At 43.0% G+C, this 72,089-nt stretch overlaps 1 protein-coding gene across 1 annotated transcript; it reads left to right on the forward strand.

Annotated features, from left to right (window-relative positions):
- The first annotated feature begins 7,613 nt into the window (after nucleotides 1-7,613).
- Nucleotides 7,614-55,412, forward strand: PTCHD1 (patched domain containing 1). Its single transcript, XM_062603729.1, has 3 exons — nucleotides 7,614-8,488; nucleotides 21,985-22,645; nucleotides 41,255-55,412. Exons 1-3 carry the CDS (start codon nucleotides 8,060-8,062, stop codon nucleotides 42,907-42,909), a joined length of 2,745 nt encoding a protein of 914 aa, XP_062459713.1. The 5' UTR covers nucleotides 7,614-8,059; the 3' UTR covers nucleotides 42,910-55,412.
- Nucleotides 55,413-72,089: the final 16,677 nt, after the last annotated feature.

Raw genomic sequence — 72,089 nt, forward strand, 5'->3', positions numbered from 1 at the left:
CTTACAAGTAAGGGTCTCTGGTCTGAATACTCTATAACTTCGCATTGGTATATCATACTGTATTTCCTAAGTGCTGCTAAATAGCTGATTATGCTCACTCTATTCCCTGTGAGAGGCAGACAACCTTTATCATCCCAATTTTAAAGATGGGGAAAGTGAGACAAGGGAGATTACAGTGAATTGCGTGCGACCATACAGCACTAGCAGAACCTGATGCCTGCAGCTTTCATTCCTTGGTCCATTGTCTGTGCTGCATCCTGTAAACGATAGAAACCTCTGGTATTTTCTAAAATCTAGTCAATCTGATATCAGTTCATACACACATTCTGAAACACTGGAGAAAAATTAAGAGTTGGTTTGTTTTTTTTTAATGTCCTTTACTGAAGGTCTTTTACTTTCTAGCCAACTACACTGTCAATATGACTCAATATGCAATCTAGATGCAGGTGGAAGAACGTGACAGAGCAGTATGAAGACGATTCTGAGTCAGTGTGCTGTCCCAAAGCTGTACATCAGTAATTTATATTTAGATAATTGTCTTTACTAACAGCTTTAGAGACACAAAGCCTAGCCAAGGGCTATAAAGTCAGAACATGAAGCAGTAAAGCAGGGGAGAAACAGGCTGACCAGCCCTGTCTATACAGCTTGGCTGCTCTGCTAGGGACTAACACCAAACCCATGTTTTCTCTTCCTGTGGGTGAGCTAAGGAGGAGCTGCCCTCTGTGCTCAGTAATAAATGTCTCTGCATCTGCAGATCACAGGTTGTTTTCTTATACTCCATCAGATGTGGATGTGTAAAACCTCACCTACCTCTGGGCTATATCCTAGAATAATGCTGACTGCCAGAGTCCTCCTAGACACCTAGTCCATTCTTCTACCCCAAGGTGGGATTAGCAATATTTATGTCATACCTTGCACATTTACCCAGCTTGCTTTTAAAATTCTCCAATACTGGAAAACCTATACCCTTCCCAGGTGACCCTAGTGCTCCACATTACTATTAGAAAGATGTACTTTTAGAAAGCTTTTTTAGTGTCTGACTTAATTAGTCCTTTTCACTGAAGCCTAAGTAAATATATATAAAAATCTACATTTACATATGTAAATTTATACGTAAAACATTTACATTTGAGATCTATATATATGGTGTACATGAGTGTGTATATTCACACATACATGTGCATATCTGTATTTATTTCTAAATCTGAAATCAGATGCTAACCTATTTCAATAATATCTCTCTGTGTTTTCTTCCACTTTCACTTGCAACCTACTTGTTTTGCTGAGTTTTGTATGTAGGCACATAAACAAAAAAGAAACATTCACACTATTCTAGGAGATGCACTCTGCCAAAAGCCCAGTGCCTGTAGACATATTTACTAAACTCCCAGTTAGTGTTTTGGTTTATGCTAAAACTTGTCTTTTAAAGCAGGGCTTTATTCTTAAAGCAAGGAAGCCATACACTTTATACACTTGACTGTGATAGTGAAATTATAAATTCCTATTTTCTCCATATGATTTATCCACAAATTTTACCTCTTTTTTTCTTTTGTTCCCTTGAATCCTGAATAAGATAGTTGTTTTTCTAGTATGATCAGGGTTATTCTAGCAGGATAGCACATACACAGCTATGCTTCTTCATTGGTTCACAGACTTCTTTCCCAAATAATATATTGTTTAAGTCTGTCCTCTTTCTTTAGACAAATGCATGGTCTTGACAAAATTTGTACTTTTTTTTTTTTTTTTTTGAGGTGGGGGAGTGGAGGAGGAAAGCTGCATCATGCAGTTATCTGATATAACTGCTTTCAATTAACATCAACCAGACTGGGACGCCAGGCAGATTTATTGTGCTGTCTTGTCTGCTTGTTTTGTTTCTTAAAATGTAGTATGAAAGCTCTAAATTGACTCGTCTGCTTATATTAGCTGTAACATTTCAGTACATCAGGGCCATTTAGGCTGCATTTCAAAATAAGAACTTAATCCATCTTTCTGCAAGGAAGGGCTTTTTTTCAGGCCATTATTGTTTACAGCAAAGGAAAGACCCTTCCTTAAGGCTTACAGAAGTGTCAGCAGTCACTGTTTTAAAATAGGTGACAGACCATGATTAATAATCTGGTCAATAGCAAGTATCAGATGGCCTGGCCAAAAATACAGCCAGGGAGAGATGATCCAATGGTTTCAGCTTAAGAAGTAAATCTAGATCTAATGTATTATGGGAGAACCCTAATAAAAGCAGAGCTGTGTTTTGTGCAGCCTATGCCAATATGCAAGGGGACAGACCCATCCTTCACTTCTACTGAGTTTTCACACAAGCAGGTAAAAAAAAAAAAAGCACAGGCTTCCTGTAACATTCCAGGGTATTTTTTTTTTCAGTCTGTTCATGTTAATGGTACAATCGGGAATCTCCAGTTTTTGTCATCACTGCCAACAGCAGGCTAATAGAGCATCTCAGAGACAGACCACAGATCTGCAGCGCCAGCCACAGAGGGCACTTCCCTCTTTTTATTACACTCTATAAAAGATGTCACACACGCTTTCCTCATGAATCAGCAAAGAGCTGCCGAAGAGTGACCATTAGGGCACTTGGGAAAGAATCAGGTGCTAGCTGTCAAAGTATTTCTTGGTGATTTACATTCTCTTTATATATATCTCTATCCAAAAGTAGGAACAGGCCAGCAAGGAGCATTTACATATTTATATTTTACAAGACAGGCTGCAAAAGAGATGTTGTCATGCAGGAGCAAGGGTTTCTTTCCTTTTAGCTGATGAAAAAAAGAAGACATTCCAGTTCCTGTGACTTCTCCCAAGATCTGCATTAGCAAGTCCAATTAGAGTATGTATGCCCTGTGACAGGTGGCAGAACGTCAGGGCACTAGGGAGTGCAACACCAAAGAGCAGGCACAGCCATAGCTTTCTGTCAGCTTTACCTCTCTCTTCCATTCCGTTTGGTGAACACTAGGGGCTTACATATGCTGAAGGAAAAATTCCAACACAAATGATTTTGTCAGTAGCCTGATTCAGGAGGTAAGAAATCAGCCATCTTGAATTCTGGCAATAAAATCTGTGGAAGCCGATGCAAAATGTGCGGCCATCCCTCAGCAGGGTATTGCTTCATGGTTTGAACTTTGAGTTAAGAAGGCAGCTATTGTTCAGATAGCCCCATCCTTCATGCCCCAAAGCACTTGTTCAGAGAGAGATCACACACGCTAAAAATTCTGCTTTGATCCTGTATTTCATTTATGTTTTTTCTGGTTCTAGAGTTTAAAAAAGCACTTTAGTTTTGAGGTTCTCAAACTGTGATCATGCTGTTTGTGCCCATGATGCCTCACTCTTTTCTGCCAGCCAAGAGAAGGTGGAACTGAGAAGATTTAAAGATAAAAGTGAACAGTTTCATTGATTAAATTATATTTTATTTATTAACTATTAGCTAATAGAACAACTAGTTAAACTATTAACTGCACTGAAGCGAGTGCAGTCAATAGTTTAACTGCTTTCCATGGTTGCTTCTAGAAAGGCCTTTTCAGCATGAGCAAATTGCCATCCTTATGAGAGAAGTGCTGCGTATATCAGGGAAATGAGCAATACTTGTGGGTAATCTTCCCACTGTGATGGGATGCAGCCTGGAAATAAGGAGGAGGCCTCCTGCTTTGCTTTTCTGTAACTGCAAATGGACAAAAGCTACAAGTCTGAGGTTCCCTCACCAATCAGCAATGGGAGATTAACTTTATCATTAACCTTGTCTGTGCCCTAACCAATTTAACTGACATTGGCCCAGGTCCCAGTTCTAAGGCCAAGAAAGACAAAGTGGAGCTCAATCGGGTGATGCAATGAGAGCTACTGCTCTCCCCAGCTATCCTGGGCTGGCTACCTGTTGTTTTGTTCCCTTGGCACAAAGCACAGTATCTTTGGATGTCACCAGCCAGACTTTCAGCAGGTGTAAATGAGCATAACACAGAGAACTTCACCGAAAAAGGATTTGCATCCCTTAAGAATCTAACCACAGTTATTAAACTCTCCTTGATTTTTTTCTTTTTAGATCTCTTAAAAAAAAAAAAATAGCAAAGTCTTTGTTACCCATCTCCTCACTGTGGGTAACCTCATTCTCTCCAAGCTCCAGCTGGAATCTACATCACACATTGCTCAGTGCGCTGTGGCAAAGATCATTCCCCATTCGCGGCACTAAATCCCCTGCACACACTCCTAAAATATCTTCTCTGGTTTCTCATGCCTAACTAAACAACACAAAATCCTTATTCTATGCATACCTCCCACAGCCATCCCAGCTGCTCCTGCCACCTTTCTTTTCCCCTAGGCCCTCTTCACTCTTCTGAAGTTACTCATCAGGAATCCTTTCCTCCATCACTTCAGCTTTTTCTTTCATTAGACCACTTTTGGGGAGGAAGGGGAAAGAGGATAGTTTAAATAAAACCTTGTCCAATTCTTACTCTCACATTAGTTTTAAGATTTGCCATCATAACAAGATTTGAGCAGATGCATAGGTAGATGCTCATTTCTGGATGCTCAAAGCATCCTGTTTGTGCTGGCAGACAGCTAAAGCCCTGAGGCCTGGGCTGTGGGGTGCTTGACCCGCCCTGGCCTTGCAGACCCCAGGAATGACAGCATGGCCTCATGCAAAGCACCAGATCTGTCTGGCCTCGAGAGCCCCTGAGCATGGGCCAAGGTGTTATCTTTGTGTGAGCCTGAGAGTCAATAAACGTTTCATAGCAGAGAGGCTGGCTCTTGGGAGCAGCCTTGAACCCTGTGCAGATGCATTCTTTATGACTTCCCTATCTCCTTTTAACACTTTGCCCCCAAAAGGAGCTGCCCTGAGGCGTTTACTCTGAAGGACATAATCATATTGCCCTCCCCTCATTATCCCTCTTCCCAGCATCTGCACCTCATTGTATGGTCATCTCTTCCCATCATTCTCTTCTTCATTTAGTTTGGAAAATCTAGAGCAATGAGACATCATTATCTATTTTGTAAAGTGCCATTCAGAGCAGTAGCAGAGTAGCAGTGATGGAAATCCTACCCTTCCATTTCCTCCAAAAGACAGTTAGAGCTGGTTAGTGCTCAACAGGTTGATACACATTGCCTGGCATGTGATCCTGGCAAAAGCTGCAGTCACCAGAGCTTTCCCCTACAAAAGAAGTAAGATCTCAGCCATGCTTTGCTCTCCACAGAGTACTGCAGGAGGCCTCCAGCTGCTCCACTCTGGACAACCATAATACCACAGAATGTATTTTGACAGAAATTTAGAAATTTTTGGAATACTACAGCAGCAGTGGTCAGTAACAAGGCGATTTCACTGTCTGCAGAGTCAGGAGTACATAGGAGGTCTTGCCTTTGGTTTGGTAACACACGCAAGACGCTCGCGATGTTGCAACATTCTCAGTGTGGTTACAGCACATGCTGCTGAGCTGTGTTTCCAGTAGCATGTTGAGCTGCCTATCCCACTTCTGTACATCCTTCCCCTTCAGGCACTCCCCTCAGCAAAAAGGCAGGCCAATTCCCTGGGCTAAAGGGAGGCAGAATTTCTGTTAGATAAAAATCGATGACTACCTTTGGAAAGAAATCATTTCCACTGCAGCTAACAGCTCAGTCTGATGCTGGTTACAGTAGGCAAGAAAAAAGACTCTGCTCTGGGAAGACAGAGAAACACCCAGCAGAGCTGCTGATACATCGACTTTCCTCTCTGCCCCTGCAAAATGGATATATTACCTCTGGCTTACACAGTGTTAACGTGCTTGGAACTGGGCTGGATGTCAGGTCCTCAAACTAGTTTTCCAGGGATACCTTGGAGACCTGTGCGTCAGCTACTGGGTGGTTGCTGAAATAACTAATCCCCTTCATTTTTAATAATGATAAAGAATGTTTAATGGAGACAAAAAAAAAAAAACAAATGGCACAGGTGATACTGTCAGCAGCAATGACAGCAGCTCTTTACTTGTTGCTAATGACATAAGGCACTCTGCGTATTCTGGTGTTTCTCCTTGATACACAGCAACATGTCTGTGCCTGTGTTGTGACTGGTGTGCAGCTGGAAACAGGCAGCGAGGGGAAAGCACAGGACGGGGAGGCAAGAGAGCCAGGTTCGGCAGCCTCACCTCGTATCAAGATTCACCCAGACTTGGCCCTGCTCCTCTCTGATGTCTGTGCTTCCACTTCCATTTCCATTGCTGAGGTTCTCTTCAAACTATGTCCAAATGATTTTTTTATTTTTTTTAATCTTAAACTGATTGAGGACTGACACAAGCAGCAGGCATGATCATGTGATAAACCCCAGCATCCCTGGATCAGGCACACCAGATGGCAGCCTCCAGGTAGAGTACTACCAGGAGCATTTTCTGGGCTTGGGCACAAAACCCAGAAGAACCAGGGAACATGGGGACCTTACTGGTCATAATGGGACCACTCAATCAAGCCATTCACTCACCACAGTAGAAGCAGTGAAACACAAGAGTTTAGCATTCTAGCTGGTGACCCAGCTGCGAGCAAGGAGACGGGAATGATGTCAAGGAGGTTTTGTGCATGAAGCATCTGTGACAAAACATTAGCTTAGGTCAGACACTCCTGAAATGTAAAAGGAAGGATGACTGTCAGCTTATCAATAATCAAAACAGGGAGCTGCTGCTGTTTCAAGCTGCAACACGTGTAACAGCTGTCAAACAGAAACTTCCTTTTTACCGATTTGTAAAACCACCGGCCCGGGTGGTAAATGGGCTCCCAAAACCGGCACCTTCAGTTTAACGCACAACAGCTAAGGTCCAGCTGACAGCGGCATGAGCCCACGTACACGCCTATGCCAACGGCCACTGACACGACCCACACTAGCACTGCCTCTCATTTCCGTTATTAAACTGCAATTTGCGTTTACGAATGAGACCGTCCCCCGCGATCGCACCTCGCGGGGACGAGATATACCTACGCACAGGTGGTAGCCGGGGTTGCCGGCTTGTGTTTAGGGGAGCGGCAGTGCGCTCCGGTACCGCACAGCACTGTACCGCACCTCATCGCATTGGCAGAAGCGGCGGCGCTGGCGCGCGGGCCGCTGCCGGGGCAGACCGGGCGGCTCTGGGGCCGACGCCGGGTTGCGGGGATCGGCGAGACGAGCCGGGGCAGACCCGCCGCCGGCTACCAGCTTCCCTAATGGGCATGTGCGGCGCTCGCACATGCCCACTCTGGCCGAGCGGGGCGGCGGGCTATACCGCGCTGCAGGCTCCGCCGCGGTAGGCTGCTCGTCGGGAGCGCGGGGCGCGCCGTCGGGCACCCCGCTCCGCGGCCCCCCGCTATCCCCGGGGGAAGCGCCCATACGTCTCTGGCGGCGAGTCCCCGAGCCAAAGACCCCCACGAAACACACCCAACTGCCCCTCCGCGGCCCCTGCCGCTCACCCGTCGGTGATACGGGCAGCCTGCGCTACCCGGCCGTCCCGGGGGCGGCGGTGCACGCGGCGGCTGCGGCGGGCGGAGCCGGCCGGCAGCCGGGCCGGGCGGGGCGGGGCGCGCCGCCGCGTCCCGAGCGCGGCCCGCGGGGCGGCCCCGGCGGGAGGCGCGGCGCTGCGCCCCGCCGCCCTGTGGTAGGCGCCGCCCGGCGTGGCCCCGCGCCCCTGTGCGGAAGGCGGCGGGGGCGCCGCGGAGGGCTTCCCGCGCCCGCCCCGCCTGCCGCGGCAGGGGGATTAGTCAGCAGTCTGCGGGCAGCCCCGCTCCCGCGCAAACTCCGCGGTGGGGGCGGGGAGCGGAGGCGCCTGCCCCTTCCCGCGGCGAGGGGCGGCGGGGCCGCGGCGGCGGGGCTGCCCCCCCCACCTGCTGTCCGCGCCGCCGCTCCGCGGCCGCGGCGAGGGGCGGCGGGTTGGCAAGTGAGGCAAGGAGGCGCTGGAAACTCCTCCCGGGAACGGCGGCGTTGCGGGAGGACGAGCGCCCGAGCCGCCCCGCTCACGCAGCCGAGCGGGAGTGCACACACTCGCGCGCACACACCGCGCACACCGCACACTCGCGGCGGCGGCCCCCGGCCCCCCGCTGCCGCTGCCGGCAGTGAGGCGGCGCCCGGCGGGGCTGCCCCATGGTCTTGCGGGGGCCGTGGGGGAGCTGCGGGGGCCCCGGCGCGGCGCTCGCCCTCCTGCGCGCCCTCCGCACTAGGATGTTGCGGCAGGTCTTGCACAGGGGGCTGGGGACGTCTTTCTCCCGGCTTGGCCACTTCGTCGCCAGCCACCCAGTGTTCTTCGCCTCGGCGCCCGTGCTCATTTCAATTCTGCTGGGCGCCAGCTTCAGCCGCTACCAGGTGGAGGAGAGCGTAGAGCACCTCCTGGCCCCCACGCACAGCCTGGCCAAGATCGAGAGGAACCTGGTGGACAGCCTCTTCCCGGTGAACCGCTCCAAGCACCGTCTCTACTCCGACCTGCAGACGCCGGGAAGGTACGGCAGGGTGATCATCACCTCCTTCCGCAAGGCCAACATGCTGGACCAGCACCACACCGATCTCATCCTCAAGGTAACAGCAGTGGGTTCTTGGCCCCGGGCACCGCCACCCCCGAGCCTGGCCCGGCTCCCCGCATCCCGCCACTCCCGAGCCCTCTCTCCGCACCTACCTGGGACTGCCGGGCTCACGGACCCACCCGTGCCGAGGGTGCTGCCACCGCGGATACCCGGTCACCTCCCTGCAACAGTTGGGATGCCTGCCCGTCCCGGCAGCCGGCTCAGCGCTCCATGCCAGCGCCGGGGGCTCCGCTGCCTTTCCCCTTCAACCCCCCCCCCCCCCCCCCCCGCCGTTGTTTTTTCAGTCTTTTTCCCCTGTTGTGATTTGACTCGCTTTGGGTGAGCGAGAAGGGCAGGCTGCTGGCTAGAATGATTTTTCGGTGCCTCTGTACTCGCCCTGCAGCCGTGTTACTGAGTTAGGGCGACTCGGGCTTTGATAAACTTCAAAAACAGTTAGGTACCAAGGTGTCAAGCTGCCTAGAACGCTTTTTGGGGGCTGCTGCTGTGCCTGGGCAGCACTTCTACCTGGAAAGGGATCGCACAAAAGCCCCTTCTCACCGCTTATGAAGGCAAATGACATAATTCAGCTGATTATTTTTAGCGGGTAGTATTTCCCCCCCCTCCACTCCCAACCCACCAGCACAGAAAATGCTGGTTTTGTAGCTGAACTAAAACGCAGCTCAGCTGTAGGTTGCAGGCATGGTGCAGCCTGCGCTGCCGGTACTAGTCAGAGCAGGCAGCGTCTTTCCCTGTCACTTGAGCGGCTCAGAGTGTGCGAGTCACAATCTCACAGGACATCTCACCGTACTAGATGTCATAACATGTCGGAAATATGCATTTTTTTTTTTTGAGCTGGTACTGTAGTTTACACCCTGCTAGTTTCGCACAACCTTGGAAGGAAAAGCAGGGAGGACGGATGCAAAACCTGTCCATTAAGAGGGTCAAGTTCACCCGGGAAAAAAAGAAAGGGACATTTACAAATAACCAGAGGTGTGGCTAGCGCAGTCCTGCACGTTCTCACTGTTGCCGTGTGGAAACCCCAGAGACTCAGCATTGCTGCTTGCTTTTTCTGTTTACCCCTGAATGTCAAGCTGTCAGCCCACACAAAAAGCCAGGGTTAATTCCTTTTAATCGCTTCAGGGAGAGTCTCTTCTAAAATGGGAAAATAGATGCAATACCTATTGTAAGAGACTTTGGGGAGACCTCACTCTTTACTAAACAAGGAGATAACTATTACAGTGGGTTTACTTATATTTTATTTCCACTGTATGTACATACAGAACTATAGCACAGAGCCACTTGGTATTTTGTCTTCCTTTTGACATATTACCCAATGGTAATGAGCAAACAGATTTAATGAGCATCAACTCATTAAGTACAGTAACAGAAATGTTACCGGCGAATGAGAAAACTCCAGAGAGATGATTTTCATTCCTTCATTTTCTTGTACCATGAATTGCATTCGCATCCAGTATGTGCACATTTACTCAGTCATAGGATAATAATGATAATGGATTTTTTTCTCTGTACCGCTTTCTCCAGAGATCTGTAGTTTTGTCAATAGCATAGTGACACACTGATAAATGGTACTTAGAATCTTTCCGCAAGCAAACTTCTGCATAAGATGTATCTCATCAGCGGAAGTACTACAACTTACAAAGTTCTGTCAGTATTTAACACTTCCTCATTTTTAATAAACAATTTGCTAACAAAATGGTTATTTTTCATTTAGTGATGTAATGAACATTGCCATTTGACTGTTTACTCTTACTGTTAATTCGACATTGTCAGGCGTGTTTGATGCATTATTCCCAACTCTTATCTAATTAATTCCAGTATGTCTTGTGCAAAACAAATTATGGCCTTTGTCCTAATTATTTTTCTGTTTGTGGGCAAAGCCAGGCTCAGGCAGCTGCCTATCCAACCCTGTGGACACCCCATGGATCAAAGCACAGGAAAAGAGGAGGGAGGACTCCTATCTCCCAATATTCTTACATCTGTGGTGATGCAGGGCTACGTCATTTTGTATTAACACGGCTCACCAAGGGAAAGGTGGCCACCAACGTTTTTTTATATATGTGCAGTTGCGTGAAGGGGAGAGAGGAGCAATGGCATCCCCAGCCCCAGTCCAGAGCCAACCAACTCGAAGTGCAGTGCTTGTAAATAAGTGTCCTAGGTGAAACCATTGAGTAATCCCACCTACATTCCTGAAAATGTGGCTGTGTAGGCAGAGTCAGGGCAGAGAAGCTATACAGCAGCATTTGCTTATCTTTCCGTTCCTGGGGAAGGATGACCTTCCCAGGGGAGAGGCTTTGCTTTAGAAGAGAGGTCAGGTCGGACACTAGCTCCTCCTGAGTGGTTGTTGCTGCATCTCCACCCACTAGCAGGAGGATGGGAGACCCAGGAGGACTGTTGCCCCAAGCAGGCACCAGCTGCTCTTACAACAGTTCTTCTCAGCTTTCTTACCTGCTGTATCCCACCTCATCAGCCAGGGAGAGGAAGGAATGAGCCTTGAACAGCTTCAGCTACCTTAGTCATGTGGCAACAGAAGGAGAAGATTTCCCCTGGTTTCAGCAGAGGAAGAAGTCATCTTCCAGCACTGTCTCCTTAGTAAAGCAATACAAAGTTTTGGGGTCTGAACAGTTGAAATTGGAACGTAGCTGGTACTGTCAAAAGTTAATTAATACCCTAATCAATTAGTTAATGAAATAACTTCTTTGATGGCATCTCTAAAATACTCTGTCCAGCTTACTGCAAATTTCTCATGGTCATGTTTCAGCCCAAGAAACTCGCTGTTACCACTATTAATGATACCCTGTTGGCTGGCTGGGAAGGCATTTAGAGAAGGGCTCAGCCTCATGGCTGTCTTAGGTGTAGATCTCAAGCAGCACTCCTGGAGCAGGAGCTGCTGTAGGACTCCCCACTGATGGCATGCATCTGCCAGCGCAACGCTGCTGGCACAAGACAGCAGCAGCCCTCTCTGAATGTACATGCTGCTCCACACAAGGTCTCTACTGCTCATTAGCAGGGAGGTGTGTGGCTGCTTTATATAATAGATTTGACTTGGAGATGATGATGAGTACATTTTTCAGTGTTATTTTGTGTAAATCTCTATCCATCATTCTCGTAACACCCCATAAATGCTTAAACCATTCTAGGTCTTCCATCCCAATGTTGTGTTTGAAGGTGGCATAGTCATTTGCAGAAGGAAGGCAGAAACCTAATCATGTCCTGAATCGCTGGCCTTGAATAGATGATCCAACAAAAAGCCTTCGTAGAGTCTTGGATATGCAAGAGATGCATCCTGAGACTTGAGATGCTGTGGGAGGACAATAATGAAATTTTACGCACTGCTCAACCTGCTCTGTAGCTGAGCTGGCATCTTGTGCTGTTGGTATAGGACTTTCTTCCTCCACATTTCACTCTTTCCAGAGAGAAACGGGAAATAAAAACGCTTAACTGAATAAAGTGTGCTTTTACTTCTGTATTTCCAAGAAATACTTGGAGAAACAAGCATAACTGGGTTATTTGGTTTGGACCATCGTGCAGAAGTTCAGATGACTCAGATTTAAAGTTTGTAGGAATAGTCAAAGCCTAAATGCCACATAAATAGTGTTAGAGCAGCCCCCCACCATTTCATTGTGGTATTTCCACTTGCAGCTAGAAACTTGGTAGGTTGAAGGCATACAGAAGCACTGGAAACACAGGTCTAGCCAGATTTTTGAGTCCCAGAAAATATATTCTGATTTAGCCAGAATGTGAGGCACCCGTTCTTTTGAGCCTGTTCATTCCTCTATACTTACAGTGAGTTAACTGCATTATACTATAAAAGACTTTTTATTTTTTAATGAAAGGTTTCCTTTTCTTGCAGAAGAATATCCTCTCTTCCCTTTATGTTACTGTGTTTGTAACAATAACACAGTACTAATTATTTCTTTGGCAAAAACTCCACTTAAGATGACAAGATCCAAAGATGAAAAGAGATTGAAATGTAACATGCTTTACTGAAGAGGATTGTATTTGCAGTTTGCCTCTATGAAAATCTGTAGATGAGGGTTTAGTTTATTTAAAGAAACTTCTGACTACGTATTTTCAGACAGTGCTTGCACATTGCCTCTCTCATATAAACTAGCCATCAACGGATCTGGAAAACTGATTAAATATCTATTTGAACATGCAAGCAAATAGTAAAATTGCATATTTTGTTTTAAGGATACTTTTATTTAAGAGCTGCACAACTTCTTTCTGCAGGACAAAACAGTTTAACTTCAAAATTTTACAGACTTCGTACTTGTTGGGGGTTTAAATTCTCTCTCTACTCCTTAATTATTATGTCCCTGCATGCTGTCTACAGCCTTCCCAGCTTTCCTCACTTATTTTCTACATGTGAGGAAACTCATGGAGGAAATAACCATATTTATGTTCCCCTGTCTGTATTTCCCACTGTGCTGCTGTGCAAACATGGCATGCTTAAGCCATTATTTTCCAAGTCGGTGGAAGTGGGTTCTGGTTGTTCAGCAGAGCCGAAAGCTGGGTCTGTCACAATCCTGGCTAACACAAGGTTTTTCATTTTAAAACTTTCACTACTTCTGAATGCCTGGACACAGGCAGGCAACTGTGGGCCTACCAATAGACATAGTAGGTTTCCACCTTCTCTAGGCAGCTCCAGTACTAACAACACTTACGGGCAAGCAGTCAGCATAACAAATTTTGCTAAAACAAAAACCAAAAAATAAAGGATGAAGTAATGTCTTTACAGCAAAGCTGTAAGATGAGGGGAAGAGTCCTAATACAAGAAAAACAAGGGTGTGAAAGCAGCAGAAGTGCAACCCTGTTGTCATAGCAGCACAATGCTGCAGGGCTAAAATGTATCTTATGCGAAAACAGATGAGAATTAAGATACGCAGGTAAAATCTGGGCACAGCCAGGGAAGGGGGAAGATAAATAGCGCACAGTGAGGAGAGCGTGGAAGACTGTGCAGAGACCCCCCCCCTGAGCTCCCGATGTCGGCAGCTCCTCGGTGTGGTTCCTGTGGGCGAGAGAGTTTGATCTCTCCTGCAGGCACTGGTCAGTGGCTGGAGCAGAAGTCCTGAAGTTGCCTGTGCCTGGGAGGACAACCGCATCCCACTGGTCCCGGCCGCCCCCCTCCCCTGCTCCAGCAGCGCTGGCTCGGTTGGAGCTCCTCTGCTCTCCCTCCTGCCTTATGCCATGGTGCAATGCTTCCCTACAACCCTGCGCTCCAAGCTGCTGCCAGCCAGGCAGCCCATGCTAGATGCCCAGCACCCCGTGTTGCATCCCCTTTCCTGCCTTGGAAGGTCAGATCTCACCTCACAGCTAACAAATAGAGCGCATGGGGGATAGATTTTCTCAGTGCATGCCTGGGCAGTTTACATCATCGCTCCAGGAAAGCACAGCAAGTGGGAAAGGCATTGGAAGCTCCATGGGTCACAGCCGTCAAAACCAGGCCATTGGTGCCCCAGGCAATGCTGCAGGGCTTGAGAGAGCTGCTGGGGCTTCCCAGCAACCAGTGCTGGGCTTCCAAAAAGTTGTGGCTGTGCCTTGCCTTTTAAGTTGGGGTTTACAGCAGGAGAACTCCCTCTCTCATATTGGAAGGGAGAACCAGGAGCTGAATCGTTAATTAACATGATGGGCTGTGACCTTGTAGCTGTTGAGGTTTCCCTGTGATAAGGAAGGGACTGTTTTTCCACACTTCTGCTGGAGGAGCCCTTGGCAAGAGCCCACACCATGTCTCCAGCCCCCTGAGAAGCAGTGTGAGGGTGGAGGGGTGTTTATGGAGGGATCTGGGGCACATGGGGAAGGCCACTGGTGGCGGAACTGGTGCAAGATAAGTCGCAGGAGCAAAGTTTTCATCTTTTCTTACCATCATGAAAGATTGATCTCAGAGGCACACACCAGCCTCCACAGTGGGGTTTCTGCTGCCCAGTCTCCCTGTCCTCCAGCAGCAGTTGGCCCAAAAAATAGAGTGGGCTTCTCTCGGTGGGACAAATTCAGACAAAATTACCATGGCAGTTGTCAGAAGTAAGACGGCATTGATTGGAAAAGCTTCTCCACTTCAGATTAGAAAAGAAAAATCATAGCTAGCAATTTTCTGTAACTACCAAGAAGGCAGATGGAAATGTAAATGCACCAACATCTGCCACTTCGAGCACTAATAGTTGTCCCTCGTTTGATGACTTTTAGTTTGAACAATTTTTAGATTTTATTTACATGAAAATTGTTTGAAGAAAATATAATTCACCATGTTTTGGACAGCTAAAAAAAGTACTAGCAAAAATACATAGCTTGCATCTTAACGTCTCTTCAGGAAACCTGATTGTAGAACTGCTAGAAAAACAGCCCAGCTACTCACAGCGATCCTCGCCGCATGCTCTCCAGCTGCAACTTCCAAGGTTTATCCTGAGCTGTTAGGATCTGCTGGCTTCCTCCATGGGCTGTGTGCATGCTCTCCATCCAGAGCAACTTGGTCAGGAGGCTGCTGCTCACCAGCCCCCTTTGAACCTCTGCCATGGGTCTCAGACTGATGGCAGGGCACAGCCACATTCTGGAGCTGTCTTGCCTTCCTTCTCTGCATCTTCTTCTGATGGAAATACACCCTTAATAGTTTAATTTTGCCCATGTTTGCAGAGCCCACGTTTTCTTTTGTCAGTTAAGCTGGGAACTGTGCAAGTCTTTTCCCTCTTACAGCATTTTTACATTTTGACTGAGGCCATCTCTTGAATAAAAAAGCACTCTGCAAAGGTGTAAAATGCCAGAGATTACTGATATCATAGAAAAAAGTGGAGAAATTTATAGCTATCCATTAAAGGCTTTTTCTCCTCTTCACTTTCTTTGGCACAAGTTACCTGTAAAAATTACCCAACTAGCAAACCACCTTCACATGAAAATCATTTAAAATCATTGTCTTTGTGCTTTCTAGTTTTTCAGTCCTGAACCCAAAACAGTGATGAGATTTTAATCAGTAACAGTGAATTCATTCTTCACTTTATTTTTGAGCCTTCTCAGGCTTTCCTTCATAACCATGAAATCAGACATTTTTATTTTCTTTTAATGAAAACTGAGATTTTTTTTTTTTTTTTTTAAATCACAATACTCCAGGCTCCAGGGCTCAGAGGAAAAACAGACTTGGTAAAAACTGCAGTAAAAGAATTGTAGGAGTTCACAACACTGACTAGAGTGATGCTCATTTTTAATTTGAACCATCAGATGTAGACTGAAAGACTAATCGGAGTCAGATAATATCAGATAATAGCAACAACAAGAAGTAATACAGCATTACAAAGATCTTACTCCTGCGAGTAAAACATATCTATGTGCCAGATCATCCGCAGTACAGGAGGACATCCATATATCTAGCTAGTTTTGTCTAGTTGGCCATACAGTTGATAACTGTATGTCACAGTCAAGTCCCTACAATGAGTGATGTCCCCTATAAAACACACCATGTCACTACTCAGCAGCAAAACCAAACACAGTTTTGCATTATGTATGATAAGTAGAAGGTAGTTGTACACATCCTTAATATTAAAAATGGTGGCTGTGACTCTGATCCTGCAGGAGTCGGGATGTCCTTCCATGAGCTGGGAATAGGAGCTTGGCAAGACTGAAATGTCCCATTGCATGTTGCTGTCACTCTTGCCACAGAGTTTCCGTGGGAGCAAAGCTGTGCCACCAGACCCACGTGGGACACCAGTGCACACTGCGCTGAGTCCTCACGCCTCGTCCCACTTGCCCATAGCTTTGATGGGGGTAGCAGATTGTGTAATGTGGGTTTAAAGGATTTCTGGGATTTGACCATTTTGGAAATGAATCAGCAGTTTCTAACCCCTCCCTGCTGGGATGGGATCTGTTTACTTCACAGGGAGGCTGCAGACTTTTGTTACGTGGTTAAACTGATAGGATTCTGGGAATACTTGCTCATTTTTAAATTAAAGAAAGGACTTCTGAACAAAGCAAAGGAGCTTGAGGTGTTCCTCACCCTGTTCTTGCAGCTCCCTGCATCTTCTGCATGGACTTAAGAAAAAAAAATCAAGCTTTCCTTTCTCTCCTGAATATAAATCTCTAGGTAAAACACCTTTGCCTTCAGCTTCAGCTTTGCTGCCACAGCTGAAAGTTGTGCCAAGCTCTGTATAGGGAAGAGCTATCATCTCACAGAGCCCAGTGCAAGGCTTGGCTATCCCAGGGCAGCCAAACTGAGCCTCCTGTGAGGCTCTGGTTCCTGGCACCTGCCTTCCTCTGCTGATGGCAGAGGTAGGAGGACCAACAGCCAAAAACAGCTTGAAGAAATCTTTGCAGCCACTGCTCTCTGAGGCCCTGGAGCAAATGGCTTAGCCCAGGATAAGCGAAAGGATTTCAGCTTTTGCTTCTGGGCATACCTTCTGGGCCCGCAGGGAAAAAGCCAATGAGGCAGTTCGATTTCACCACCTCTCATCTGTCAGCTGTGCCACAGGCTGAAATCTGGCTTGGTGTGGAGGCATGAAACCAGCACAGCCCTCACCTGGAGGTATTTGCTGAAAGGGATTTGTCTCCTGGTTGAAACCACCTTTCCTGCCTGTCTGAAATAAATAACCAAGTGAGGATGGGACTTAAAGTAAACAAAGACCAAGGACAAGACATTACCAAACGCAAACAGCTAAAGTCTGAAGGAATAGAAAACACTGTTCTAGAAATCTGTGGTATGATACAGGACACACATACACACCATTTTTGGAAGGGAGAGGGGAATTTCAAGTGATGGTCATTGTTTAAGCAATGATGAAAGGGAGAAGTGAAAGTTACTATTTCATGCCTGAGTGCTTTCAGGGACAGTGTGCCACCATGGCAAGGGAGCTTAGGCAATGCTGTGCAGTTCTCATACTGCAGTGCTCTGTCATCTCAGCAGCAAACTGCTTTTTGGTTCCTTGCACTGTTAGCTAGCTGAAAAAGCTGTGAGTGATGAGCAAGCAGTGCATGTCTCCCTTCAAGAAAAAATGTTCATTCGGCTTTTGTTATTCCTTTCAATCTCCCTTTCTTCTAATAGGATCAGTAAGGACAAGAAAACAGCTGGATAAATGAGAATCTGGGGGTCAGTCATTTGTCCCAGTATTAGGTGCCAGGTTTATCCAGAATATGGTTACTTGCCATTAAAATCTGCTGCACCGAGGAGTGCAATATGCATTGTGCATTAGCGCTTGCTAATGCTGTCCCCATCACGCAACAGCCTTTACCATTTCCTGTTAACAAACTGAAGTTTCCTGGGGGACCTCCTGGTGTACCATAAGCAAAACAAACTGCAGACTGTGTAATCCCTTGAACTGGTAGGACATGCCCTTGTAACCTCTCAGACCTCCTGTTTTCTGTGGAAGGCAGTCACCCTGGGCTTTGGGTGTGAGCTCTGGATGCAAGTGGCTGCAGCTGAATCCCCAGCATGGCAGTAGAGAGGAGAGTGCCATGGGACTGCAGCTCTCAGTGTGGAAGCGGCAGCAGTCCTGCAGCACATGGGCTGCCACAGGCAAGCAAAGGGAGAGAGACAGCCTGCAGCCACACTGCAGCACGCTTCTGTCCTGCAACTGAGGTGACAGAGGGGTTTTTCCAAGGATCTTGTCTGTAAAAGCAAAGTGCAGGTGAAGTGATGCATTTGTCTTGAGGATGAAAGTCTCAGTCAGGCTTCCCAGAGCTGAGTCCTTGGGCATGCTGGGGCAGTGCTCGGCATGCTTTGCTGGAATGGAGGGAATGGAAGGTTTTCCTCCTCTTTGGCTGCTTGCCCCCAACTCAAGGCAACCAAATGTGGCCACTGGCAAGGCTCAGAGTGCATCTTATAGCTGCTTTAAACTGTACAAGCTTGCAGCCGGCTCTGGGGGCCGCTTGGCTGCTAGGATATGCCATGGTACAGAGCTAGGCTGCCTGCTCCCCTTTCCTTCCCAAAGCCCCTTCGCCAGGAGGTGCGATGGTCAGGTCACCCCCACAGGTCCAGCCAGCATGGCTTTGCAGGAAGCATGGGGCCACTGCCACAGAACGGGCTCCTGCATCTGAGATGATCATTTCCAAGAAGAAATGAGTATTTTAGGTATGACATTTAGCTTCTAGCCTTTCACTAAAGATGAAGTAACAGCTGTGACACATGAGGTTATTTAATAACCTGAATATTAAAAGAAAGTGCTTCAGATGTAGAAGGAAGCAAACGCAGCAGTGAGGCAAGGTAGGTAAATAGCAAACACACATTGTTTGATAAAAGTTGCGTAACAGTTTAGTTTCTTCTGCATTGTGTCACTCAATGGATCCTCTCTGAAGAAATTGTATTGTGAATCTAACACAAGCAGGAATTTTTTTCTGTTCCTCCTAGTTGTCCTCAGCTGTGCTTCTTCATATGACATCTCATTTTACAGCCATTGTCAATGAAAACCATGCAGTAGCTGCCATCGTAAAAGAATTAAAATCAGATACCTGTCTTTGATTCAGCAAATAAGGGCATTTTCCCCAAACTTTAATAATTGAATTTGTGTGCCTAAACAGCACTTGCAAAGCAGAGCTTTTGCAGACACAGACGTGAAAGACAGGAGGAATTCCCCATACAGGTTCAGGTCTTTGGCATGTTCCTGAAAACCTTTTAATTTGCACAACTAACTTCCCAAATGATACAAAAGCTCCAAATGTGTTGCACAGACAGTTACTTCTTCTCCCACCACGATGGGGAATTTTGCCTCTCACCGTGGCCAGGTACTGTGTTCTCACAGTACCTTGAAAAGATTGCTTAGTTCAGTTAATTTCTCAAACCTATCTTTCTAATGTCAATATTGAATTGTTGTTCTATCAAAAAATTAAAACTTCTCAGATGGGGAAAAATACACCCCTAAGCTAATAGAGAAACAAGTTGAGAATATAGGAATTTTGTTGTCTTTGCTTATATGATGTCATATCATCCTGAGGAACTGAGGCAACATAACTAAATTTATACCCATCGCAGATTATGCAATGTCATCACAAAACAATCAGATTCATAGTACCGTACTAATGTTGGGGTTTTTTCTATGATTGGTCATAAATACCACACAAAAGACACTATGACTATTTCATTTCATCAGATACATGATTTTGGCTGTGAAACATCTTGTCCATTGCCACCAGATGAGTATATAAGCTCTACTGCTCTCCCTGTGTTCTATTTTTTAACGAGTGTTTGTCTTCAGAAAGGAGCTGGTTCCATTAAATGTCACCTGATCCCAGCCTCTCCACTGGGCATAAGAGCCTCCGTGCCCTCTTTGGATTACAGCAGAAAACAGTATGTGCAATTAGAAAAAAAGAAAAAAATCACATCCATGTAGCGAGTTCTCTGTGTCTTGCTCAAAATCTGATGACATAAAATAACTATATCCCCGTTAAGGAAAAGAAATTAGAGGAGTTCTTAATTTGGCTCTTCAGCTCCCTGAAAGAGCTGTGGTCTCTCCACTTTGCAGGTAATGGAAGGCTTCTCTTTTATCAGCCCTGCTTTTGTCGCCACACCTTTGCAATGCTCCTTCCATCATTTCCCTGGGTGTAAAAGGGACCAAAGGATAAATCCATGCAGTTCTTCAGAGCAGATCTGTGATCATAGCGGCAGACGTGGCCACCCAAGCAACTGGGCTGTACAGACTGCCATGTCCACAGGGTCATTTGGAACAGGCAGCACAAGGGCTGAGCATCCCTCTGCATCGTCCCTGCTCACACCTCAAGAGGATCGCATGACTCAACAAGCCATGCACAAAGCATATATCCAGCAGCATGCAGGGGCCTCTGGCATTTGGGATGTAGAGTCCCCTCTATGTCACCTAAAAAAGGGCAGAGAGAGCCCATTCCTGAACTTTTGTGGTTACCCACCATGAAGGACATGACAGCCACAGGGAAAATCTGCTCAGGCTTCTGGTGCTAGTTAACATAGTCTTGGCCTCAGCAGCATCCTTATGGAAGGTCTTGGTACTCTACACAACTGGAGTGACACGGAGTTAAATGGTGGTGGTGGTGGGTGAGGCCTGTACATTTTGTAAGGAAAATGTGCAAAAAAACCCAGTTTGCACTTTGCTAATGCTCCCAACATTAGAAAACTCAATATTTTACTTTTGAAAAACATTACAACTCCACCTGTTAGGGCTGTTCTTTCAGATCTTTCAGATTTCTTGCCTCTTCTGTGTTGACTAAAATGGATTCATAAAAGGTTACAAGAGTTTTCTGTATTTTTTCAAGAGGTGAGGGTAATTTTTCTGCCTTCCTGATGCTCAAAAATAAGCAAATGTGCTTTAGGTCAGAGCTCAGGAATGGCAAATTTCAGAAGGTTGACAAACAACTTACAAAGGAGGCTGCACTAAGAGCTGCTAGACCAGGCAATAAGCGGTAATAACTTGCAGTCCCTAAAATTATGGGTCCTTCCCTGGTTAACTGAACCTCTCAGAGCAAGAAAACTGATGTCAGTCTCTGCCATTGCTTCCCACTCTCAGACTTCTTGAGGATTTGATGGGGGAAAGACGGAGGGGGAAACAGGGCAAGATGAATTAATGCCAGTTATCCCTGCTGTCGTGGTTTAAACCCAGTCAGGTAACTTGTTCACTCACTTCCCCCCCTTTTCTTGCCCTCCCCCTGCTCTCGGAGGGACAGGAGAATCGAAAAGAATGCAACTCCCACGGGTTGAGATAAGAACAGTTTAGTAACTAAGGTATAACACAAATCACTCCTGCTACCACCAATGATAATAATGTTAAAGGAAATAACAATCTCTACACTAACTGCCCCCCCAGCCCGACAATGCTTCCAACCCTGTAGCCTCAGTTACATCCTGGGCATGACGTGCTGTGGTATGGAATACCTCTTTGGTCAGTCCCCTGCTGCTGGCAGAGCATGAGGCTCACAAAGTCCTTGTCAAACCTAAACATTGCTGGCTGAAAGTCAAAACACCACACAGGAAAAATGACTGCTACTGCTGAACCCAGGACACTGCTACACGGACAATCTCTACACTTAGGACATGCTTCTGTAGCCTCAGAGCTAGTGCTAGTCCCCTGCTGCTGCTAGGTTGCCGGTATACCCACACAGGTGGCATCCCTGGCCCCATTACTCTTATGCCTTCTGTACCTGCAGTTTATCTGTTAGAGAGAGTAATTTGGCAATCCTGAGCACGACAGAGTCCCTGGAGACGGCCAGGCTGTAGCGCTCCCTTTGATGTTCACCCTGATCACTTGAAAGTGGAAGTCCAGGCCTTTTGAGTTTGCTTATTTAGAGAGGGCAAACGGCAGGTGTACCTGGCACAGATGCAAATCACAACCCACCAAAGTTACCAGCAAGGGATGCAGGGGAATAATCCTGCTATTTTAATGCATGTTTCCTTTTTTTGCAATGAGTGTGCTATTAATACTACAGTTACCAGAACTTCTGTTGTTGTTGCTTAGATCGAATAGGAAAGGGACGGAGGTGAGGAGCCGCTGTTGTTCTGGCTGCTGCTGCGTGAGATGAACTGATGAATAACGTATGTGATTTCTCTTTCCCTTGTAGCTGCACTCTGCTGTGACCAGGATCCAAGTTCAAAGACCTGGTTTCAATTACACGTTTGCCCATATATGTATCCTGAACAATGACAAGACATGCATAGTGGACGACATAGTGCATGTACTGGAGGAATTAAAGGCTGCTCGTTCTTCTAATCGAACTAATTTTGCAATCACTTATCCGATTACTCACTTAAAGGATGGCAGGGAAGTGTATAATGGGCATCAGCTTGGTGGGGTTACTGTGCACAGCAAAGACCGGGTGAAGTCTGCAGAAGCCATTCAGCTCACCTACTACTTGCAGGCAATCAACTCCTTGAATGACATGGTGGCAGAGAAGTGGGAATCCATTTTTTGTGACACTGTTGAACTTTTCCAGAAATCCAACAGGAAAATCAAAATGTATCCTTTCACTTCTTCTTCGCTGAAGGAGGATTTCCAGAAGACAAGCAGGGTGTCAGAACGCTACCTGATCACAAGCTTGGTCCTTGTGGTCACCTTGGCCATTCTCTGCTGCTCCATGCAGGATTGTGTCCGCAGCAAACCCTGGCTTGGCCTGCTGGGATTGCTGACTGTGACCCTTGCCACCCTGACTGCAGCTGGGATCATCAATCTCACTGGTGGGAAATACAATTCCACCTTCCTGGGAATCCCCTTCGTCATGTTAGGTAACTATTTCCTATCTCCTCTCTCTTTTGTGTGTTTTGTGCCTCCCCGACGCATTTCCCAGCAAGCAGAGAAGCATCACTGCATGGCTCCCGGTGCCTCCTCCCTGCCAAATCCACACAACCTTTTTTCCTAAACCGTTTGTGCTGCGCTGGGGTGTTAAAATCATGCCTGTGGGCTCCTTTGCAGCATAGCACCCTGCTGTAGGATGCAGTGCCTGTGCAGTAGCAAGGAACAGGGATGCACAGATGTGGAGAGAGGGAGCCCAGCTGCTTTTCTGTGAATGTTTGATTCTGGGTTTGGTAGCCAGCATTGGAGGGAGACATTTGTAGAAGTCCCCGTGCCACGATGACAGTGTCAGCTGTTCCAGTAACTCAAAGGGGCGCTGTGTTAGACATGAAGAGAGCGCTGGGTCCTTCAGAGGGCAGAGCAGTGCTGTCATGGCTTGCCATTGTCTGTGGGATAAGGGCAGTGGTCGGTTCTGGATTGCGTTTCTCCTGATGCTCCTGTGTTGGCTGAGTGAAAGTAGGGAGGGTTTCACAACAGTGGCATGGAGAGCATTGCTTCCCTCAGTCAGAACGGACCCGTCCACGTAGTGCCAGAACATCCCCTGGTGGAGGGCTATGAGGGGAGCACCAGTGGCCGCTCCCTGGCTCTGGTGCCAGCAGAGGCATATTCATTTTCCCGGTTGTTGTACCGCCTTCACTCGCCGCAAGGTGTGGGGTAGTTTCATTTTGTTTTCTTTTCCTCAAGAGTACGAAGGAGGAGGAGAGAAGATGGTCAGCTTGCTCCCAATCAAAAACCGGTGCCCTCTCTTGTTGGCACCAGAGCATTTGTGGGGATGCCATGCATTGTATCCAAACAGGCAGGAGGACTTCACGGGAGACAAAATGAGAGCTCTGGAGAGTTCACAGCCTCTTTGTTTGTGTTTGGTTCATAACCAGTGTGAAAAGCTTTGTGAACTGTAGGTGTTTAATATGTCCTCATTCACGCCATTATTCATTTGTGGAGAATAATACATGCATTGATTTGATCACAGCTTCCCCAGCTGAAAATCAGTGCTCAGTAATACTTCAGGTTTCAAGTGTAAGAGTGTCTCCACTGACTTAGTCACATTGTGTAGTGATATGACAGATTTCAGCGCAGCTATTTTTATATCCAGTGCCATGTTCCTATGCCGTGCTCATACTGTAGCTGTGGTATTGTTGCACTTTAATTAAAGACCATGCTTCAGTGCATCACACTCCCAGTTAACGTACAGAATATATTCAGTGACAAAGAGAATTCAGCTGCATTGCACTGGCTCTCATTTTCAGATGACATCCATGAAAATTAAACTGTATCATAATCTGGAGGAAATGCAGCATGAGAAAGAGTCAAAAGAAGGCTATCTTTCTGACCTACGTCTTTGGTTTCTTTTGTGGGTTTTTATGCCTGTGCATCGTTATAAAATTCAATTCCTCAAACTAAGTGGTGTATATTACATACAATATTAGGGAGGTGTGTTGCAAGAGCAGTAGAAAAGCAGTCTAAAGTCCAGCTGTACAAAATGAAAATACCTGGGGGAAGCAACTCAAAAATATGAAATATTAGCTCTGCTTAGGGGTCAAAGCATCTGCTTGCTGGTACAATCTTTCACTAATAGTGACTATCTTAGATTTGAAATCCTTAAAGAATTACAGATAACTATGAAAAGTTTCACACTTCTATTTTAATGCTCCTTTAACTGCCGAGCTGTACAACCAATTCTGCTTTTCTTTTCCTTTTTTTTCCCCTTGGTTTTTTTTTTTTTTTTGTCTTGCCTAATTGAAGTATTCTACTCTTACAAGGAGTAATTTTCAAATACGGAGCTCACCTCTCACTGTGAACGAGTCAAGACAGAGCAGTCAAGCTTGTATGAATCTTGCCTGCTTCCCCAGCTACATAAAGTCTCCCAAGGGGCAGGAATCTCAATGGGTGGACAGAAGGCACTAAAGGCATACATACTGGAATTTTTAATGGGAGCTGTTTTAAACCAGCAGAGAGCTAGAAAGGGAGGTTTCTGGGTTTTTCTCCTGCAGTGCAACAGAAAGATTCAGCATGCATTTCAAAATTTATTTCATTCCTCTATGTTGTTTTGCTCATAAAGGATGGTTTAACTCAAGGTAACTGAAGGCTGGAGACACAAACCACCTTCTGTTATGGCCCACTGAACTGCTTCCACTTAATTTCAGTGACCGTCAGATTAGATCATAGATAAACTGACCTTTAGAAAGCTAAAGGATTTCTGGCTAACAGTGTAGCCCTATTGCTATTAATCATACTCTTATGGCTAAAAGCAAAAATTAAATAGAAAAAATTATTATACTGGACACATTTCAGGCAAGGCCCCTTTACTGGTATAAATCATTAATGAAGTTTATAGCAGCTGAGGATTTTTAAATTTTTGTCAGCATCGCGGAGCCAGGGAGACACAATCCAGACATCATCTGCTCTCTGCCACAGGGCCAGATCATGTCTTTCTTAACAGATAACTTCTCACCCTGTATTTTGTTTCCTCCTGGGCTGCTTCCCCCTGTGTTTCACTGCACTACTGCTACAGCATTTGCATCATGTCTAACCTGAATTCCCCTTTTGCAACTCAGCTGTTCTTTTGATTTATCCACTGTATCTGGAAAACTATTTTATTTTTCTTTGCATCTTTGGGACCACTCTCACTTGCCCAGTTCTATTCCCTTTCATCCCAGTTTCCTCACACTATGCCTACCAGACTTCCAGCAGTCTTCTTGCTTTTGGCCACTCCACATCTTCCATGGAGTGTGGTGCCTAAATCCAGGTGCAGGATTCAGGCTGAGGCTTTCAGCAGCAAGTAGAGTAGGAGGATGATTTCACACATCTTGCATATGGCACTCCTGTTCATACATCCCCATATGACATTCATCTTTTTCTCAGCAGTATGAAATGGTTAGCATTTGGTTGATGGCACATGGCAATTCACTGATTCTCCATGTCACTTTCTACCCTGTTTGCACAATTAGCTATTCCAACCAACATGTAAAAGTTTGCCTCTTCATTAAGTTCATCTTGAGACCATCACTGCCCTTCCAAGATGCATTAGCTGAAGTTGGTCAGCAATGTTTTGCAATTATTGACTTTTCATACTTTCAAGAATTACTTTCTGAATAGTTTAAGTACTTTGTCCAGTCACAAGCACATTCTGATAATTTGGGAGTATCTCTGCAAAATACTCTGTTCAAGGTGCTTTGTAATACTAGATTTTAAAAATCTGTTTTCTGTAACATCCCTTCTGCACCAATCATTTCAAAGAGCAAACAAGCTACAGTGAAGGGTACCAGCATCTGTAGGTGTTGAATCCTTAGCCTTTGCGTCAATAAGACAATTCTAAGTTACGAAATTATCAAATTGCACTATTAAGCTCAGGCTGTGTAAGTGTAGGCAGGAACATCTTTTGCCTACCAACCTGTTAAATATGACATACTGGTTTAAACACTTCATGCTTTGGTTTTAATCACTTTCATGGTAGTTTATTCTAATTTATTTTACTTTTTAATGAAGGCAGGTTATTGTAACCCAGCTCACAAAAGGTGTCTCATTAAGTCAAATAACTCAGTCACTGATGACTGACTACTGTAACAATTTGTATGTTGTGGCAGGTTTCTTTTTAGCCCTCACTGGTTGCTAACTGAATGGCAAAAATTGAAGCCAGCAGAGATGTTGCCAGAAATCTCTTTCCCCAGCAGGCACCAAAAGAGCAGAGGTACCCTTTGGTTATCAGCGGTCACTAGCAGAGAGGGGAGGGCAGGCTGGCTGCAGCCACTCTTTTCTCTAGGGGCATCTTGTCAAGTCAAGCTGGGAACTGTTCTTCAGCTCTGGATTTATATAGGTACTTCTAATGTGAAAGTGAAGCCTAAAACCTGCAAAACTTGGCAGGCTCTTACCATTTGTCTGGGCATATTTTGAATTAGCATATGCCTCTGCTTTTCTTTTAAACTATCATCTGCATTTTTCAGTGTGTAAACAAGAAATTTAAGGACAAGATTATTCACATGTCTAGTTCATGTGGAATTGTTTGCTGAACAAAGACTATTCATTTTTGACCCCAAGAACCAAAAAGTTTAATTCTTCAATTTGGTTGAATTTAAAATAGCTGATTTATAGTGTCAGCTGAAAAGCAGAATGAAAATTCCGATTTCCTATTGCCTAACACATTAAAAATTACAGATGTTTGGTCTGGCACAGATGCTAATGTATTCATCATAAGTTTCCCTTCCGCATTAAATGTTGTTTAATAAATGCCAATCCTTTAAAAATACCGGTTTCCTCAAAAAGAACAGTGTTACCAAACAAACCACTGGGCAGCAAGCAGCACTGGCTGAACAAGTTCTTGGCATGACTTTTTTCACTTCCCAGAGGTGGAGCACAACATCTAACTTAGGGACTCAAACAAAATTTGCAACATTGCCCTTTCCACTGAAGAGAAAACTAGCAGTCTGTTTCCTATTCCTTCAGGAACTCCTACAGCTTATTTGGGGAGAGGCGGCTCTCTTCAGCTGCCAAATTCGTGAAAAGCATGGGCTCAGTGAAATCACGGTGGAATGCCAGGCACTGCCAGATACGGGCATACAGGGATGCAGGGCCGGCTCCACGGGCTTATATTTAGCCTCCGATGCTGGCAGGGTAAAACCAGCTAGCAGTTACGAGAGCAGCTTGAGCCTGCAGCATGCTGCAGACAGAAATGATAGCCAGCCTGTGTGAAGCTCAGCAAAACAGGGATGAATGCAAATACCTGTCCTTACAACCTCACATCCCTGTCAGTACACCCTTTCTGGGAAGAGAGAAGGGGAAAATGGTCAACAGAGCAAGTCCAGGGAGGGTTGACTGGGAAGGAGCAGGTGGAAGCACTGGGAAGGACCAGGCAGGGTCCTCCTGAGGTTCAGTCACAAGTTGGGGTAAGTCAGGCAGAGAAGGAGACTATACGGGGCTGGATCTGGCAGGAGCGGGCACAGGAGCAGGAGAGGTACAGAACACTTTGGGAGGTACCTTGAGGTGCCGGGGCTCCTAGGAGCACCTTGCAGATGCAGGGACGCATCCATCGCTTATCAGAAACACAGACTGTTGGATACATGCCTTCCACAGTCTTTGCTGAGGGAGGGATGTGCTGGTGAAGGAGTGAGCTGAGATACCTGTCCAGGGGTTTTATGGATACAAAAAGTTGGAGCAGCAATGATGGGATTTGAGGTCAGAGACAGTTGGGAAAGAAGGTGAGGAGGAAAACACGAGGAAACAAAAGAATAGGGGAAGTCAGTGTGTTTGATGATGAGAGTGAAAAGCACAGGAGGGCAAGAGGATTGCTAAAGGTTAGGGACCATGAAGGCAGCAAGTAACTAAACCAAGGAAAGCAGGTAACAACCAGCGTGAAAACCCTGAGAGGACAATTGTGCTTGGGCCAGAAGGTTCAGCACGTTTGCTGGAGCTGGGCTCCTTCAGTTCTCTGAAAGAACGTGCTGGTTAGGAATTGCAGCATATTCCAAATTTGTACACTCTAAAGGCATTCATTATCCTCCCTATCAAGCACCCAAGTGTTTGCTATATTCAGTAAAACTGAAGTGTCAACACTGGTTACCTACAGAGAGTTTCAAAGAGAGAGAAACAGCCCCGCCATAGGTCTCCCTGGTGCCTTTCAGTCCACGCTCAAAGGTAGCATTCACACACACACGAATGTTTGACTTTGTATAGTACTTTTGCACTGATTTTCCTGTTGCGAGTTAATAAAAATGTGAAGTTTACCAAGTCTCTCTTGTTTTTTTTCCCTGAACTAAGCTTTTTCACTCTCCCTGTCCAGCTGTCCCTCTTCGTGCTGGGAAGGAGTTTGTCCTCCCTCAGCTGGCTCCCTCAACTTCCTGCCCCCCTGCCCTTTTCTCCCATCTCATCCATCTCATTTGCAGTTTCTGGCAGCCTCCTCCAGCAGGTCTCACCCATCTCCCTGCTCCAGGCCACAGCATCTCCTTCCTGATGCCTGCATAGCTCTCTGTACCTTTTGCTCCTCCCAAGCTTCCTTCATCTTTCTTCTGTTTTCCCCATCCCTGCCAGTGTGTCCCCTCTGATTTATTTTTTTCCAATTTCTCTCCCCTCCTTCCCTCTCTTCAGCTGCAGCTCCTGCAATTTTCCCAATATTCTTCAATAACTTCCTTTGCTCACAGACAGGTCCCTACCATACCCTGCAGTTGTATCTCAGCTGCTTCAGATTTCCCAATTTTCCACCATTCATCCTTTCCTTTTTTTCACACTGCTGAAGGACTCCAGTTGTGCCCTGGAAGTACACTTGCTTTTTTGTCACTCCATCTGCTCAGCTTTCCCCGTTCAACCCTGTACAGTTCAGTTATAGTTCTGAAACATTCTGGGTTTTGTTCTTTTCATTCTTTTTCTAACAAATAAATAAAATTACCTGGGTTTATCTACCATGAGCAGAATCCCAGGCACATCACTTTCTTCATTATTCCTCTTTCCTCTCTTTTAATGCCTCAGTCCCTCAATCTCTTCCTGAACTCTCTAAGCAGACATGCATGTTCTCATACATTATCCGGCATTTCTGTTCCTCCTGGGGAAGAAGTAGGCTCCCAGGCCACCGCTCTTCACTCAGTGTGTCAGTGAACCATCTCACCAAAGTCAGTGTTTTGTACCCAAAAGTGAGATGATTAACCACTTCCTCCACTTCCTGGTCTCCCTCTCTCTAGTTCTTCTGAAGGATGATGCCCCAAGCCCCTTGAGGAACCCAATCACCAAGAAACCACAAATGCATGAGTAGGAAATAGTCTTAAAATACAAATAGTGGCAGAGTATTTTAGGCACTTGTATCAGCCCTTTCCCATGCAGCACAAAACCAGCAAGTAGAGCTTGCAGCTGGCCATGCATGATGACAACAACTGATGTGTCTATGTTTCCCCTCCATCACAACAACCCCCAGTGAAATCCTTGCATGCATACATGCTTCTTGGCTTCAAAACTGTGTCCATGACTCAGTAAATATAATGCTTTTTGGAAAAGAGGAGCTGTATCTGTAGGAAGTCAATCTAGAAAACAGTTTAATACTGAAACCAAGTGCTATACAATCATTATTTCTCTTCACTGGTGGTGCTCCAGTATACACTTGTTGTACATGAAGTGTGTTAGAGGTGACACAGTACATTTAATGAGCATTCATTTATGCAAAGAGTAGCAGAAAGATGTTTTACTGTCTGCATTCTTTTAACTGCAGAGAAGTCAGTGCGTGCGATGGTTTAATGGAGGGCCTTATCAGAGGTGTCCCAAACAGTAAAAGGTACTGCAAGTGTGGCTCTGACATCCTCGTTTTCTTCAACTGGAGAAGTCCCTCAAGAGAAACTACCATATATATGAAAATAAACTGGAGGTTCAGTGGTAAAGAAAATCAACCCTTTGCTATCTCTCTATATATGTAGGAATATTACATATATGTTTATGGTATACTTTACATACTGGACTCATGTGGTCAATGAAGACCTGGGGAAGGTCAGCAAGAACCAATGTGACCTTTCATTTTAAGTCTTTCTGTGAGAGAGATGGTCCACATTTTGGGCTTCTAATAAATTATGTCCTCCAAATAGGCAATAGCCAAAAGGCACATGTGGCCGGGAAGGAGCCTGCCATTTTCAGGTCATGAGACCTTTGCATTCTGGCACATGATGCTGGCAGAGATGGATAAAGTTAAATTGGATTGAGTTAAATCTTGGTGCTTGATGGAAAACCCAGGTAGAGTTCCAAACTTGTAATTTTTTTCTTTTTTTTTTTTTAATCAGTAAAAATAATATGTTGTATGTACTTTAAAGCTTTTTGAATGTTGTCTTTCACTTATAACTGATCTATATATCATGAGCAACAGTAATGACAAACATCGCTTAAGCGGGAGAATTTAAGGGTATGTCTGTGATGTTTTAGTTGCAGCTTTCTCACCAGAAGTGAGGACTTGAAGTGTGGTGAAACAATCCATATTCCACTGGCCCATATTCCACTGGCCCATATTGCACTAGGACAACACTCCTAGAAGCCAGTGTTATTTTGTCTTGTGGGCTTAGAAATTTAAAACAGATTTTGAACATGATTTTGCTCAGATATACTCACTGTGTTATACTCTTGTCTTCAGGAGCTGTCATGTACTGTATGTCACTTGGCTGTTCTATAACATGGCAGAAACGGTAACCTTTCACAGGTGACTGCAGGTAGCTTTCATTTACCTTCAAGTAATTTTCTTTACACAGCAGGCATATAATCTGCCAAAAACTTTGTGGAGAAAATCAGTTTGCAGTTTTCATAGAATCAAAGAATGGTGCTTTAGAAAGGACCTTAAGGTCATCTAGTTCCAGCCACCTGTCATGGGCAGGGCCACCTCATGCTAGGCCAGGCTGCTAAAAGCTCATCCAGCCTGGCCTTGAACTCTGCAGTCACAACTTCTCTGGACAGCCTGTTCCAGTGCCTCACCACCCTCACAGTAAAGAACTTTTTCCTTGTATCTAAGCTAAACTTCCCCTGTTCAAGTTTGAACCCATTACGACTTGTCCTATCGCTACAGTCCCTGATAAAGGGTCGCTGTCCAGCATCCTTGTAGGCTGCCTTCAGATACTGGAAAGCTGTTATGAGGTCTCCACATAGCATTCTCTTCTCCTATTTTGTTTTCTGATACAAATCTAAGCAGCGTGGTGACTTCATAGCAGCCTTCTAGTATCTGAAAGGGGCCTATAAGGATGCTGGAGAGGGTCACTTCGTTAGGGACTGTAGCAATAGGAGAAGCAGTAGTGGGTTCAAACTTAAACAGGGGAAGTTTAGATTGGATATAAGGAAGAAGTTCTTTACTGTGAGGGTGGTGAGGCACTGGAGTGGGTTGCCCAAGGAAGTTGTGAATGCTCCATCCCTGGCAGTATTCAAGGCCAGGTTGGACAGAGCCTTGGGTGACATGGTTTCGTGTGAGGTGTCCCTGCCAATGGCAGGGGGGTTGGAACTAGATGATCATAAGGTACTTTCCAACCCTAACTATTCTATGATTCTATGATTCTATCTCATAATGCAAGACAACCCCAGGGGTACTCAACATAATAACTCTATATCTAACTGCCTTTTTGGCTAGCGAGGCTTAAAGTACATGCATCGGTGGAGAATTCATCTTGCTAGCCACATCTGTCATTCCTTTATTATCCTGGCATCAGACTCTTCCCATCCTGGCAGCTTCCCTGATGCAGAGGGTGCTTGTGGCTCCCCTGAGGTACACCCTGGGGTCTGTGCGCTGCCAGCAGTGGTGGCAGGCAGCCGCAGCCCTGTGCCCTCCTCCTCTTGTCATCCTCCGTGCGGAAAAACTAAGCCTTGGTCCCTGTCCCTTCAGATAACAGCTTAGGTGGGGCACTGTGCTTCCTGGGGGATTTTCAGATGTTTCCAATTTAAAGACAAGGAAGAGGCTTTCCTGGGAGGAGCAGGGCACTCCGGAACAGGGAGACCCTTTGGAGGCCAGCAGGAGTTAAATGCTCCCCTGCTGTTTGCCCCAGAACCATAGGCCTGCACAAGACCCAGGTACTCAGTAGGTGAGTGTGCCATGCTGACATAAATATTGCAGCAGCTAAAACCAGATTTCACTAATGCTCAGCAACTTCTGTTGCACTGCATAAAATAGGACATTTAACTTTTGCCAGGTCTTTCATGAAAACAGAGGAGAGCAAGTCATACGTTTAAACAGAGTTGACAGCCGGCTATTTAAATGCCAAAACAAGCCTTTGCCGATTCTTAAGTGGAATTAAATATTCACTTTATATATAGAAAAGTAGATTTTGAACTATAACTTGCTTTGCTTATGTCTTTTTCAAAATAAAAAAGCCACTCAAGTTTTCTCTCAGATGTATTTCTGTTTCTAAAATGTGCTTATCTGACATTCTTGCTATCAGTTTAACAACAAAATCTCAAATATTACATTGGTTCAATACTAAAAAAAGAGTGATTTAAAAAAACACACACACACCCCCAAAAAAAAACAACAACAGAAAACCAGCATTTTCCCGAAGCCTAAATCAGTAATTTTTACTCTGGTGAAATCAATGGGACTGTTAAAGATTAGCCGCATGCATGGTGAATTACCCATATAATCTTTATAATCTTTTTAATTCTATTAATTAGAATTGAATTTGGTATAGTTTAAAAAATAATTTGAAAATGTAATGTTAAGTGAGAATATTCTTTTATTATTATTAATAGCTTTAAAATACATGTACTCCAAAAATAAAAAGTGGCAAACCATGTCACTGCCATTGCTGATTAGGGATTGTGATGAAAACTAGAATTTTGAATACCGAAGCATTAATTCTACTTATTTAAACTACTTCCCCTTCTCTTTGTTTCTTTTCCCCTTACATAGGTAAAAAATGACAGACATGTCTGCATGTGTTTTGTGTATGTGTATGTATTTCTTCAGTTAAGGATTTAGGTACAGAACGATTTTGATTTCAGTAGTAATATGTAGATCGTGCTCTTAAAATTACCTTGTGATGTGTATGATTTTCTGAAACATCATCTCACTATTGCTTGTTTGCCATGATAAAAGATAGTACTGGGGAGTTTGCAATTGAGATTCATCAGTTTCCCCAAGCATCACTGTCTGTGTCCCAACGACTTAGGGGGAGACCGAGAGCACGAGGATGATTTTTTCACGGCATTCTTTGTGCAAACATGTACTTTTTAGGATGACTCAGAAAGGACTGCACGTGGCCAAACCAGACTGTCGCACAGGAGAACAGAGAGCCAATCCTATGTGGCATTTCCAAATGTTAAGTTTAGAAACTTGGAAAATGTAGGATATTATGGCAGACATTCATTGCCAGAAAACTGGAATCAAAATCGCCCCGGTGCAGCAGATCCATATGAGCTCCATGAGAGTCTTAAGAGTAACCTAACCACCTTTTAAGCCGTGCTTGGCAGTACTACATGAGACGTAAATGAGGCATCAACCTTGTGTCGGGCTTTCAGATGCACACTGTTTTCCTGCCTGTGCATTAAGCAGTTTTGAGTGCAGGCTTAACAGCCTAGAGAGCCTTTCTGCAGGATCTACTACTAAAAATAACATTGTGGTCTCACAGCATGAAGCACTGAGCGCCAGCTGAAGATTCCTTCTCTGCATGCACCAACCAATGCAGTGTGTTGTATGGGGATGCTTTATCTTCAGCAGTGCGCTTCTGTGGGCACAGCCACCCACAGCTGTGAAACACAGCAGATACTGGGAGCATATTATCAAACATTTTGGTTTCTCTTATTTTGTTGCCAAGTAGATACAGTACAAAACAAAACTCTTTCTCTCCAAACACTGGGGCAGATTTTCATCTGGTATGAATGCACCAAGGAGCTCATGTTTTTGATCCTCGTAGTTAGCTGAGGAATGCATGGGCATGCCTGCAGCTTTCTGACAGCAATGGATGGTGCTGTTGTAAGCATGGTTGGAGAGATCAGCCTGACAAGTGAGGGTGAATGGCTAGTATTCAAATGTAAGCCCATCTCAGAGACTGATCTGCTGGTGTCATGCCTAGATACCTAACGGACTGACATATCTAATTTCAATATGTTTCTCTTTTGGAAAGATCCCAAGTCGGATGTTGACATCTGCAAGCATAGTATACCTTAGTGATATATGTGCAAAATTTAGTAGTCTTTAAAACAATAATTTCAAATACTGAACCCATCCAACAGCATTGTCGTAATATTTTTGAGGCATGTTGTCATACCTGTAATTCAGTTAGAATACAGGTATGTAGAGTCTGTGTGACAGGAGATTATAAAGTGTTGCAGTATGTGCAGCCTACACTTATACCGGTACATCCCGTCCATTCTTGGTGTGTTGTTAATGCAGCTACCATTCTTGCGCACAGAGTTCAGGCTTACGTGGCCTTTGAACCTGTGCTTGGAGGTATGAAATGAAATCAGGCTGCACTTGGGTGGCAGGGACTTTGCAGATGAGGATGCATTTGAGACTGCTCAACTGCCTACAGCCCTCAGTCCCCTTGCCATAATTTTTCTGATACAAACACTGCTGCCTGGAAACACAGTTCATCAGATGAGTACCTTATAGGATGTTAGGATCACATAGGATTTTACTCTACACTGTGAACTGAGCCCCCACAAGTATTCAGGCAAGAGTAGGGAAAAGCAAGTAGGATTTGTAGTGCATTTTCTTTGCTCAGCGGAAATGTTTGGGATGGGCAAGTCTGCACGCAGTGGGATGTCTGCTGCCCTTGAGGTCTGACGTTCACGCAGCAAAACTGTGGTGTTGCAGCACTGTTTATGTTCCACAAAGGTGGGCATTGGTTAGAGCAACCCACAGTTTGTTGCAACACCATGTTAACAATGATTCATCTGTTTGGCTCAACCCATGCCGCTAAATTGCTATAAACTCAGTGAAAACTGCTGTATAGGTTATGCTGATTCTGTCTGCATGCTACAGTTATCTGTAGTATTTTAATATTCTAGTGAGAACAGGGTATGAAGCCAGGGATTTGCTTTAGCTGAATGCAAATTCTCTTGCTGTGCCTGCATATTCAGTAGCACTTTGAACTTGCTATATGTTCCAAGTTAAAATCATGCCTGCTGGGAGAGGCCACATGAGGCAGGTTGCGTATTTAGCCCACAGCTGGTTGATTGCAACTCCTGTGACAAAGGGAGTCTGGATTAGCAGTTTCGCTTGGCTTTTCAGAAGATGGGAGCTGCTGAGCTCACTGATCTAACTGGAAAAAATAAGTCAGCAGGGGGAAATTATCTCAGCCTCTTTGTTGACATTACTGTGGAAAGTAATCCCTGAGTTGACCAGTGTAACATTGTTATTTTTAATACTGTCAGCTAGGAAAATTCGTTGCACCTTCATTATATCATATGTTATTACAGGTATCATTTTGGAAAGGGCAAATCCTGCAGTATGATTCTGATCTCCTATGTACTAATTCCGTGCAAGTGCAGTTCTTGAGACCTTGTGTGCATTGGCAGAGAGCTGGGATATGAATTTATAGCATCCTAAATATTTCATGTTAATTCATCAGATATTTGTCTCTGTGGATGATATTTCACTCCACTTTGCATATGAATCAAGCTGTCCTTCATAGATTTGCACAAACAAAGCTGGTGCAACATAGCTGGCCCTCTGTAAATTCACACACTTCTTTACAGCACACTAAATTCCTCTTGCAGACAAGTGCTCCTATTCAGTGGGATGATTTCAGGTTTAAATCAAACTAAGCGAGACAGCATTCATCCAGGTGAACTGATAGCATTACAAGGATGCAGCCATTACAATACAAGCAAAAATCTTAGATCCAAATCCAGACTTAACCTTGGTAACTGTCAGAGCATGCTTCCACTTCCATTTTTTGCCTACCAAGTTTGCAAGGCTCCCATACAACCTAGCATGACTCATTCCCAATTTCAGGAAGTCTTTTGTGGCAGCACTGTCAGGAAAAGATTTCAGGTTAAAAAATAAAAAAGGTTGCTGATGTTTCAAATCCCAACCATTCCTTTAGTACAATTTGGATTAGAAACAGGTGAATTAATAGTAATGAGGGAGCAGCAAACTTCTGTAGGGGACAGGAACCAGTGCCTGAGAAGGGGGAAACACCCCATACCCCAGCTTTGCTGCTAAAGAAGTCTGTCCCCTTAGGAAGACAGTTTGGTGCTTTATTAGTCTTAAATCTGGCAGGTAATGGGCAACATACGTCCTGGTGCAGCATTCAGCTCACTGAAGTGGAGATCAATCATTATTAGTGTTTTGTGTGCCACTGCATTAAAATGGGATGAATAAAATTAATTACCCCTAAAATGCGACCTTCCCCAGAGAAGGCTGTAACTTCACAGCCTGTAACTGGTACTTTATTCAGAGAGATTTTACTCAAGCATCAAACACACAGAGAGACATGCAACCTTCGAAACAGTAAGAACAAAAAAATGAGACCCACAGTGTAGCATTATTCTCTGCTTTCATAGATGGGTAAAACTGCAAGAAAAGGAACCCAAACCTTTTTCTCAGTCATTCCTGTTACATTTTCTTACAGAAGAAGTCTATTTAATACCCCAGCCTCATCACAATAAGACCAAAACCTCACATGATTTTAGCGTAAAATTGAACATATCCCTTAATCTCTAAACAATAAAAGCGGGAAGCAGCCTTTGTTTCAGGGAAGTAATTAAGCCAAATTAATAGAGAGCTGGTCTGCGACTCCGGTGACAGGGAGGTCTCTTCATTGCCCTCTCACAGGCTTTGGGGCTGCTTTAAATCCCTTCACCCCTCTCTGCTTCAGTCTCACAATTTTCCAGGCAGGAACAGAGCCAACTTTAAGCCTAGGCCACCGATGCCCCTTCGTAAAGGCCTCTTGCTTGAATAACCACTCAGCAGGAGAAAGGATGCATTTCTTTTCTGAGATTTTGAAATGGTACTAAAAAGAACAGTTTAAGTGCTGCACATAAATAGTGTTTAAAATGAGGTAAATAATTTGATAATTTCAAGGAAGATAAAATAATTGCCTTAGTTTTCACAACTTCCTGCAAGTGCTTTTTTCTCTCATGCATGCTTTGCTTGATTTTGCAGAGCATGTGTAATTGCAAGACTTGAATCTGAAGGAGGCAAACGAAACTCTTTATAGCATTTTCAGACTACTCATAAAAGCACTGTGTTTAAGCTAGGAATAATTTATTGTTTTTATTGCTGGTATTGTTATTAGCTTCTAAAGTTAAAGATAGCCCACATCAGCCTGTAAAAAAAAAATATAATTAAGCACCCCAGAAATAACAGTGACTATCTGCTTCATTTTCTTTGGCTACAAAAGCCAGAATTTCTGTTCTCAGTCATCCAAGGCATGTGATAGGAGTATATCCTACAATGCAAACCCATGGGAAAAAACGAATAAGGAAGAAAGGTCCCCATTTTATCCAATACCTTTCTCCTATTTCCATAACATTTTCCTTTGCCCTTTTAGAACCCTTTTTCCTTAAAAAAAAAAAAAATAAATCTATCTTTCCACGTACTCCTCCTTCTTAGCTCATGGTTGTACAGCCTGACTGTAGGGCAGGACCAGTGAATCATAATAGCAAATGTCAACAGGAAAAGATCTCCAATAGCCCATTAGCTGTTTGAGTTCATATTTATTATTTACTGAGTGACTGTGAATAATGAACAAATTGCACTAAATCATTACAGATTTGTGGCTTAATCTCTATTAAAAAGGGAAAATTGGTCAAAGCAATTACAGAATTTATTTGCAAGGAAAAAATGCCTTCTTCTCATTTGTATATAGAGTAGACAAAGCACCAGCAAGAGGAATAGAGGTAATCAGTGCATATCATTTAGGGATGCAAAAAATGGAAACTCTGAAATGACAGAAAACTGAAATAAATTCTCAGAAAATGTTTCCATGGAGTTATGTGCCATAATCTATGTGGATTACACTTGTATGAGCATCAGCGAGTTAGATGACATTGGAGGCTGTCACCCCGTGTTGTGCTTGTGGTTGGTATTTGAAGGAGTAAATTAGGTTAGGTAAATCCCATTCTAGTTTAAAAAGGCTAGTCTTTGGACTGTCATGCCTAATTTTTGCACAAGTTTGGGGCATCAGTGCCACTGATGCAAAAAGGGTGCAAGTTTGGCAATTTAGGCTTGTCTTCCTAAAGGTAAACGAGAATGTTGCAGCTATTATACAAGTGGACAGAGGAATCACAGGCTCTACAGTTGAAGAAAAATCCCAATTCCTACCATGCAGATTGTGTAGCAAACAACAAAAGGAACCTGTCCTAAAATAGAAGAGTATCTAAATGTTTTTCTGTTGACTTTGTGGAGCACATGTGGTGACGCCTCTTCATGCCTTTACTTGAGCAGTTCTCTAAATCAGATTCCATTTTAGGGTAGTCTCAAAGGTTGTGTAAGAGCAAATTGTGGTTTTATGCTTCCTACTTAAAGAAAATCTGTGGTATCAGGAGTCATGTTATCAGACATTATCCAAAATCTTATACCTGTTAAAAAGTCATGCTCAGCATTGTATTTAATTAGCTCTAAATTCTTTTTATCATAGCAAAGTCAAGAGCTTTCCAAGTTAATGTGGCTATTTGAGTATTTTTATGCAAGAGCCTATTAACACTGTAATGTTTTTTTACAAAAACATGCTATAACTAAAGCTCACGATGGAATTTGTAATATTCAATGACTTCATTTTATTCTGTTTTGCTCACTCTAAGCTAATGCATATGATGCTGTATGAAATTCTCAGACAAGCCTGTCTGCAGGACTTATGGGAGCCATAAATGGATTAAACCTCTCACTCCCTGCTTTGGCAAGTGATCAGTTACATTTAAATAAAGGTCAGTCTGTCTTTACAAAGAGCACACTGAAAGCAAGCTTAATAGCTTTCCCTACCGGGCCTAGAACACAACTATTTGAAGCATAATTAGCAACAGGGTGCCAGTCACTGATCATGCTTTTTCACTTGATTTTACATCTGGGGACTTCCAATATTCCCCATTAGCTTTAAGAGGGGGCATGGTGCTAGTTATCAAATTGACAGTCTTGACCTGGCCTCTGAAAGCAGCTGTAAAACATTGCTTGGGAAAGTTAAGATAAATGCCAAATGCCATACCAAAACCGGGACTGTAATATTGCTACAAATTGGACATTCGTGGTCCATGTCATGATTCCAAATGACAACGCAGGTAAGATATCTAATCTACATGAGAGCACAGACTTTGTTATTCTAAATACCAGATGACTGTGATAAGGAGACACACCAGCTGTCCTATTATCTCATCTTACGAGCTCTGTGTTTTGAATTCTTTATAAAATACCCCATATCTATTTTTTTTCAGCATTAACAGACTGACCAGCTCTGCCATCTGTTAAAATATAGATAGGATATTCCTTGCAGGAAGGGTGGAGTAAATCAGCTACAGCTTCCAGTACAGTAAAAGGTACTGACCACAGAAGCATTATTTTCGCAAGTTAATTAAATATTTAGCCTACATGATATATTTAAGAATAAACGTCATCATAGAATCACAGAATGGCTTGTGTTGGAAGGGACCTAAAAGATCATCTAGTTCCAGCCCCCCTAACATATCCTCTGTTTTCTGGTTCTTCGCAATGCCTCATTAGTTTGGGGGTTTCTTGACTGATATTGTGGCAAAAGTGATAATCAGAGAGAACAGAGCTAACAGAGCAATTTCAGTACTCTGCAGACAGCCTGAAATTCTAAGAGATCTGTGAATTACCTTGACCTGCCTGATGAGCATCAGCCTCAAAAGTCCAGTGATTGCACTTTAGGGTCATCTGCAACTAATTTAGCATTTATAATTTTATCTAATGTTATCAGGGAATGGGTAAGAGCAAAACACTGTGGACTCGCTTTTGGGAATTTCTGGAGATAATGCAAGAGCAGACCAGAGAGGTAGCAAGGGGACAGCAAAAACAGCAAAAGAATAAGGAGGAGTAATTAAAAGACAGTAAAAAAGATGGGATTAGATGGAAAGGAACTATTAAGAAAAAATGAACATGATGTGAATTACTATGGGAAAATAGTAGTGTCTTACATTTTAGGTGTGATGCAAAGACTGTACTTTTTTGTTCTTCTCTGTGTAAAATATCAAACTAGTTTTATCTCAGCCACTCTCACCTTATAGCTGGTCGATGGCTGCCTTCCCAGCTCAGGTCCGCTATGAGAGAGCAGAGGTCTGTGTCCTCTAAATGCGCCTTGGTTATCAGTCACAAAATAGAAACTGTAACAGGAAGATGAGCAACCAGGGATTAAGATAAGCCCATGTACTTTTACCTGCACTTTGGGGTTAAACACAGGATTCTAGGTCTGCAGGTCCATCTCCTTTCATGACTGCTATATCTGTTTTAAGAGTTAATTACAAAGTGTAGGAACTGCCAAGAAAAATAGAGCTGTATTTGGTTTTACAAACCCTTAAATATAGTAAAGTAAGAAGACTAATGCCTTAAGCACTTCCATATCAGTTCTACCATTCTGCATCTTTAAAATAAATTTGTGCTTTTTTAGCATATTCTGTTTCTAGGATTTCTTTTTCCTGACGGAAAATTTGTTTAGGAGGTGGAAAAATCAGTGGCTGATTTAACTGACAATTTTCAGTTTATATGGAAATTTTATTTTTTACAGATTTTCCACAAAACAGCCAACTAATGCTCTGCTTCCAGCATAAGGCACTTCAAGGTTGTATTTCTTTGTTTTCACCACAGGCCATATCCCATCACCAGGAAAAACTAATTTCAAAGCATCTTCCGTCGCAGGCTCACCAAAATAATGAAGTGAAACAGCCAATCAGAAAAAAAATCCTTTTTCTTTAATCCATCAACCCTGCGCCAGCAATGCAGAACTCTCCTCAAGCTCTGGCATTAAGGTTTGCTAGTCAGGTGGCAAATGCACTCCTGTGGCTTAGACCTCCATAATAATATCTCTCTTCTGCAGGACGTTTGCTTCAAGCACTGGTAACAGCCAGCTGTGTCTCCTTTGAGTCTTTTAGCATGTCTGCGTTATGTTTTTCCACGTTGATTTGAGTACTTTAAACACCCGCTTTGTTCTCTATTGTAGGTCATGGTTTATATGGGACTTTTGAAATGTTGTCCTCCTGGAGGAAGACTAGAGAAGACCAACACGTTAAAGAGAGGACTGCAGCTGTATTTGCAGACTCCATGCTCTCGTTTTCTCTCACCACTGCCATGTACCTGGTCACTTTTGGAATAGGTGCCAGTCCCTTCACTAACATTGAAGCAGCCAGGATTTTCTGCTGCAATTCCTGTATTGCAATTTTCTTCAACTACCTCTATGTACTCTCCTTTTATGGTTCCAGCCTGGTGTTTACTGGCTACATAGAAAACAACTACCAGCATAGTATCTTCTGCAGAAAGGTACCAAAGCCAGAGGTATTGCAAGAGAAGCCTGCATGGTATAGGTTTCTTCTGACAGCTAAATTCAGCGAGGACACAGATGATTCAGAGGAAACAAACACTTACGAGAGTCATCTTTTGGTGTGGTTCCTGAAACGATATTATTGTGACTGGATAACAAACACTTATGTCAAGCCTTTTGTAGTTCTCTTTTACCTTGTTTATATTTCCTTTGCCTTAATGGGCTACCTGCAGGTCAGTGAAGGGTCAGACCTGAGCAACATCGTAGCGACTGCGACACGGACTATTGAGTATACAACTGCCCAGCAGAAGTATTTCAGTAACTACAGCCCAGTGATTGGGTTCTACATTTATGAGTCGATTGAGTACTGGAATACCAGTGTCCAAGAGGATGTACTGGAGTATACCAAGGGCTTTGTGAGGATATCTTGGTTTGAAAGCTACTTAAATTACCTTAGGAAACTCAACATATCCACTGGGTTGCCCAAGAAGAACTTCACTGATATGTTGAGGAACAACTTCCTGAAGACCCCTCAGTTTGCCCATTTTTCAGAGGATATCATCTTTTCCAAGAAATACAACAATGAAGTTGATGTCGTGGCATCCAGGATGTTCTTGGTGGCCAAGACAATGGAAACTAAGAGGGAAGAACTTTATGACCTCTTGGAGACCCTGAGGAAGCTCTCTCTCACCTCCAAGGTGAAATTCATTGTTTTCAATCCATCATTTGTGTACATGGATCGTTATGCTTCTTCAGTGGGAGCACCCTTACAAAACTCCTGCATTAGTGCTTTATTTCTGCTCTTCTTCTCTGCATTCCTCGTGGCAGACTCTCTGATCAATGTCTGGCTCACTCTAACTGTTGCCTCAGTTGAATTTGGAGTTATAGGTTTTATGACCTTGTGGAAAGTGGAACTAGATTGTATTTCTGTGTTGTGCTTAATTTACGGAATTAATTACACAATTGACAACTGTGCTCCACTGTTATCAACCTTTGTCCTGGGCAAAGAGTTCACAAGAACTAAATGGGTGAAAAATGCCCTGGAAGTGCATGGGGTAGCTATTTTGCAGAGCTACCTCTGCTATATTGTTGGTCTGATTCCTCTTGCAGCTGTGCCTTCAAATCTGACCCGTACACTGTTCAGGTGCTTGTTTTTGATAGCATTAGTCACCTTCTTTCACTGCTTTGCCATTTTACCTGTGATACTGACTTTCCTGCCACCATCCAAAAAGAAGAGGAAAGAGAAGAAGAATCCTGAAAACCGTGAGGAAATAGAGTGTGTTGAAATGGTGGATATGGATAGCACCCGAGTGGTTGACCAAATTACAACAGTCTAACTTGTTTGTTTGTTGCTTTTTTTACACTAGGTCTTACTGAGGAAAAAGAGGAAAAAAAAAAATAAGAAGAAAGAAACCAGTAGTGACTAAATATCTGAGGACAGGAAGGGGTTTGGATGTTTTCCTTCTCCCCACCCCCACCCCAAGCTAAATCCAGGAATATTCAAAATGATGGGAGAAATTAGAATTTATTTTTTTTTTTAAAGAGCTGGGGGGATTGTACCTTGCTCAGCTCCTGTAACAGGTATTACGAGAGAATTTGCACACACATGCAAGGGGGGGGGGGGGTTGAATTTCAGACACATGAAGTAAGATCTAATGAGAGAAGTTGGGTTCTTAAGCAGCTCTCTGCGTGGTCTGTACTGCAGATGCTGCAATTATTGTGGCTAAACCCAATCAGACTGAAAGGTCAACTGTCAAGGCTGAAGTAGCACTAAATGTTCGCTGGATGTAAAGGCTTTACAAACTTTCTGCACAGCAATAACTCAAGTCAGTGAGTCAGCTCTTATAGGTCTTAGCCATCACATTTAATTTTTCTTTTCTCCCCTAATTTAAACATTTATGCAAGACTGTGTAAAAGATAGCAAACTGTACTGGGAAAGAAGGCACAGCAACCAAATGCTTTCCAAACACTTTCATGTTAAAAATCACATTTTTCTCCCAAAAATAACATTATTTGAAAATGTAAATCATCCCTTGTAACATTTTTAATCATGGTTTTATAGTGGTTTCTTTTTCTTATAAAACCAAAAAAGAACAAAAAAAGAAAAAGAAAAAAAATCCCAGTGGCTCTGTCACTCTAGGAAAATATGTAACTTTATTTTATACATGTCTCGCTACTAGTTAAACATGTAATCTGCTTTACCAACTGTAATTTTGTTAGCACTCTACTAACACATGAGTGTATCTAGCAGCAGACAGAAGATGGTGTACTGAATATTTCAGCACCGACATCCATGACAAAAACCTCAAATATTAAAATGTCATCAAGAAAGTGAATGTTAGGGCTCTTCTAGTGAGAGCCTGTTTCAGGCCATTCACTGGTAATGCACACTAAGAGGATTAGTGGGTAGTTTTGCATAATGTATAACTTAATCCCTCTATCTTCCTAGTACCTGTAAAGCAATAGACCTTGCAGCTATGGGCTCTTCCAAAAGACAGTCGACCATCAGAGTTGTATGGAAAACACCCAAGGTTAGGACTGCAGTTTAGCAGCTGTTTAGCACAAGTTTAACAACGTCTCCAAAGAGCCCATATCTAAGGGGCCTATTGAAAACACCACATCTGAGAGAAGGAAAAAAAAACAAACAAACAAACCAAAATTATAAATATTGCATTACTGAATCTTTTTGGAGCCGTGAGTTCTAAACCAATAATTCTGTCAGCATCTGTGATGTGGAGTAATACAGATAAAGCAGCATCTCGTTCCTCCTCTACCCCCTTCACCCTTAAGAGCAACAGGTTCATTACACTAAGGTTTTATCATGAGGTTGAACCCCAGTGGGGTTATAGAAGCCAATTCTGTAGGTTTTGCTGAGAGTACTCCAACTATACATTGCTTGTCAAAACCCATTTGCAGAAAGCTGGCTGGTGTCTCATGAATATACAATGTATGGACCATTGCTTTTTGGTTCAAGATGAATGTATTGCAACCTGACTCCTTTTTACAGCTCACCCAGAAAATAAGAGCACTGGAAAAGTTTTCAGCAGTTGACACAGTGTTTGCCTCAATAACAGCATCTGGAGCGTAAAGGGATAATTCAGGAGCAATGGGGCTCGGACCTGTGGGAGTGCTATAACTCAGGAGGCTGCCTGTTCCCCATGCAGTGGTTAGTACATACCACAGGGTCACAAGCCCAGGGTATGCTTCATTGTATGAAACTTCTTTTTAGCATCCAATCCCAGTGATCCCCCAAAACACACGGTGCAAAACCCACAAATGCCACCTAGTGAATATTCATTTTCAAGCAAAGAGATACTTCTGAAGCTTCCTCCCTAGCAGAAAATAAGATAACCAGATATTTTGTCCTGAAGCAACATGTTACGCACTGGTTAGCAAAACAAGTCGGCGGTGCAGCTGGCAACGTTTATTTTCCCCTGGATAATACCCTTCTCTGACCAGAAGGAAAGGAAGCTGTGTCCAGGAACGCACAGGCTGTTTGCTTGAACAAACAACGTTTGCTGCTGGGAAGCTGTAATAACTTCAGCCTTGTCAGAAAACAGGCGGACACCTTGAACACAGCCAAATGAAGTTGAGGCTACAGGAAAGATCTGTTTCCCCTGTTTTCTTTAGACTCAGGCCTGGGCCTACGTTTTCCAGCCAAAAATCTTTCCTTAAATAATACTTCACTGCAGATTTTATGTTATGGTTATTATGTCATTTGAATAACAGTCACCTTATCTCCTGGCTGTCAACAGGCAGCTGCAGTGGCTTTTAAACTTCTGAGGGCATTAGCAAATTAGTTGAGAGTTACAGAGGAATCACAAAACGCTTTTGGCAGCAGCAATCTACTGGCTTGTGGGACAGGTGGAACTAGGAGATGTGTGAAAGAGGTTGTTTGTACACTGCAGAGAAGAATACATGGCTAATGCTGATTTTACACCTCTGCTATCCCTGATGCTATCACTTGCAAACAACAGACCCAAAGATGGCTACCATAAACCTCTTTACGTCTAATTGAAATGCATAGATAGGAGCATCTTGAAAGAGATGTCCAAAGACAAGCTTGTAGTTTCACAGATCTCATTAAATCTCAGCATGTGAGGCCTTCAGAGATCTTCAGAGAAAGGTGATAAAACCAATGATAAAGTTACTTCTCTATCTCCAAACCTGTCACAAAAAGGATGTGGAGGCACTCCTATGGCAAATTGCCACAGGGCGTGCCTGGGAGTCCACAGAAGACAGGGTGAGCAGACATGCAGCCCATTTCCTTTCCCCCAGGCAGAGCATGACATGTAAATCCTTTCTGAAGAATGCTTGTCCACCCCGTTCCTAAAAATCTTTAAAGGCAGATTCCTCCCCCCAGTGCCATGTTACCCCATTGGTAACTAGTAACTCCTGCTGTTTGTCTTGTACTGGAACGGGGAAGACAAGCTGTGCCTCTGCGCAGAGTGCAACAGGACAGGCAGGAGGCAGTCTGTGAAGCTTCCCCTAAGCAGAGCCAAAAACAACAACCATACGTTTTTCACTGTGTTTCACCTCAAGCTGCCAGCCTACTCCCCACCTCCAGGCTTAGTGAGGTAAAGCCATGAAAATGGCCAGACGTAGTACTCAGCCCAGATCTGTTTGATTTCTGCCTGAATCCTGATGTACCTGAGCGATGCACCAAATACTCCTTCTTTACAGGAGAGGCTTGAATACCTCAACACAAACCAGAAACGGCATGTTCTCAAGGTTTCAGACTATGCTAAGCCACTTTGGCCTTCCTCCTCTTTGACTTTTTCCCCTAGAGCTATTATCTTCACCAAAGTCAATTGGTCCTCACCGCGCCAATTGATTAATAGGTGCAGATACTGTGCTCTGTTTCAGTCCAAAGCTACCCCAGTGGCTAACTGTGCATAAGATTTTATCCTTACTGGTGAACCTTCATTTTGGAAGACTACCTAGGCTTAAACAGTTTTTTTGTCATACTCTTAAGTGGCTTTTTAGCCCAGGTATCACTGTGGTTTTATTTGCAATACAGATGACCCAATTTTTGTATAAATTCAGAGAGTAGAACAGAGTATTATACACTGTCAGGCACTGATTAAAATGTAACAGCAAAAGTTTAAGCTAAGGCTAACAAGACTGTATGGGACTGTGGCTCACTGGCCACATGTATCTTCTACAAACATTACAGTTTCCATACAGTAAGATATAGTGTACAGTATATTTTTACTATGGGGTAAGCATAGGGAAAAAAAAAGAACAGCCTAAGTGCATATGATCATCAAGATCAGTCCAGTTTTCTTGTAACGTAATTCCTAATGTTGTCTTAGCACAAGTTCATTTTCGATTTACAAGTATTCTAATTGGAGGAAAAAATGAATAGAGAAAAGTTGGTATAACTGGAATAACTGTGCTATAAAAATTAATTTATGAAGCCAGAATTTTCTGCCCAAAGCTTTACATGAAAGTGTTCTAGTTAGATTAAAATGAGAACTGTGAAGGCTGAGAAAAAGCTATCTGGCAAAGAAAAAGAACTTTTTTTCCAAAGACAAGCAAACACATTTATCATGGTCAATTGCATGAACCTGGAGAGAAAACAGTACCTGAGGTTACATTGAGCCACGTGAGGATTCACATCTCCTCTCAGAAGCTTTCTGAGCCAGCACTGAATTCAGGTAAAATGTGTACTATAAATTGAAAGGTGCACTTTTAAATGCTCTTCTCTAGGCTGACTGTCCTATGAGCTTCCAGATCCCACCTCAGCCAACATCTTGTTTATTTTTATTCCAAGAGAAAAACAAACCAGAGTGGCAGCACAACTGGGCAGAGTTCAGTCGAGTCAGAAGGAAGACTATGCCTTCCCTTGAAAACAGTGAGAAAGACAGAAACAGCTCTTTAGCAAGTGGGCTTTGTGGGAGAACTGATTGCTTCAAAAATTAGCAAACTGGTGTTTGCTTAATTGTTAACTTTTGAAGCAGATAGTATGTTCAAGGAGGTGCAGGGAAGCAAAGCAGGGTTAACAGGAGTTAGCCTGGAGTTCACTATAGACCCCCAATTACATTAGCTACTCTTGTGTGCCTGGGGGTGCAGAGGGGCAGGGACAGCTCTGTTTTGTGGGCATGGGAGATGCCTGACCAGCCGCTGCGACAGGGTCATTTCCCATGTCCCTGTCCCACAGTCCAGCCTGGCAGCTCTCAGGGCATGCACAGCCAGCAGCATGCAGGTGCTCCCATGCGCACACAGGTAGCTCCTCATGTGCCTCATGTTACGACAGTGCTGCTGGGTTTTGCTGAGCCAGAACATGCATGATAAGGCACAGGCTCCATGGGAAGACACTTTCTGGAAGACCCTGGTTAGAAAGGATTACTCACAGCTTTCTCCCCTCCACCCCGGCCTCTATGGGTGTTAAAACCCCGAGACATACAAATCAAGTTGTACAATTAGCTATGTAGGGGCAAAGTATTTCTTCCCTGCATTTATCACTAAAACTACTTGTCATTTATTTTCTTATAAATATTTAGAAATAAGTAAGCCTTCCTGGTGTACACGCAAGTGCGATGAGAACAGGGCATGGAAGGAAGAGAGCCCCTTCTCCTCCCCAAAGGTGGGCAGTATCTTCCACCCATAGGCCAGGCACCACACCATCACTGCAGGGCACCCCCAGGGGTCCCAGCCCAGTGCAGGTGCAGGGAAACCTTATCTCCCTTCACCCCCTCCCCAGTCTCATTAGAGAACAGGGAGGAGCTCCTCTAGCTCCAAACTGTGGGGGTGTTTAGAGAAAGACATGGCAAAAGCATCCCGGGAAGGAATTCAAACACATATTCCTCCCCATGGTACATAGGCTGGGGCAGAGCAGCATGCCCAGCATGCCACCACTCACCTTATCGTGGTCCTGGCACAGCTTCCTGCCTAGAGAGAGGGCACCTCAGCATCACCTGTGGCTGCCCGGGGCAGCCGCTTCTCAGGCAAGAGATGGTCTGATGTCATTGGCGTTCTGCAAGTCATCATCCTTTTTTAATTTGAATAAAGGAAAAAAAATCAGCATAAATAATTCTAAATTATTTAAAATCCAAGAAGTCTTAATCTGTGCGTCAAATAAATGGCTTGCAAGATGTCAGGGGTTTTTGTTTGGGATTTTTTAACCTATTTTTACTATTTTTGTATTAATTTAGGAAAAAAAAATTGTATAATGAATCTCAATGTATAGCATAAGCCTAAAATAAAATGGCTGTCTCTCTCTTTGCTTCTTGTGCTCCCAAACTGCTATACAAGTCCCATGCCATCACCACCCTAACAAACTGATTTGCCTGGCCTAATCCAAATAATCACTCTGTGCACCCTTTCCAACATCAGAGAGGGGTGGTGGAGCAGCTCAGGGGGAGCAGCAGCATCCCGAAGACAAAGGGTGCCCTTCTTCTTCAGTACTCCCTGTTGTCCTGGGCTGCATAATGCTCAGCAGCAAGCACAGGGAAAATGCATTCACTTCACATCTGTTCATTTCCATGTCAGTGGGATCCAAACCCTTTTTGCAGGTTGTTCCTAGCTAATCCATCTAGGAAACTCAACCTAAGCAGGCGACCAACATATAAGGTAAAATCTCAAACGGATTTGATCAAAAATTTAGGGTTATCTGCTCAAACAAGAACTAGACCTACTGAGATCTGGTAGGTAGACCTGAAGTATTACTATTAAACAGAATTCTTACTATTAAAAGTTTTCATATCAACACCTTAGCATCCACAAACTTAGGAAGCCACATTATCACTGAAAGACCCACCCCCTTGCTTCCCAGCAGAACCACAGCTGCTGGCCCAGGATCTTCCCATAACAGTGATATATCATACTTTTCCCACATCCAGGTAGACCACCCTTTTACACCTTTTTGTCATATTTTGGAGGAGAGCAGCAACCCTGAACCAACTGGTTCAATGAAGAAGCAAACCACCATGGCTAGAGCTAAGGGTGATATTTGCAGATGCTCTGTTACACCTGGTTGCAGCAATTAAATAAGAAGCAGTTTACTGTAAAAAGCAGGTGAGCCAGACCAAAACCCAGTCACTGCAAACAGCAGCAGGCCTGAGAACTAATGGGCTTCTGCCTGCCAAGGGCTTTTGGCCGCTTTAGTTTAGTGGGAAGTTTGGGTCTGCAATCTAAAGGTGACTCCTATCACCTGTTACAGGTCCTGGTTTTGTCCCTTCCAGTCACTGTTTCTTGTGTTGCCTTAAATTCAGGATCCACAAGCACTATTTCCAAAAATTCTGGCTGAAAGAGAAAATCAAATTACATCTATTTTCTAATTGCTAACCTAATGTAAGAGACGCTACATCTAAGCGCCGCATCGGAGCTAAGGGGGCAAAACTCCCATACAAGACTGGTGTGCCTCATTTGTCTGTGTTAGTAAGAGCTCCTTCACACAGTTCTCCATAGATTTAATTTACAAAAATCAGGCTTTTCAAATGTTTAATCAGTATATTTTATTCTGAAAAATCATCATTATGTGTATATTCAAATTAGAGGCATGTTAAGTCTGATTTTTTTAGGTTACCGAGAAATACAGTTGAGCCCAACAATCATTCACAAATGAGATGTCTGAATTCCATGTGTACTTCTTACACTGCTGCATGCAAATCAGAATATTCCAAAATACCACGTTTCCTTATTTGTACCACTAATTTGCACACAGAAACTAAGCAGGAATTACAGACTCAAAACAGTGATGTGTGCTCATGTTTACATACACTGTAATTATCACTTAAAGGTACAAAGATGAATGAATTTACTGAGGAGAACAGGATTTGTTTTGCCGACTTCAGCTTGCTGGCAGAGAATAACTGAAATATATGCCAAGCACCTACCTAGAAGGAACTGGGGAATAAGACATCTAACAGTCCTTCAGCAGAACAAGAGTTCACTTAAAAATTTATACATATGGGAAATGTAAGAATTATGTTAAAAGACCTTTGTAGCTGGGTATCTGGACTATATGCGATAGAGTACATTATAAATAAATGCAGAATATTTTACTTTGATTCTCTTTGCCCACACTCGGTCCTCTTAAATATGTTCTATTCTGTGAGCAGGCATACTTTCGAGTAAGACTGACACTTGTCTTCCTGGAAATTGCCAAGTTGCGCAGGTGAAGTTTGCTGGAAACAAAATTTTAAATGTATACAAACAAATTGATGCCAGAAAACACAATTTGCAGAAAACATGCCTTCACATACTGATTATATTTCATAATAAGCAATCTGTTCACTGATGCTACAAGTAAAAATGATTTCATATTTGTCATCTATATTCAGAAAAATGAGATACCCCACTAATGTATATATAGTACATACACCCCCACACCAATTATGTATTTTTTTATACGCCCAGCTCAAGTTGGCTCCATATAAAGAGGAGGAAAAGCCAACCCAGCAACATAGTTGAAAGCTAGTAGGAAGAATAGTTTAGCTGTCCTGAAATTAGTAATGATTCAGCAGGGGAGGAGCGGCAGAGAAGTTGATGAGGAGTTTAGGAATAAAGAAGCTAGCTGCAGAAATGCAAAGCTGTTAGAAAGGGAAATACTCAGGTTTTATTGTGTCAGGCAGATGGGAGAGTAATGATATAAAAACCTCAGAGTTGCAAAGGCAAGGAAGGGCTAAGGTAGAATGAGGAGTGAGCAAAATTATGTGTGCATATGGAAGATTTGCAGCTGTACTGTGTGTGAAGGCTGTCTAATAAAAGACAAGAGTCTGTCCATGTATGGAAAATAAAAATTCACAGCTGCCTAATTATATGAATTCAGATATAGATTCGGTACCTCATTGCTTTGGAATAAAAGGTGGGTATCATTCATAATCTAATCTGGAGCCCAGAACTGAAGACTTTAGCATGATATATATATAATATCATACAGAAAAAGAGATCAGTCCAACGGATTCTGGCTTGTAACTCACTAAAAAATAACAAATGGGCCCTCACTTTTTTATTGCAACTCTTACCTAGAGAAAAGCAGACGACTTAACGCTTCTGAAATAGCCATATGTTCTGATAAAATGCTTATATGTTGGAGGGAGTCATTTTGTTTTCTTTTGAAGATGAGATCAGTTTTCTTTCTGGACAAAGTGAGCCCTCAGGCACTTTACCTACAGTGAGAAGTGGGAAATGCTGGCTCTTTTAAAGTGATTCCTGAGTCAAGAACATCTGCAATTGAATTCCTCTCTTCTCTTTCCTCTCAGTGTGCTACTGCAAACTGCTCCAGACTTGCCTGTTGACAGTTTTACCAATCAGTGTACGTTACCCCTGGGTGCAAGAGAGGTGGGATTCTGCTGAGCCTCTCCTGGTGTTGGCTCCAGGGGCAGTAGCCACATTACAATTCCACAATTATTCCTGTTCATTAGCCCCTCTGATGGGAGTCATTTCTGGCAATAGTTTGGATCTTACTGCAGCAGCTATCACAGGAAAGCCAGCAACATTTTGCTGCTCTGACATGCCTCTGGCATATGCAAGTGACATAGCATATATTATTACATCTAGAAAGGAGAAGCATTCAAAGCTCAGTGTCAGGACATCATATTATACTTAATATCACCATCTCTGCGGATGTTATACAGCAGATTTATAATACCAAAGTTGCAAAAATAGGGAGAATAAAGAGAGTGAGAGAGAGAACACCATTTAAACTAACCTTCAGCACTCTCCAAACCTCTCCATCAAAGGAAGAGTTACTGACTCGCAGTCAGCGGTGACACCAAGCCTGAAGAATCTAATTTTTAGGAAAAAGGTTAAAAGAACTGGCTTAGAAAGGGGAAATCTGGAGCAGAGATATGTGACTTCAGAATTATGGAAACGATCGCTAAGATCGGTGAGTTCCTTTTTTTGCCCAGTGTGTGCTTCAAAAGCCAAGATCTCAGAGTACAAAATGTTTGAAGTGAAAAGCAAATAATAAATTTATGGAGAACATTTCACAGGTAAAAATGAGCCATGCATGTTGGAAACTAGAAAGTCAAGGGAGACAAAAAGCTGACTCAGATGAAAAATGCCTTAGTTTATTGTAGATAACTCCATAAAAACCTGCACAAAAAAATCTCCCAAATGTACTCACAGTCCTGAGAGCTCTTCAGGTGGTCTGTTCCAGCAACAGGCTGAAAATAAGGTAAGAGTTTTAAATTATTGACAACTGCAAGAAACAGATATAAACTGAGAAACTTGGGTAAGGGAAAAATGGGAAAAAAAGATGGGAAAAGTACTTTAATGATGTACTCTTTGTGTACATCAGCACCTCTCCACAGACATCACAGGAGTTATAGCTAGGATCATTTGTTTAAAGCACTGCCCATCACGTTCCAGACAACTGTTTTAGTCTTCCTCTTGAAGCCAAAGGCTGAGTTTTGTTTTGTCAGTTCATATTCTAAAGTCAGACATTCCCTCTGACACTGCCTGAGTGCCTGAGGACCCAGGACACAGCGGCAAGAACAGACCACCATGGTTACAATGGGAAAAAACCCATACCCAAGCTACTGCAGGGCAAAGCTTTGTTAGTTCTTCATCAAAAAGCAGTGCTAAAGAGGGCATTCATATTTTTAATGTTCTTTAAAAGCTTACAAGAATAATCGGCCTCTGTGGTGCTCTGTAGATGTGCTAAGACGTACATGGGCTCTGGATGCCATCCAGGCATATTTATGCTTGCGCTTTTCCAGTGCTTGGTAGCCTTCAGCCTTTGGATCTATGCCATACAGCTCTTCTGAGATTCATATTGCAGGCTTTGTTGAGATAACTGTTTGGTGAAAGATACTTTGTTTAGCTCAAACAAATCTTTTTAAATATGAACTGTTTTATTCACACCAGAAGGTTTTCCACAACTGCCATCTCTATCCTCTGTTAGTACCTTCGGAAATGAAGGTGGCCAGAGCAGGAAGAAGAGAATTGGAAAGCAAGTGAAAGTCCCATTATTTTTGCTAAGTAGCAGCTGATTTTATGAGGCTCAATTACCTGTGATTTTATGAGGCCCATTTTCCACTACCAAATTTTTGAAAGGTGCTCAATATTTCCACTATTAAGCCAGGAGGAACTATGGGGTTTCAGTATAATCCAAACAGAACATAACAGCTGGCTTCAAAACATGCTGCCCAGTGGAAATAAAATGCTGGAAGGAAGAGGAGAGGAGGATAGGGTTGTTGAATTTGAAACTGTCAGCAGAAAATACTGGGATTTCTTTAAAAAGTTCACATTTTTACCTTTGTTCTGATAGGAAAGTCTTACTGAGTCTGACAAATTTGAAGCATATGAAATCATCTACAAAAACTTCTGTGCAGGAGGAGAGAGGCAGAAAGTGAGCTGAGAAAATGTATCTTTTCTGACTTACTTCTTTAATGTGGCAGACTTGTCACAGAGCCAGGTAACAGCGGTATGCCCCATATCAAATCAGTAGGGTACCTGTGCTTGGATACAATCATTTTATAGAACAGTAAAGTGGTAAATAGTTCCCCAGTAAGGCAGATAATCACCAACCTTATTTCAAAATGCTGCCAAAGTGAAGGAAGGTATTGAGGTATTGAGCTCTAAATACATCAGCCAGGGTCAAATGAACTGCAAGTGAGCAGCACTTCAAAGGAAAGCAATAGGAAATGCAAACAATAGCAAAAAACAGATTTGAATGCAGAATTATCTAAACATTACCATAAAACCTCCTGATAGAGGCAAAATAAAGTCAGGCAAAAATCATCAAAATCCAGAACCCTCTCTACAGTTTTTAACTTGTTGGTATGGTTTACATGTCACCAGTTCCCTGGAGCTCACACGCCATTCAAAACCATAATTGTTTCTTTAGACATAGTTTCCATCAACATACATTAAGTCACCCAGTGAGCAAACGTAAACCATACTTAGGTGGCAAATCATTGATCTCAAGTAGTCAAGGATCATCCTTTATGGTTATCCCCATTCCTAAAATGCGTATCAAATACATGTATTTCACAGAATAATGAAAAAAAAATCTATACAAATTCTAATCTACCTGAAAAAAAAACAATTTGCTTTAACTAGGCCAAACAAAATATGAAAATTGTTCCCATCAAATATTTTTATAAGCTCTAAGTGTGAAGCAAAAGTAGCTCTGTTCAAGCCTTCTGAAGAGAATTAGAGAGAATGAATGTGAAAAAGCACATAGAGTACAATTTAAAGAAGCACCAAGCAAATCATGACCAGAGCATATCTATAAAACCTTGGCAGTTGACCTTCACTGGGTGAGAATGGTGAGTGGTTTGGAGAATTAGCATTTCATCAAGTGGTATATTTTTACCCTTATCAAAATATGACCCAGCGCTTCAGGTAAAAACTGATCATGCGAGGTTTGTCCATTTGCCTGCTCTCAGTGAGCGTGAAAAAAAATTGTATTCCTAAATGAACTGTGATCTCTGCCGACTTTGATTACTTCAGATATATTTCTGTAACTGCTAAGGGGAAGAAAATCAGAAATAAAAGTGCTCTAAACCTTTAATACCTTTTCTTTTGCTGAGAGTCTATCCTGCCCCTCCCATTAGCTTATTCTGCTATGCCAAACCTCTCTTACAAAATTCCCCAATTTTGGCCAATTGGCTCAAGCGCTCCCCTAATATGCTCTTGCAATTGTAAGCACTCAGGGGTTCCACTAAAAGGGTGGCTGGATGCAGCTTCAGGACTAATTGTATCCTATGAGTTATAGAATTATGCACCAACAGCTAAAAGGACACAATTACAAGGTGGACTATTGTGACACACACTGTGTAATGTCATACAATCAAATGCAATGTTTAGTAAACATGAACTTCTTTGTCATTTTGTATTTATTTATACAGGTTTAAAAAAAAAATAAAGCACACATTTAAAAATATCCCTTTCTCCGTTGTGTCTCTGCATCATTATGCAACTTCAGATGGGTAGGCAATGACTCGGTCAGTGCTTGGGGGAACTAGGTGATGAGTAGCGAAGAATATGCAGTGCTTGTTTGATTGAATTACACCTGCAAACAGAGGGCTACAGCCTTTCAGAGAGAGTGGGAGAGAAAAGGAACAACTTACCAGGGGTTAGCTAGGTGGGAAAATCAAATTTCTGCAGAAGTAGGAGCCTTAACTAGGTCAGGGCTTAAAGGATTGCGTTTTTCCAGCAATGTGTTTACTGCCCATTGTGCCAGTAATGAACTGCCAAAGGGTTTCTAATGTCTGGGCTCTCTTCTTGGCTGCAAAGCTGGAGGGAAAAGGGGAAAAAGTCTTCCAAGTGTGGCTGGAGATCAAGTGAAGCTCCAGCATGCCCTAAAAACAGGGAGGTAACGCTCAGCTCTGGAGAAAACCAGGCTCCTGCCAGTTTGCCCAAGGATCCACAGATCGTCCCACCAAGTCTCCATAACATGCAAAGGCACTGCTCTGCAGACCTCCAGCAGGACTGTCTCCTTCTTCTCTGGGAGTGACGATGCACATTTCCAGACAGCTCTGTCTTTCTTCAGAGAAGGATTTTCCTAGCACCTTGCCTTCCCACACTGTCATCCTCCTTCTCTCTCCTCCTTTATTCTCATCCTTGTTTAGCTCACAGAAGATACTCTGGTGCAAAAAGGTGATCTCAGCCCATTCGTCTCCAGTCTAAGCCAACACAACTTCCACTGGCAAAGGAAAGCAATCTGTAACTCTGGCAATATGAGCAACTTTCTGCTTTCCTCACTTAACCATAGTAACAGAGAAAGATGATCTAACCACTGATATCCAAAAGTAAAATGAGTGCTAGAATTAAATCATATGTAGAGGGCTTATGTCATTATTTTTTCCAGTGGTTGCAGAATCATAGTCTTTTTTTGTCGTAGCAGTCTTGGTCTGTGCTTTGTACATGAAGCAATTAGAGTGTCAAATGACACTATTTGGGGGGAAAGGTGGGGCAGTGATTATGAGATTTAATTGTCTTCAAATCCCAGAATCAATGTGACACAATAGGAATTCTCATGTCAAATTTCAACTCCATCTCTGTACTCTCTATCACTACACATTTGCACTGTATATGTGTGTATGTATATATTTTGCATGCTCAATGTTATCCTTAGCAGACATGAGAAAGGGCAATCCCACATGGGCTGTCCAGGGCCAGCTCTATTCTACTTTTTCACTACAAATAGCATAGATAGTGTAAGGGTAAGATAAAATATTATCTAAGTCAGGAAGGACTGCAGAATTGCAAAAGTTGAGAACAGAAGTCAAAATGCACTTGACCCATTGGAACAATGATGTGAAATCAACAATAAGAAATTTGGAAAAAGGCAAATCATTAGGAGAAAGAGAAATCAGTGGTGCAGACACAAGATGTAGAAAAACTGGTTAAACAGCAACTCTGCAGAAGAGTATCTGAGGTTGCACTGGGTCACTGCTCCACCATGAGTAAAACCTGGCAATGCTACAAAGCCACCACACCTAATTTTTACCCAACTTGTTAAAAGAATAACATACAGAAGAAGATATGGAAGACATATTCTTTTTCCTGTTCTCCTTGGAGCTGATGATTCTTCAGCTGAACATTGTGGGCATGATGCTTGGAGAGAGCACTGAATTGAATGAGAATAAGGAACCAGGAAAATGCACCTGCTGCAGGAAAGCCTACTTAAATCTAGGAGAGGTGAATTTGGGGAGAACCACAGTAACCCTTTTCTGTATGAAAATAATACATAAGGACAGGTATCAAATGTTTCTTGTGTCCCCTGAAGGTGGGACAAGACAAAATCAGCTTAACTTGCAGCAAATATAATTTAATTTGCATACCCTGATTCCAAGAATAGGCATGCACTGGGAATATGCTGCCTAGGCTTTCTGTGGAGCCATCTTTAGCAGGTTTTAAAGAACAGGTTACACAAAAAAAAAAAAAAAAAAAAAAAAAAAAGCTTGAAACAACCTAGATACTGATTCAGCCCTTTTTCTACAAGAATCCAGGTTTTTCCAACTCAAATATGGTATAGCGATTTAGGTTGCCCCAAGATGTCCATTTAAATTGGCTCAGATTGGGTATTCAGAAACAGAGGTACCTAGAATTTCTTGGCGTATTACTTAATGGAAAAGCTGGATTCTTGGCCTCTACATGCTGGGATGTGTTCGAAAAAAATGAGAGATTTATGTATCTGTAGCTAATACTTTTAAGTATGGCAATCTAAAAATTTGTAGCAATTTAGCCATAAGTAAGCGGAAAAAATGTGATGTCTTCAACTGTTTTCTGATGCACTTCAATATGTAGCTGTGAAATTCAAGCTATTTGGCTCACAGGAAAATCTCTGCCATAAAACATTCAGTACGGATGGTCCAGGAAGAACAGAGCAAGAGCAGAAGAGACAAATTCATTTGCTGGATAGTCAATCATTTGAAGTTTAGGAGAAGAGAAATACCAGGCTAAAGACTTTCTTAATTTCTTTCTTGCAAATCAGTCTTTCGGTGTTTAATGAGTTCCTATCAGCCTATGCAAATAATTCACAATGAATAATTTATCTGATGATTTTTTTCTGTTTGTGGGATATCTAAAAGCAAATTGGTTTCCTCTCACATATTCATTATTCAAAATTATGTTAGCACAGCTTCAGGTGAGTGTGTTTTCACTGCAGTTGCTTTGGTCCACATTTGAGTATTCATACCACCTGCCTCAGGGAAGTGTCCCACCAGATTCCTTTTATCCTCGGTGCAAAGATTCCTTTCTGCTTTCAACAGACTCTGCAGGATCTCTCTCTCCACTGATGCAGTGTAGGGTGCTAACCTCCTAATTTGAGTATCTGAATTAGATGTGAGCATCTGGATTAAGTAGGTCAGTGGGAATTACTGCCAGAGCCAAACTAGGGACCCTTTTGGGGTCCCACTTTCTAAATTAGCTGGCTAAAGAGAAGCAAGATTAACCAGAGAAATAGAAGAAGCACTCCTCCAGGCATCCCATTTCTGCCTTTTATGTCCCCTATATCTTCCATAGTTTTGGCTGAGCTGTTCTCCTTCACCATGATCACAGAGCCATAGAATCACTTAGGCTGGAAAAAACCTTTAAGATGATTGAGTCCAACAGTGTATTTTATATATGCTTACACTTGTTTTGCACACAAGTGGTAGGAAAAGGATTATGACCTTAGTCTCAAATCTCATTTTAATAGTTCCTACCTAGAAGAAACTACAACTGTACTGGATGTGTCCCCCATTTCTGATCAACAAGGATGGTAGGGTATAGTACATGGATCAACAGGAACAACTCTCATTCTGCTTCTTGGAACAAAGAATTAATGCATGTATTGAGAGCTTTCAATTCACCTCTGTCATGAAATTTTAGGATGCCAGACAGACCAGCTAACACAGCAGGCATTGTTTCTGTCATGTAACACACTGAGGATGCCAAATGATGTCAGAGAACTGTCAAGGTCCTTCACTAAGCAAATTTTGAAGAGAAAGGAAAGCTTAAACAGGACTACAGTTATTTTTCCAGATGCACTCAGGTCTTTAGATGATTGCATGACAGGGAGATAGTTTTCTGAATTTCCCTGTGACTTCAATGGAGACAATTAAGGGGGTCAGTAAACACTATGAAGTGTTTGTGTTGCAAGCAGCACTTGATAGCAAGACCAACTGCATTAGATGTTTAATGTGTCCAACTCCATCAAAAGCAGTCTTTAAGCATGTCTTTTTATAATGTTTTCAGAATGGAGAATATCATATGCAGCACAGCATTCAGTTTTACAGAATCATCCTCCCTCACAAGCCCACCTCATACTTCCTCTTTCACCATTTCAAACTGCTAGAGAAAGTCATTCAAAGTTATCAAGAGCACATCTATTCACAAATGGAAAGGCTGATTACTGCAAAAGACAGTCCATCTAAAACTGTTGACTGTTTGTGGCTCACCTATTAATGTAAAAGTGGGAGAGCTTAAACAGTGGAAATAAAAAGGAGCAAATAGAAGAACAGAAAGCATGGAAAGAAAGAAAGGAGATTAACAGAATAGGGGGAAAGAGAAGCAAAGAAATAAATGCAACGGGGGGGGGAAGAAAAAAAGAAAAAAAAATAAACCTTAGTGATGCCCTCAGTAAAAAGGATAAAACAGTGGATAAAAAAAAATCTGTAAAATGTGGGGATGATATCAGATCTTAATAATTCTGAGAAAACAGAAAGTGTTGTCAAAATCCCAGTAATTGAATTTTCTCATTGAAAAGCCAGTGACAGCTTTGCTTAAATGCTTAGCCACATAAAATCAAACTGCATGTCTCTGAGTGTGTGTGTTTCCCAATAAAGTCAGCAAGAATCAATAGCAAGAGCAGCATTCAGATCTATGTTATTTTCATTGCAGAAAATGTAAACACAATACTCCTTCCATACCTGCACCAGTTTTCTGTCTCTTTGTAGTTTCTAACACACTCCTAATATATGTCTATCTCAAAACCACTCTTGTTAGCCTTCCTCTATTGATGGCTTCCAGCTGAAGAGAAGCCAGAAATGGAGAGCTCACATATTGTCTGTTCTTAATAAATAATCATTAAAAGATAGATCGGCAGCACCGCAGCATTCTCCAACACTTAGTCTATTTGCCTTGAGTCAGCTGCTCTGTACTTTTTCCCTATTCTTGCATAATTGATACTACTTCTTGCATAATACCTTTTTTTCTGCACAAGGTTTGCTCTTATCTGAAAAATATTGTAAACTCATTCAAATTTCATGAATCCACACTGGGCCTAATGCAAACTAGCAAAGAAGTGATACAGGAAAATCAAATAAATGGTAAACTGACACCTCTCCATTACCCATCAATAGTTCTTCTGCTATTTCTTTTAACTGCTACCCAGGCCTCTCTAGCCTCCTCTTTGCAAAGGATGCTGAAAAATTTATGAGTAGCCAAAACTTGATAATTTCATCCTCTTCAGGCTTACAACGTACCACATAAAGTAGGTATTCAAATGCTTTGATCATCATACTGAGACCATATTTCTTGAACCAGTGATGTTTCCGTTCGTCCTCTTGATGGGTCTGAAAGAAGAACCTGCAAACAGCAGCCAGTCAAGGTAGCAGTAATGTCACGTAAGAATAGGGAAATTCTTCCGTGGTGGCACCAGTTCAAAGACCTCTTGGCAGTTTAGACAAAAGCTAAACATTGCTATCATAACTGAAAGAGGGTAGATTTAGATTAGATATAAGAACTTGATATAAGGAAGAAATTCTTATAACACCACCACTATGAGGGTGGTGGTACATTGAAACAGGTTGCCCAGAGAACCTGTGGCTACCCCATTCCTGGAAGTGTTCAAAGCCAGGCTGGATGGGGCTTTGAGCAACCTGGTCTAGTGGAAGGTGTCCCTGCCCATGGCATCTTTAAAGTCCTTTCCAACCCAAACCATTCTATGGTTCTATGATTCTGTAAGAACCAAAGCTGTGCCTACAGGCAAGGTTACTGCAGGCACAGCTACTGGCAGGATGCCCAATCCCCCTGCCTGTCTTGTAGTACATGAAGAGAGCAGTACATTACACTCTGTGAATCAGCATGAGTGCGAAACACTAAGATTTGAAAGCACATCCTAAAATATAATGGGCTTGGGCCTTCAAGACCATCTTGTCAGTGCAAAAGCCTAATGATTCTTCATCTTATCATTAGTCTAGATACCAGAGCCACAGCAATCTGTAAGAATTGTAGGCTTCTCTAAATGCCTCATTTGGGATGGGAAGACAAATAGTATACTATCATGTTAATTAGCCAGAAGGAGTGACTTACAGTCTTGTGTACTTGTGCTTTGAACTCTGACCACAACTGAGCAAGGGAACAAATTCAGATTTGTTCATGAGTGGCCTATACAATCAAAAATATCTATATGCAGGCCCTCAAACAAGAGGAGAATTTGTCTCCCTTTTAAAAATCAAGGCTCCTAAACACATATTATTGAAGGAAAGAAAACGTAATATTTCCCCCTAGAAGTCTTTTAGCAAAAGAATGTGTCATAATGACGTACATCAGGTAGGGCAAGAAAAAAAATTGATAGAATAAAAATACTGAATGAAGATTATTTTTTACAGACATTGTCACCTAATATTTTTTTATTATGATACAAAAACATATCTTTGATTTGCAAGATATGATCCTTTCCAGAAATGCTGCATTAGTTGTAAAATTCTGGGTGGTTAAGCAGAATAACCCATCAAAAAGAAGAACAAGCAGGTTCCTTATTTAGAAAGAGAAAGAGTTCATCAAAGCTAGGAGATCTGATGAAATGAATAAAGAAAATTGTCCAGATTTTTCAGTCACTGTAGTTGTGAGGAAAAACTCTTTCTGGATATCTCCTATTTATGTGCCCATTTTATACCTGCACAGGTTGAGGTTTCTCATACACAGAAAGCAGCACGCACTAATCATGAGGAACGGAGGGCCTGGAGCTGCAGTGCACCACTCCACATGAAAAACCTCTAAACTATGCCAGTGCCAAATCTGCTTGGGCTGAAAATTATGTACTGTTCCTAATGTTGCATATGAAAAGAGTAAAATTAGTTGCATGCTCTCAGAAAATTTGCTGCACATCTGCTCCAAATTTCTTTCCATTTCTGCCCTACCAAAGCATTGTCATTTTGATCTCTGCCTTAGGCATGCTCCTCCTGTACCTTTCATGACTTATACAGGTCCAAACTGCCTTTCTCATGCAAGCTCACCTCAGTGAGATTACCGAAGTGAATAAGGACAGCCACATTTCCCCATTACCTCAAGGGGAATTCATCTGCTGAGGTTTCATTCTCTGAAACGTACAGCTTTTGTTCCTGGACTCCTCCACATGGCTACACACCTAGGCACAATGCTAATCTGACTTTCTGACACACTGATTTCTCTCTGTGTACACCTGCCAGATGGTGGTATTAGGTCTGTGTATTAAGCAATAAAGCCTGCTTGTTGTCATACTAGAGCAGGAACAGCCTCAGCCACTTTCCCACGCATTTATTCTTTGTCTGGAGTTCCTCAGGTATTTTGGTGCCAGCCATACATCACAACTTTAAGAGCTGAGGTGACAATTCAAAATATGAAAATCATTGCAGGGTAAATAAAGCAAGTAATTATTTTTGACAAATACGCATGAGTGTGGCACTCGGAAATCTGGCTTGAATGTCTCTAAATAATTAAATTTATCTACCTCAGTAACTACATTTGCATTGCAAATTGAGCCCTGCCACATATGTGCGTACCTACTGGTATCCAAACTCTCACTGACTGCTATCTCTAAGGTGCACAAGCACCTTTGGACAAATGCGTTTCAGTGCAGACAGCACCCAAGGCTGAGGGCACTTGGCACTGCTTGGCAGAAGCATTTTCTCAGTTGCCCTCGTTGCTCTTTCTTTCACTGCCTTTAATGCTACTCTGTTCTGTGGCACAACCATAACCCAAGGAGCAGCTGGTAGTGCTGAACACAGGGCTACTGAGGCAAGTCTGCCTTTGCAAACCTAGCTTAGCTCCATCCCATGTGTGTTGTGGTATTTGTTAACTACCTGGCCATAAACTACCCTCTCTGCAATGCTCCTATCCTGCTAAAAGAGCATCCAACACTGCTGGAGTTAATTCCTTATATTGTTTCCATCTTTGTTCCGTGCTCCACCAATGCCTCCATTATTACAAGTTACTCAAATTTCATTGTAAAGACAAAATTATCCATTTCCCTATGTACTCCCTAGCATGAGTGTTCTCCCCAAAACAATGGCTTTGTTCTCACAAATGTCCTGGGAGACGAAGAGACTTCCTTATGTCCATTTTACAAATAGAGGCTTGTACAGAGATAGGAATGTCAACAGGTCTAACTCATTTGAAACATTTACAGTTTGACTTTCTTAGGGAACGTGGCATTTTATTGCACTATATTTCTCCAGAGCAAAGCAGAGCTCTCCTGATCTCCATTGGAAACTCCAAGTGCTCTTCATTTCATTTCAACAAGTCAGACTGAAGGGCTCAGATAAGAAATCCAGAAACTGAAGAATACACAGGCATCACCTGTGAAAAATGTCAGCAAAGTGATGTGATTTAAATCCCCATGGAATTCAGGCAGCATCAGGAAGAAAATCGAGTTCTCCAGGGCAGTATTTAACAGCCCATCCCAGGAGACTCCCCCTTGTTCTATCTTATTCACTGCACACTTTCCCAGTTTCTGCAGCAATAATGCAAAGGTACTGGAGGTGACAGCCTTTCTCCCCATAGCTCTGATACATCCCCCAGTCTGTGTAACCTGAACTATTTGCAAATCCGTTGGAAATGCCACGTGGGAGCAGGTAACCCGAGGCTGCACTTGTTACCATTCAAGGTAGTAAAGTCAGGTTTGCACAGGCAGCCTGAAAACTGCTTGGTATTTTTAATTTGTCCCATGTCTCACTCTGTAAGCAACCCCTTATGACAAGTGAGGAAGGCGCTAGGAAGTTCCCAGGTTGCATTCACACAGACCCAAACTGCCTAGTGAGGCAGAAATAATCCCTTGTTCAGGTGTGTCACAAAGATGCCAATGAAAAATGGCCATTCTGGTTTCTTAGCAGAGGGACCTACTCTCTGCAAAGTAAGTGAATTTTTACCCTTGTGTACCTTACCTCTTACCGTGACCTCTTCTATTCCTCAGGCCAGGTTCCACCCTTCTGGCAGCTTGTGACTTCCAATGCCTGAGCCCCCTCCCCAACCTCAGGGCTATGTCCTGCCTCCTGCTCCTGCCTCCTCATTCCCACCCATCCCTCACACACTCCCACATCCCCCTCCACCATGTGCCCCTACCCACGGCAGGGGGGCTGTAACTACATAATCATGGAATCATAGAATATTTAGGGTTGGAAAGGACCTTAAGATCATCAAGTTCCAACCCCCTGCCATGGGCACAGACACCTCCCACTAAACCATTTCACCCAAAGCTCTGTCCAACCTGGCCTTGAACACTGCCAGGGATGGAGCATTCACAACTTCCTTGGGCAACCCATTCCAGTGCCTCACCACCCTCACAGTAAAGAACTTCTTCCTTATATCCAATCTAAACTTCCCCTGTTTAAGTTTTAATCCGTTACCCCTTGTCCTATCACTACAGTCTCTAATGAAGAGTGCCTCTCCAGCGTCCCTACAGGCCCCCTTCAGATACTGGAAGGCTGCTATGAGGTCTCCACGCAGCCTTCTCTTCTCCAGGCTGAACAGCCCCAACTTCCTCAGCCTGTCTTCATACGGGAGGTGCTCCAGTCCCCTGATCATCCTCGTGGCCCTTCTCTGGACTTGTTCCAGCAGTTCCATGTCCTTTTTATGTTGAGGACACCAGAACTGCACACAATACTCCAAGCGATCAATGATCTTAAGGTCCTTTCCAACCCAAACCACTCAATGAGTCTATGACCACACACACAGTGAGCATGCACAGCCCCATGCACACAGGATGAAGTAAAATAGCAGAAACCTCAGTCTTTCAGGGGTAATTTTCTCAGGGCAAGCGAGGGACAAACCCTGACACCAGCCCAGTTCTTCTCCCAGCTTTCCAGCCCTGCTCTAGAGCTCTACCTGTACTAAAATGTTTGGAGCTTTTTCACTTGAGCAACACAGTCATCTCTTTCTTGGGAACATCCAAATTGCTTCAGAGAATAGAAATTGTGCACACATTTTGACAGCGAAGGTTTTAAATATAAACTCTTAAATTTTGGCAAAGTTATAACACAGAAAAACAATTGTGTGAATATTGCTCTATCCTAGGGTGAGGCTTGATTACTTGGCTACATTATTTAAGGAGAGCTTTTACAAACAGTAGAAAAATATGCGTGTGAGCTCTGGATAACCAGATAACCTCAGCTGACAAAACAGTAACTAAATGACCACACTCTTTACTGTCATCTTCTCCTTCAGGTGGTCATCCTCTGCTAGTCAGAGATTGTGGGGTAAATTGTCTCTGTAGAGTCCTCTATCTCCTCTATCTGTATCTGAAAGTAAAACCCACAGCTTTTTAGCAGCAGTTCCAATTTATCCTTTCCACTAACAGGCAGCACCCTCTCCAAAATCTTTTCATCTCTCTCTACAATACTAAATTACATGGACCTAATCCCAACTGAATCAGATGATTGTGCCCATATGTACTGTGAAGGGACTTTCAAACAGCTCCCGTCAAAGTAAGCAGCATCTGTTCTGCAAACATCATACCTTTTTCCACACCTAAAAGCGGTGATGGCTGACTGACAAGCATTATTTTTATGGTTAGGCCAACTGCATAGTATTTATTTATATAGACTTAGATGTGTGTATTTATTTATTATTAATAATATATTAGAAGAATATAATGTAATAATAAATTATCTAGTGGGTTTATTTATTTATATAATAGATTTCTAATCTGTTAGACCAACTATAGATTTAGGTGTATATAGAAGTATAGGGCAACTATAGGCTATCATCTGGTACCATCTGTCATAGTTACTGATCCTGTGGGTGCTACAGAGATTAGAGACAGCCTTGGGGAGGGAAGGAGGTCCATGTGGGAGTGCTCCATGCATTTTTAGAAGGAGTTTTGTCAAATCTGTCAAATCCATCAAATAAAGAAAGGATGTTATGTTGATTCCAAGTGACTCCATTACTGCAGCTGGATACAAAACGTCAGGTAGCCATGCTGCATGATCGTGGTGGACAGTCCTACACCAACAGGGCTGCAGCATCATCTTTCAAATGCAGACAGACCCAGCTTTCTGAGGCATGTCTAGATTGCTGTTCAGGCCCAAGCCTGAGGTATGGAGCCAGAAGCCAGCCTGCTAAGGCTCATGACCTGCCTCTCTGCTGTGACAGCCAAACTAATCAGCACCTACACAGCTTAAGACAAGCTGGTGCTCCACCTGGACCCCATGCACCTGCAGCTTTCAGGTTACCTTCAGCAGCACAAGGGAATATTTAGAAAATGGTTCAAGCTGGGCAGGTGTTCATTTGCAAAATAACATGCAAGAAGTTGAAGGAGCTGCTGTCTCAAGAGGAGCTCCCTCTCACTCATCTGGGATGCCATGACCAGCACTGAAACAGCTCAAACTGATTAAAACAGCATTGGGCTCTTTCAGATGTCAGTGCCATGCCCCACACTCATTCATGGCTGGTGGTTGGTACCCCAGCACTACAGGCACAGTATTTATGGAGAGATTTCAAATTCCCTGTGTGTTACCAAAGCGGCTGGTCCAGCAGGAGGTTGAAGGCTTCACCTATCCAGCAGAGAACCACAGGCTTGGGCTTACAGTCTCAAAAGGTAAACAAGTGAAGGGCCTGAAGCCTGCTCCCAAATCCAGGGCAAAATTAATGATTAATGTAGCAGCCACAGACCTAATCATTAATAGAAATAATGACACCTTTTCTGTCATCTGTGCTTACTGTACGCAACAAATCCACATCACTTAAGGCCGGCCAGCCCTGGCTCCGCAGTGTTTCTGAGGACAGAAGGGAGAAGGACTTTGTCACAGTTTCTGTAGCAAAGCCCAAGATGAAGTATGGCTGCAGTAAGGTGTCCCACGTACCCTGGCTGGGCACATGAAGTTTCAGTGCAGGCAGCCTATCCCAGGCCCAACAGTGACAGAGGGTCGAGCACAGTCATCTGGAGCTGGTGAGCTTATTCGTGACTGCCCATTTGGCTGAGGGAAACCATCCTGACAACCCTACACTCACAGAAATCGCACGAGGCCACATAAGATTGTCCTTCAGAATTACAGGATCTTTTAAATTGAAAGCATACATCTTTTATGCTCTGATTTCCGAGTCTTTAGAGTCCCCTTGTCCAAACTGGTGTCTGACCCTGAGAGCCTCCTAATAACACAATATAGTAATGTGACTTGGATGGGGGAGCTTCAAGGAAAACACCCAAAGGTTCAACTCCCTCAGGAGCCCACCCGGAGCTGGCAGTACCCGGAAGGAATTGCAGGTAGATTCTCAGCACGCTGCTCACTAAGGGATGCTGCCCTCTCTGGCCATCAGGCCCTTCACTATTCTTCCATTTCCAATCCACTTTCTCATCAAAGTGACAGGTGTGAGACAATGGATCTTAATTAATGTCTGTTGACTGCTTGGATGGAAGTTGACAGATTATGAAATGCTGCTATTAAATGCACTAAAATAAATAAAGGGAGGCTGAAGTGAATATATATATATATATAAAACAATTATATTTATTTTATATATGCATGCATGTATATATAATATCTTTTCTCGACAAGCCAATGAAAAATTACTGGCTTTCATCTGCTTTTGAGATAGTTACTTTCTGATTAGATAAACTCACAATTATTTCACTGCTTGTTATAGGAAACACTAGTGTCTCATATGTAAGTGATGCCCTTCTGGAAATAATAGTTTTTTGACATAATGTTATATATATGCTTCTTTGTTTAGGCATCCTGCAGGTTAATAAAATCAAGAGCCAGATGCCTTGAGAAAAATTGGCTATTTCCTGTCAATAAAATGTAATGCTGAATGCTTAATTTATAGGAAACACTGGTGCCATTAAGTGCTTTGGGTTGCCTGTGCTGCTCATCCCTGTGGAAGCACTGTTATTATTGCAGCCCTACTACCATACAGCATTAGTCCATAAGCATAGAAGAATTTATCTAAATAAGAAATGTGAGTAGTATAAGATGCTCCTGCACTGAAAAGATCCGACTCTGAATTTGCTTAGTCACTCTCCAATTCATTTTCATCTACAGGATTCACTATATTCACTCATAAAACCAGGATATTTTTACAAACGCGTGAATAATGATAGTGCTCTGCAGCTGTTTGGCACTGCTTCTGAAATGGCATTTGTGATGGCGAAGATCCCGCTGATGAGACTAAATAAATGCTCATCTAACCAGCCACGCAGTTGTTAATAGACAACTTAAGAGAAGAAAAATTCAGAAAAAGTAAAAAAGTCAAACAAAGCAAAAAGATAAAATTAAAACCCCTTCTGTTATCCTATAGTTTTCTTGTATATTTATAATTAATATAAGGGTAATTCTCTTCTCCAGACTTAAGAGCATTTGGTTAAGAAATTATCATGCTCCAGCCTAGTCTGAAATTTATCAGTGATATTCATTTCAAGTAGCACAGTTAATTTTGGAAGACCTGTTGCCATGCCATAGTTAAGCTTCATTATGTTAATCATGTTGTTTAACATGTGAAACACGTGTTATCACCCTCAAATGTTTACCACATACACTTTTTAAAACTTGACATTTATGAAGGGTTTCAAAAAAACCAGTAATTTAGACTCTAAGTGCTAAGTAATTAAAAATTAGTGCAAAAAAGCCCATGTTTTGAGTTTTGTGATTTTTTGAAGCCCTTCTGCGTTGACAAGGTCAAAACAGAAAAAGAGAAAACATGCAAATACTGAACATTTGGTGGCTTCTCAGTTGCTCTGGGCTTATTTTACTCACTAACAGCAGCATTCAGAATTCAGACTTTCAGCAGTCAGCCAACAGAAAACAAGATTTCTGACAGTTTCTCCTATTCTTCAACACAATATGAGAAGCCATCTTAACCAGGCCAAAAGCGAAGTATGATGGGATCTGCTCACACAGGACCCTTCTTAAACCTCCCTGCCTCTAAGCCAAGGAGACAGAAATAATCTCTGCTGAGTCTTTTTGTTTTAACACCAAAAAACATTTGGGGTGCATTTGCTGACATTTTTTAAAGATGAGGTGGAAGACTTGAATTGGGTAACAACTGGTTTAATGGAAATTAAGAAATCTGCCCGTTCTCCAAAGCTTACAGCTCCCATAGAGTGCCCAGCAGACCCCCATACCCCTTTGATTTATAGCAGAAGGACTCGTGTCTTGAAACATCTGGGAACTTTGCACTCCCTGAAAAAACTGAACAATAAAAACAAACACCCCAAAACCCCCGTTTTTAAACATTAATGACCTTTGCTCAAGAAAACAACAATTTTGATAAAAGTTTATTGGTTTTCCCAGACTCCCTGTGACCAGGGAAGAAAAGGTCAATTCCTCACTAAAGCATTTTTTATCTGAGTGATCTCAAGAGGATGGAGAGCTCAGCTCACTGAAGGTGAAGTCCCAGAGATGACCACGTCAACCCAAGCACCAGCTGGCACCGACAGTCCAGCCTCCTCCCTCCCTCCCCAGTGCCCACTGCTGCTACCCCCAAGCTGCCTCTCCTCCTGCCACAGTGCAAAGCAAACCCACCAAAACACGACCTCTCCCATGTCATCCTGCCAGAAGTCTGAGTGAGCAGGAGAGGATCTAACAAAGCAAAAGAGCCTTTTCTACACAACCCTGAAAGGTCTGCTACCATCTTTGTGGCTCTATGAGGAAAACTGGAGGCTGGGGAAAAAAAAATTCCTGATCTATCTTTCCAATCTCTCTAAGTGACACTTATTATTAGATGCAACCACTTGGGACATTATGGGTCATGGCAAGGATGTGGTAGTATGATCTTTTCAAAAATACTGGTGGTCCCAGCAGGGACCCTTCCAAAGCCCCAGCTGGCCCTGTCCTCCTCCTAGGTCTTCTGTTTTCCCCCCTTACTCCTCCCCACATTTGGATTCCACATCCACCTGCCCGCTACAACACAGAGTGCTTCATGCCTTGCACTGGAAATGGCAACAGCAGGAGTATTCACAGCTCACCAACCTGAGCCCTGAGTCCTGCAGCCTGGAAAACAAGGAAGGAAGGCATAGGTGAAGAATATAGCAACTTGATGGAGCAGGAACACGTGCACACATAATTGCAGCAGAATACAGATTAAAAGCTGTTGAACCTGGTTTGGCATGGAAACTCATCCACATCTATTGCCTCTGCAAAGTTGTGTTATGGAATGGTTTGAGTTGGAAGGGACCTTAAAGATTATCTACTTCCAACCTCCTTTACACTAGACCAGGCTGCTCAAAGCCCCGTCCAACCTGGCCTTGAACACTGCCAAGGATGGGGCAGCTACAACTTCTCTGGACAACTGTTCCAGTGCCTCATCACCCTCACAGTAAGTAACTTCTGCCTAACATCTAATCTGATCATCTTTTTGGCCTCCTCTGGACTTGCTCCAAACGCTCCATCTCCTTCTTATGTTGACAGCCCCAGAGATGAACACAGTGCTCCAGATGGGGTCTCACGGGAGCAGAGTAGAGGGGCAGAATCACCTCCTTCAACCAGTTTGTCACACTTCTTTTGATGCAGCCCAGGATACAGTTGGCAAACATGTAGCCGATCTGTTTGTAGCTTCTGGTAACATTTATTTATAGGCCATCCTTTCATTTTTGTTAACGCACAATTATGAAGTGCTGAGAGCTAAATTATTGCAGTGAATGAAATTTGAATTGAAAGGGAAAATGCCTCCTAATAGCCCATGAAAAATGAGTTCCTGATGCCTACAACAGGAATCTTCTGTTCAGCACCTCTGGATTATGCATAAATTGCAGATCGATGTGCTTTGGCTGACAGCGGGGTTCTTTCTACTGTTATACATCTACCTTTTAAGGGGTCTAGAGGAAGCAAAAAGCTTACCAGTTCATTTTACAAAATAACTGGAATTTCTGTATGTGAATGTCCTCACTTGAGAGCCTGCTTCCTCCAGTCAAATCTCAGTATAGGGTACATATGCAACCCAAAGGCTGATTTCAAAAGAGCCGTGTACAAGATATGAAAGGAAAAAAGTATGCATATTTGTTGCATGTTGTCACAGTGTTCAACTTGCTTCCAACTGAACTTTCTGTTTTAAGGAAAATCAGAATAGGGTTTTATTTCAATAGCATATCCAAAAAAAAGATTTATACTTCATATTTTCATATTCATCACGTCAATGGGTGAAAACAAATGAGCATTGTCACATTCTGTCACTGAATAACATGTCATGAAAGCCAAATGACACATTTAGAACTTACAAATTTTTATTCCAGAAGAGAAAGAAACTGCTAAGTACAGTTAAGAAAAAAAGTAAAAAAATCAAAACATGAAATAGAGGATGTTTTGACTTTATTACTTCTAGAATTTCAACCTCTTCTATTTAAAAAACAGGAAAACAAAGACCTGTCATCCAGTATCTCCAAAAGTTGCAGTCCAACCTGTAAATACAAACCGAGCACTTGATATGATCTTGAGGTGTTTCTATTTCCTATTTAATAGTTTCATGAATTCATGTGCTAATAAAGGTTAAACTAGATGAGCCTTCAAGCTACCCTCTATACTTTATCTGCCAGAGCTATAAAAGCCAGAGAAAATTGTTGCATTTATATTGTGGAAAGAGAACGACTGCGAACATTGTAATAAAGTAGGGGATTTCTTATCATGTATCATTTCAGCAGCAGTTGTTTACAACAAAAACATTTAGTCAGAACTGGATTTTTATGAGAAATCCTCATGTGTTACTAATCTTCTGCTGACATCAGTCTGATTCCCCTGGATCTTCCATTTGTTCCTGGTGAATCACCCTACTCATAAAGCAAATTACCTTGTCCTGACTTTGTTTTCTGTGTTGATTTTCAATGTGGCTTCAGGTCTATGCAGAAGTTTACCCTTGAGAAAATTCAACATAGTCACGCTAGCACAATTTTAATCCTAAATTAACACACAACACCATTGTACAATGAACAGAATAAAATAAATAA

The sequence above is a fragment of the Pezoporus occidentalis genome, unplaced genomic scaffold (assembly GCF_034315485.1).
Source record: "Pezoporus occidentalis ecotype Australia unplaced genomic scaffold, CSIRO_AGI_Poc_V1 ctg81, whole genome shotgun sequence".
In the NCBI taxonomy this organism is placed as follows: Eukaryota; Metazoa; Chordata; class Aves; order Psittaciformes; family Psittacidae; genus Pezoporus; species Pezoporus occidentalis.

Excerpts from the sequence above, each read along its gene's own strand:
- PTCHD1 (XM_062603729.1), top strand. The coding sequence starts at position 8,060 with ATGGTCTTGCGGGGGCCGTGGGGGAGCTGCGGGGGCCCCGGCGCGGCG. Across the intron at positions 8,489-21,984 it reads ACACCGATCTCATCCTCAAG|CTGCACTCTGCTGTGACCAG; the intron begins GTAACAGCAGTG and ends TTTCCCTTGTAG. Across the intron at positions 22,646-41,254 it reads AATCCCCTTCGTCATGTTAG|GTCATGGTTTATATGGGACT; the intron begins GTAACTATTTCC and ends TCTCTATTGTAG.